Genomic DNA, 72,089 nt, shown 5'->3' with positions numbered 1-72,089 from the left:
TCTTCAAAATTATTCTGCCTCTGTAGATACTTTGCATTCCCCCTCTACATTTTAGAATCAGCCTGTCAGAGTCTACAGAAAACACTACAGGACCTCTAACAGGGATTCCATTGACTCTACAGGTCAATTACCCTTATTTCTTCTTTTCTTCTGGAACTACTATGATAAGTATATTTGCAGACTTGATGTCTCACAGTTTTCTTGTAATTTAATGACTTTTTTCAGTCTTTTTTTTTTTGTTTATCAAATTGGATAATTTCTATTGACTAGTTATTTCTTCTGCATCTCAAATCTGCCATTGAGCTCCTCAAATGAATATTTTATTTCAGTTATTGCAATTTCAACTTTAGAATTTCCACTTGGTTATTTTTAAAAATAATTTTTGTCTTTATTCAGGTTATTTATTTCTTAAGTTCTTGTTGTCATAATTTCCTTTAATCTTGTTAATTCTTTGAATTTCTTTTTAATTTTTTTGAATATATTTATAACAGGTGATGTAATACCTTTGTCTACTAAATCCAACATCCAGGGACACTCAGTTTATACTTTCTTTTCTTGAGAAATATTTCCTTGTTTCTTTGTATTCCTATTAATTTTTTTATTTTTGTTGAATTCTAGACATTTAGATAACATATTGCTGAAACTCTAGATTTTGATTCTTCTCCCTGAGGATTGTTTGCCTGTTGTTGATTAACTATTCCTGACTAAATCTAAGATTCTGTTTCCCCACAATGTATAACTGCTGGTGTCTCTGCTCAATATTTTTTTAATTCTTATTTTTAAGCCTTGCTTTCTAGGGTTTGTCCCATTGTCTATCGTAGAATTCAGTCAGAGATTAGTCAGAGGTTGGGCTCAAATAAATAAGGTGGTAAGGCTTCCATACTCTCTGATTTAAGTGGGTTAGGGAGAATGTTCAGACTCAGTCCATTTCAAGTCCATACAGTGTTTATTTCATGCAACTTTTTCTTGCATTTCCTCTGCAGGTGCATGAGCTTCATCAGCTAGGGATGAAGATTGACTTGTAGCTCCTCTGGTCTCTGCTGCTCATGCCCTAAGCCTTGGGACTACTTGGGCTATGTGGAGGACTTTATGAAGCTCCTTATGGTTCACACCTCCTAAACTTCCCTATAAATTCCTGAATACTCTTCTGGTTTATTGCTTGCCTTCACCATAACTGTATCTATCCTCAGGTTAACAGAGTCACTGGGTCTCTCTGTTTACAAGGTTATATAATTTGCAGATGCTAGTGCAAAATGAAATTAATAAAAATTATTATTTCTTTCATGTTGGCTGATTTAGAAGTTATAGATTATATTACTGTATTTTACTTTAAAAATATATCCTAGCTCATACTTTTTCTAATGTGAACTAAATTCATTTAGTATTTTTCCCCTGTTCCTGAACACAACAAACTTAGCACACTGTTCCATTAACACTGTTTAGTAACTCCTTTATGATCGTCATCTAGAGTTTTGTTTTGGTGAGTGTCTTTAATACAAAGTGTTAATTTGTTTTTTTTTTAATTTTAATTAAATTAACAAATATGCTCTTCTTATTTGCTGTGCTTAACAGAATTTCTTTATTTTATTTTATTTTATTATTATTTGAACAAGTGGGATACATGTTGTTTCTCTATTTGTACATGGAGTCAAGGCATACCATTTGTGTAATCATAAATTTACATAGGGCAATCTTGTTTGATTCATTCTGGTTTTTTCCCTTCCCCCCCACCCCTCTCACCCCTCTTTTCCCTCTATACAGTCCTTCCTTCCTCCATTCTTACCACCCTCCTTATCCCTAACCCTAAACCTAACCCTAATCCTAATGCTAACCCCTCCCACCCCCCATTATACGTCATCATCCGCTTATCAGTGAGATCATTCGTCCTTTGGTTTTTTGAGATTGGCTTATATCACTTAGCATGATATTCTTCAATTTCATCCATTTGCCTGCAAATGCCATAATTTTATCATTCTTCATGGCAGAGTAATATTCCATTGTATATATATGCCACAGTTTCTTTATCCATTCATCAACTGAAGGGCATCTAGGTTGGTTCCACAATCTGGCTATGGTGAATTGAGCAGCTATGAACATTGATGTGGCTGTATCTCTGTAGTATGCTGATGTTAAGTCGTTTGGGTATAGGCCAAGGAGTGGGATAGCTGGGTCAAATGGTGGTTCCATTCCAAGCTTTCTCAGGAATCTCCATACTGCTTTCCAGAGTGGCTGCACTAATTTGCAACCCCACCAGCAATGGATGAGTGTACCTTTTTCTCCACATCCTCGCCAACACCTATTGTTGCTTGTGTTCTTGATAATTGCCATTCTAATTGGGGTGAGATGAAATCTTAGGGTAGTTTTGATTTGCATTTCTCTTATTACTAGAGATGTTGAACTTTTTTTATATATCTGTTGATTGTTTCTATATCTTCTTCTGTGAAGTGTCTGTTCATTTCCTTAGCCCATTTGTTGATTGGGTTATTTGTATTCTTGGGGTAGAGTTTTTTGAGTTCTTTATAGATTCTGGAAATGAGTGCTCTGTCTGAAGTATGAGTAGCAAAGATATTCTCCCACTCTGTAGGCTCTCTCTTCACATTACTGATAGTTTCCTTTGCTGAGAGAAAGCTTTTTAGTTTGAATCTATCCCAGTTGTTGATTCTTACTTTTATTTCTTGTGCTATGGGAGTCCTGTTAAGGAAGTCTGCTCCTAAGCCAACAAGTTGAAGGTTTGGACCTACTTTTTCTTCTATAAGATGCAGGGTCTCTGGTCTGATTCCGAGGTCCTTGATCCATTGTGAGTTGATTTTTGTGCAGGGTGAGAGATAGGGGTTTAGTTTCATTCCGTTGCATATGGATTTCCAGTTTTCCCAGCACCATTTGTTGCAGAGGCTCTCTTTTCTCTATTGCATATTTTTGGTACCTTTGTCTAGTATGAGAAAATTGTATTTATTTGGGTTTGTGTCCATGTCCTCTATTCTGTACCATTGATCTACCTGTCTATTTTGGTACCAATGCCATGCCGTTTTTGTTACTATTGCTTTGAGTTGAAGATCTTGGTGAAAAACTGAAGAAAGCATTCCCCCTAAAAACTGGAACAAGGCAGGGATGCCCTCTTTCACCACTTCTATTCAACATCGTCCTTGAGACTCTAGCCAGAGCAATTAGACAAACCAAAGAAATTAAAGGGATACAAATTGGAAAAGAAGAACTCAAACTATCCCTGTTCACTGATGACATGATTATATATTTAGAGGAACCTGGAAATTCCCCCAGAAAACTCTTAGAACTCATAAGCGAATTCAGTAAAGTAGCAGGTTACAAGATCAATGCTCATAAATCCAATGCATTTTTATACATAAGTGATGAATCTTCAGAAAGAGAAATTAGGAAAACTACCCTATTCACAATAGCATCGAAAAAAATAAAATACTTGGGAATCAATCTCACATGGGAGATCTTTCCATCTTCTAAGGTTTTCTTTAATTTCTTTCTTTAGTGTTCTGTAGTTCTCATTGTAGATGGAAAGATCTCCCATGTTCTTGGATAGGCAGAATTAATATCGTCAAAATGGCCATACTACCAAAAGTGCTATACAGATTCAATGCAATTCCAATTAAAATCCCAATGATGTACCTTACAGAAATAGAGCAAGCAATTATGAAATTCATCTGGAATAATAAAAAACCCAGAATAGCTAAAGCAATCCTCAGTAGAAAGAGCGAAGCAGGGGGTATAGCAATACCAGATCTTTAACAGAATTTCTTATACTACTTAAATGTTTATTACATTAGTATTTAACTTTTTTAAATGTTTGAAAATACCTCTATTTTGCCCTTTCTTTTGAGGGATTGTTTGTTAGTATCAATATCTATTTATATCTCTTATGGCTAGAAATTTATATAATTCTAGATTGAGAGGTTCTTTATCTGATTTCACTTACATCACTGTCTTTTGAAATCTATTGTTGATGTCTAATTATTTTTCCTTGACAAGTGGTTTGCCTTTTCTTTCTAGGATTCTTTTAGATTTGTTAGTGGTAATGTTTACCAAAATGTGTCCGTTTGTAGGCTTTGCTTACTTTATCCTGTTGAGTTCTTGGAATGCATTTTTGATTTGAAAATCAAATCTGATTTCTGATTTCTGAAAAGTTTCAGCTCTATCTCTTCCTGTATTGTTGTCTCCCATTCCTTCCATTGCCTTTTCTGTCTTTTTTCTTATTTCATTTTAGATATGTATATTTTAGAACCATGATTCTTAGCAGGCAGCAATTTTTGCCTGACAGGAAATATTTGACAAAGTCTAGAAACATTTTTATTTCTGATGACTGGTGGATACTGCTGACTTCTGGAGTAGAGACCAGAGATGCTGACAAACATCCTACATAGCCTAAGAAAGCTCCTAGCCAAAGGATTATTTTGCCCCAAATGTCAACAGAGCCTGATAAAGTCACCTAAAAACACTTGCATGTCTTACGCTGATTTTTTTTTTGTGTGTTTAAAACTCTCTCTGTCCTGAGTTTTAGGTGTCTTCCTCAGCACTGTGCTCTTGTTTAGTGTCTTGATTGTTTTTGTTTTCACATTTATCCAGGTAAATTTTCTTGCTGAAGTTTACTTGATTACCTTGATTTCCAAGATTTTTAAAGGATTCCTTGTAATTTATAATCAGTGCCTCAGGACCCCATCTCCAAATACCTTGATTTTAATATATGAATTTCAGGGAAACACAAATATTCAGTTTGTACCATCTCCATTTAAAAAGTTTTATCACTATCTTATTTATTTATTGGCTTATTAGTACTGGGATTGAAGCCAGGGGCACTTTCCCCAGTCCTTTTTCTTTTTTTAAAATTTTTATTTATTTTTATTTTAAATTTTTATTTATTGTAAACAAATGGGGTACAACTTGTTTCTCTGGTTGTACATGAAGTAGAGGCATACCATTTGTGTAATCATATATTTACATAGGGTGATGATGTTTGATTCATTCTGTTATTTTTTCTTCCCCCCACCCCTCCCACCCCTCCCACCCTCTTTTTCTTGTATATAGTCCATCCTTCCTCCATTCTTGCCTCCCTCCCACCCCCCATTATGTATCAGCATCCACTTTTCAGCTAGATCATTTGTCCTTTGATTTTTTGGGACTGGTTTATCTCACTTAGCATGATATTCTCCAGGGTCTTGCTAAGTTGGTGAGGTTCTAAGTTGCCCAGTTTGTCCTTAAACTTGGGATCCTTCTTCCTCAGCTTCCTGAGTTGCTGGGATTACTTGTGCGTACCACCGTTCCCAGCTGTTATCTTGTTTGCATTAGATTTTTCTATACTTTTCCAAATTAATACTTTCAGGCTAATTTTAAATGCTAAGCTTCAGGTTTGTTGTTACTCCTTTCCTTGCCTATTTTTAAAAAAAATTAAAAAGTTTTTTTTTTTTTTTTTTTTTTAGTTTTCTTCCCTGGGACCTCTGGGCTGCAGTCCAACTATAATGTTGTTTTGGGAGTTCCCTCCCAAATCACACTAATAATGTTGGGTATGTTGTCCCTTGGTCAGCAGGTGGCTTGTTTAATTTTTGGTCATTAGTCTGTGTCTGAACTTTCCTCCTTTTCTGAGCTGCAGCGTATTAAAATCAGTTTCTTTAGGGGATGTGTTCAGTACTGATTTTTTTTTCCAGTAGAGAGCACTACCCCATCTCTGGCTTCAAGCCTAGTCCTGGTCAGCCATGTGATATACAGAATGTCTGGTTTCCTCTAACCCACAGGAACCAACCTCTGGCTACCATCTCCAGCAGGCTTGTGGTTTTACTCGGACTTGCTGTTTCCTTTCCTTCTGTGGATATCTTTCTCTTGATTTTGAAACTGATTGCATCTCTTTCTTTTTACTTTCTGACATGGTTTGAATGTGGTTTGCCCTCCAAAGGTTCATGTGCTGGGAGCTTGGTCCTCAGTATGGAGATGTTGAGAGATGGTGGAGTCTTTAGGAGGCAGAGCCTAGTGAAAGGTAGTTAGATCACTGGGGTCACTGCTCTTGGAAGGCATTAATGCAGTTCTTGGAGGACTCTGGTTAGTTTCTGTGAAAACAAGGTGTTACAGAAAGACCAAGCTTGACCCCTAAATCTCTATGGCTTCCTGAATCACCAAATAATCTCTTTGGCATGTACTCTCACCATTGTGCCACCATCTACCATGAGGTCCTCACTGATGGGGCCACCTGACCTTAGACTTTCACCCTCTCAAACTGTGAGTCTCCTTTTTTTATGAAGTACCCAGTTTCAGATCATTTTTTATAGCAATAGAAAATGGTCTAATGCAATTTATTTGTGTTTGAAAGAGAGAAGTGTGAATTCACCACACTGTTTTGGCCAGTGAACTTAAAAGAACTTCAAACCACTTCTAATTCCTGTTATTTCTTCCATTAATCAGAAATCAATATTTCCAGAAGCACCAAGAGGTTTCTCATTATATCTCATTAGTCAGAACTGGTCACAGTGGATCTGGGGAAATAGGTATTTTTAAGTTATGAGTTTTATTACTAAGGATGGAGGGGAAATGGATAATGGGTAGACAAATTGCAGTGTGTGCCCAACTTCTAACACTTGTTTTGTAGACAAAGACCCCTATGAAGGGACTTAAAAGGGTGTTTCCAGGTGAAAAGTATGAGAGGGACAGACTGTAGATAGATGACACTGGACAAATAGACCAGTTAATTTTCTGATGGAGGAATCCAGGGAGAAATGGTTCTGCACTATGCCTCTGGCAATTAAGGCCAGGAGGTAAAGGTGAGAGTCAAATGATTAGCAGTTGGAATGAATAAGATTTGGTGACAATTACAAACTAGGACTAATTTCAGTTTCATTTTACAGTAATATTTTGATTAGCTTTGAAAAATAACCCGTTATCTTTCATCCTTGGAGAAGAATCTGCAGTTAAATATTTTAAGCAATAGCAGAAAGAATAGGTAAGAGCCAGCCTCAAGTTTCAGGGGTTAATAAGACAAAGAGTTGTCTGGAGTTTTTCAATAGGATGTGCTATATAAAGACTTCAGATATTGTGCAAATAGAGCTGGAAATATTCCATTTTGTAGGAATTTGCACTCTAAGTAATACCTATCAACTCATGATTTTAAAAGAACTTTAGTGCTGTTCTAAAACTCACAATTTCATGTAATAAAACTGTTCTTATTTGGAACAGTTTATTCATCTTCAGATGCCATATTACAAATAATGACAGGTGTGTTCCCCAGATGCAGTAGTTAAAAACAACTATTACCCCTGCCCAAGAGATATGGATTTATGACATCCTTTTGACTAGATAAAGTTTGACTTTCTAGTTTGGGAGAAACTTCTTGAGGGTTATTGCCTCTGAGCTATCATTTGCGATGGCAACATTTCTCTCAGCTATAGGTCAAAGAAAAGTCTCACATCTTTCTATTGACCACAGAACAAATGAGTCAAATATTAACATGCTTGGGAATAATTATAAGAAAAACTAAATGCTACCATATTAAAAAATACCAATATTTTAAGAAGATAAAAAATCATAGTGCTAGGATATGGATTATACTTCCCAAGGCCTTTTAAATTTAAGACTATTAATGGTAGGCTCTAGAAAACAGAAATACACAGTCAAATTCTAAATTAATGTATTACATAAGATTATAACTGGTATAACAACTGGAACTCCGTAGAGTTGAACACAAAGGGGTTCATAGGCCAGAGAGAGCACATTTGAATTTAAGCTTTGGTTACGTGGTCCTGAACTTCCCAATGTTTCCCCTAGAGTCATTAGTGATTTTAGAAGAAACAGATCATCTGGATGCCTGGATGATATTTTTATATCTTACTTGGCTATTGCTCTATGTTCTTACTGGATTTATTAAACATAAACCATGATTTTTAAGCAATGATGAAAGTTGTTTTAAAATGGTATAATAAAAATTTTGAGGCAAAATGTGAGCTTTATCATTTATTTTGCAAACACTTTTTAGTTATGGTAAGCATTTTTCCATTTGCATTACCATATAGAAAAAGGCCAGTTGACTGACTTAATTTCTTGTAAGCAGAGTTTTAATGATGTATGTCAAAATTAGCAAAGATGTGACTTTCCTGGATATCCTTGACTCTTCCTTGCATTTGACCTTATTTCTATACCAAATGCCCTTTATCTCATGTATGAATATGTCTGCTTTGTTAGAATTTGTGAAGCCACTGATTGAAAATGCAGTTTTAAGTGAAAAAGTTTTGGAGTATAGTGTGGTTCATGTAATTATTTTTCTTCCCAGAAAATAACAATCCAAAAAGGATGGTTTCACTTGATGAAGGGGTCTACAAAGCAAAACTGTCACGCTGTCAAATTCAAGTAGTTTTTCAGGGAACAGGTTTCCAAAATTTCAAAGTCAAATTGTGAATACAGCTGCTGTGTATGATCCTTGATAGATAAAACCTGTACAATAAGCACCTGCAGTGTTTCTCCTACAAAGTTATTGTGGTAACTTGTGGTTCGGATTACTGAAAGTGTTAAAGCATTTGCATAATTCTGTGATCTAGCAGATGGGGAAAAATGTAGTTTTGATTGCCAGTACACTGTAATTTCTTAAGTTCATATTCTTCTTATGGAGAAAGCTGTATGAATTATGCATTTTTTTTTCTTAAAGAGAAGGAGGTTCTTGATGTCTATTTAGGCCAGTTTACTCACTTGAAACTGAGGCTCAGAGATAACATTTGATTTATCCATAGTCATCAACCTGCTAGAACATCCTTTTAACTTGTCTGACTTACTAGATTCTGTGAAGGATAAAGTATTGTATGCAAAATATATTGTAGTTGGAAATGTCTTCTAAGTGTGTTTTGATGTGTATTGACAGGATTTTTATTAGACTTTGTTAATTTGTTGTTTCTTTCTGTTCACCATCCCCTTTCCCTTCCTTAAACCTCGGTCATGTGGGTTCAGGTTGGGGTGACCTCTCTACCTGTGACCCAAACACAGTGGCTTGGCCAATTGGAATTTTATACTCATCTGGACAGATGATTGGTTCAGGAATAGGTAGTAACCTAGGCTGACCATTCAGAGCCCTCACCAGACCTGTTGCTAGAATTACATAAAAATATTACTTTCTGTACTCTATCTTTGCTACATTTAATTCAAAAACTTCATGACTGTCTTAACAGAGTGATGTCAATACAGAAAAAAAACAAAGCAAATTGAAAGACCGTATCTCGATGACACTGAGTGTCCAAACTGATTCACTATTCTCCAAGACCAGTGTACCCCCAGACTCTCTCCCAACTATATGAGCCAATAAATTCCCTTCATGCTGAAGCTAGTTGGAGTTAGTCTCTACCACTTATAGCGTGACACATTCTAAGTTATATAGCATCCCGGAAACACGAGAATCTCAAACACATTTTGTACTTGTACAATATTCAAATGAATATGACTTACTGATTCTCAAAGAAAGAATAAAGAAGGAGGCCTAAGGAAACTTAGGCAACCTTACATCACTTCAGAGGATGCTGTTTGGATGGAAGACAAGCACCCCTGGATTTGTAAAGTGTCACAACTGGGAATTATTAGGGTAGAAAGGTGTACTGGTTTTAAAAAGTTCTACTTTCTTTCATTCTGGAATTTTTTTCTGTGGGGGTGTACACAGGATTGTACTCAGGGGTAGTTGGCCATTGAACCACATCCCCAGACCTATTTTGTATTGTTTTTTAGAGACAGGGTCTCACTGAGTTTCTTAGTGCCTCACTTTTGCTGAGGCTGGCTTTGAATTTGTAATCCTCCTACCTCAGCCTCCTAAGTTGCTGGGACTACAGGTATGTACCACTGTGCAGGACTCAATCAGGAAATTTTGACAAGTTCCATCGATCCTGGGGTGAATTAGTGTGCCAGAAGGCATATCAGGAACAGGAAGGGAGCCCTTTGGGTTTGAATGCAGGTGGAGCAAAGGTGGCATGCTACAGATGTGAGCATCAGGGCTGACCCCCTAGCCACATACACACACTCCAGCTGTGTGAATGTGAATAAAGCCTTCATGGCTGGTGCCTGGTCACATCTTTTGTGAAATAGAGGTGATTATGGAAATAGATAGTTCTATCTATTGTTAGAGCCACTGAGAATGAAATAAGATGACACCCGTGAGGACTCGGAACAAGGGCAAGCATGTGGTGAGTGTGCAGTAAATCAGCTGTTTTATGATTTTTAAAAATTATTTATTTATTTTTTACAGACTGCATTTTGATTCATTGTACACAAATGGGGTACATCATTTCTTTTCTATGGTTGTACATTTTTTAACAGAAAGATTGAAAGCTATTTCTGTTTCTTATTAATCAAGTGTCCCAAGAATGTTGGCTAGAACAAAGAATTAGGCAGGGGACATTTAGAAGGCTCCAACTTCACAGTTCTTACTTTCAGAAGCAAGATTTTTGTTTTTTAAAATAATTTTTATATATCCCACTTGTACCCCGGTACTCTTACAAGTTGCACAGAATCCCATTTGTGATGAGTTATCGAGAGTGTAGAGCCTGACCACTGGAAGAGAGAGGCTAATTTCTTAGAACCAAATCTGAGGGAACAACTGCTACAAACAGACCTACTTATATAATATGTGCTTGTTGGCAGGCTTCAGGTAAGAAGCCAAGAGGTAAAATGCAGGAATAGCTGCATGACACTGCAGGATTTCCTAACTGAATAAGGAGGTCAAAGGAGAGCACAGACATGGAGCTGAGCTACAGCAGTGAGTTCTCCGACTCTGGGGTGGGGGTGGGAGTGGAGTTTAGAGAGCTGTGAGCTCAATGCTCAGGCGGGGAGGCCTGGAAGGCTGGAAGGAATCAGTTAGTCACTTTAAGTCTCTTGCAAACATTTAAGAGCCTAGGCAAGTGCAGGAACTATTTATCATTCAAATTAAAGGAGATGTTCCAGAGGGGTAACACGACTTTAGCTAGTCAATAAAAGAAGCGAAAATCTTTAAAAATATGCCCTCTGTTTTGTGAGGTCTGCAGTCTGTCTCAGACTCAGTCTGGATCTGGCATTTCCTCCTAGACTGGTTTCTTCCTTGGTGGAAATGATGGAAACTTTTCCAAGAGATCCTTTGCCCAAAAAGAAATTTCTGTGGAGAGAGCACATAAGAACAACTTGATAGCTTACTGTTCCTGAATTATTAACTGGTACCTGGGTTTCCAAGTTGTCAGTGCACTGATTATTCTCCTTGAGGGAAGTTTTGGTTTTCAATATAGCAATTGTTACCCAGGGCAGGAAGACCGGAAATGGAAAAAACTGGAATTTATTCCTTTTGAAAACAACCTTTTCTGGTATCTTGACAATTAAAAAATAAGCATCTGTTAAGAGGTGGTGATAATCTGCCTATGTTTTGCTCATTAATTAGTTTTCTTGCTGAGGGAAAAGTGATTTATTATATATGTAATTAGGGAATTGATTTCAAAGTATCCATAGCTGAAGTCTGAAGTTATTCACTTCAAATATTTGCATATCCCTACCCCCAAAACTGGTTAAAACTAGCAGATTTATATTTTTTCATTGGCTCATAATGTGAATTGAATCACAAAAGGTATAGGCTTAAGCTATTTGCAATGAGCCATTCTGGATGCTGGTTTCTAATACAGACGCCTATAGCTTTACATGTCTCTTTAGGCCCTCCATCAGACTATAGCCAACGAGATGAGTATATTTGATTTTACACATCTTAAACCTTTTTAGGTCTAAAACAGTAAAACAGAGGGGCTGTGTCAGCTCAAATGTTTTCTACTCCAAACCAGGACTTCCTCAGAACAACCAGAATTGATAGAAGCATGAAGATGGTTCCACATCAGTCAAGGAATACATTTTCGGGGACAGCATCAAGTTTGACTTAAGCACTATGAACATTACTGAGGACTGTAGGAAAACAGTCCTGTTCTCCATAAAGTTATGGTTTGGAAAAAGACCTATGAGTTACAGGAGCACACCAAGGCAAGTTGTGGTAAACTTCATCATTTCTCTATTTGCAACTACTATGTGCAATCCCCATAGCAAGCACAAATGAGGTAAGCCCATCCTCAAACTGTTTATGATTTGGGTATAGTTATATTAAAATGTGGGTATAGGCAGAATATTAAAATATAAATGAGAACATGGGGTGCCATATGCTTCATCCCTACTGAGCAGGACAGACTCAAAGTTACAAGAATTTCAGGTAGGGGACATTACTTTAAGCTAGTTCTATTAATCAAAATTTCACTGGAAAGGAGGCAATTGGTTACTGATTCTTTGAATAATGCTATAATGATGAAGAGAATATAGACTCTGGAGAATCATGGGAGGGAAATCTCTAGGGTGAATGAGAACTCAGAAGCACTAGCTTCAACCCCTTTTCCTGCCTCCTCTAGTTTGTGGTTTTCCCCTTTCATGACGAGGGCTTGCGTGATGTGATACAGACTAACAAGCTGATGGAAAGTTGATAGATTCCAGATAAAACCAGAGGGTAGGTGTTACATGATTTAACAGGCCTCTGTTAGCCCATGACTGATTCAGTCATGTTTGGTCTATTGCATAAAATGAGGATTAAGCTATTTAAAAATATCTTAGCAAAGGAAGAGTTAGGCAGGCAAATGTCTGACACCGTTTGTGGAAAATTTTAATACTTGAAGTCATGTAAAAGGGATGTGTGGAGTAGCAACTGTGTTTTTCAAGTAATACACAAGGGCCAATTCATTGGTCTGTTTGGAAAGAGTTACCCAATGAGAATACGAACCTTAACTTGGACTGCACTGTCTGCCAACAGCAAAAGGAAACCTGTCTGAGAGGAAGAAGGAATGGATTCCAGTGAAATAGCATCGCTTTAGCAGGAAATCCATTGATTTTAAGTCAGGTGATGCTGCCATAGCACTGGCGCCTGTCACCTGGTGAGTGGGCAAATCCAGATTTTGAGTCCTTAGTGATGGGAAATGTGTCCCTCAGCAATTGGGCAAGAAATCTGCATAACTCCTAAGACCCCAATGAGAGCAATTCAGGCTTCTTGTCCAGCCTTTCAAAAGATTGATTTTCCCCAGGGCCTCAAGTCCATTATTAAAATAAGGAAAAGAAAACTAATGTCCAGGGATCAGGACATAGCCAATGGTAGAGGGTTTAGCAAGCACGAGATCCTGAATTCCACGCCCGGCACCAAAACAAACAAGCAAACACAACAAAAAAACCAATAGACCAAACAAACAAACAACCTCCCCCTCAAATCCATCTACATGCTTTCTTTTAGATTTAAATCTATTTTTCACCAGAAGTGGTAGCGCTATTTGGAATGATTTTCTAGACAGTCCATGCTCAAATAGGATCCATTTTCCGATGTGTGACATAATAGCAGGAAAATGAAACTTCAAAATGAATAATTGTTATCATCAAAAAGGATATTTACTGTATTGACGTTTGACTTCTTTTGTTAATTAAAAGGTTAAATTTGTTGACAAGTTTTCTTTGCATGTAAAAAGTCTAAAAAGTCAAATGGAGAAAACAAAAACACGGGTGTCAGTTTGAATCGAACGTATCCTCTGTCCGTCCCTGGTAATTCTTTCCCTGGAAGTTGGGGGTGGGGACACAGAGGCAGAGAATTTGAACCTCACTTTTAAAAACATTGAAATATAAATGTTATTATAACTTGAGGCAATAAGGAGATTTCTCTAACAAAATGAAGAACAAAAACCAAAGAGCAACAATACCATTTCTCATTTCTCTCTCCCAGATCTCTCTCTCTCTCTCTCTCTCTCTCTCATACACACACACACACACACACACACACACACACACACACACACACACATGCATGAAGTATTGTCTCATGTTCTGCCTTTTCTATACTTCCATTTATTTTGACTCTGTTTCCTTTTGTTACCCTGCTCCTATCCCTCTGGTCTCTTGAATGAACTTTGCAGGGGGGCTCCTTTTCAACATTCCTTAACCCACTTCTTCTTAATGTCTGTAGCATTTCACCAGTGCCTCCTTCCTGAAGCGGTCTTCCCCTTCCTGTGGGGCCACTGCACAGTCTTTCTATCCCTCCGAATGGTTCCATATCCTTTGCTTTGCCTTTGCTAGTCTTCTCCCTTTTGGAGTCCTCTAATTTGTGAAAATCAAATGAGATGATGTTTGTGACAATGCTAAGATTAAGGAGTTATCAAAATGAAAACTGTTACTAATGATTATAGAGTTATTCAAACGAAAATTAACTTGATAATATTCAAATATATGTTTTATGTCTTTTCAACAAAAAAAAAGTTCTGTTTTTCAATCAACCACTCTCTTTGGGTATCTTGCTTTTCCTCAGAGGAACTGACCACATTCTTCTCATCTTAGTCTCTCATTTTGTCACATTCTTTGTGCTTACTCAATTGAGTCAGTGGTCTCAAGATGACAGTGAAGTTGAGCCTGAAGGCCACAACTGGTCTGAGCCAGTGAGAGGATTGACAATTTTCAAAAGACCCTCATTGTCAACTAATATGGAGTTCTGTGAGAGGGTCAGTGAACCAATAGCCTTGGTCTCTGACATACCCATAGTCTTCCGAAAATCATCATTTTCTGGGTTAATTTACTTGTTATTTTCTGTTTTCTCAACCCTTGCAGTAATTTTATAATCAGATCACTATATTAAATCCTCTTTGTTTAAAATATCTAGTGTTCCTATTTTCTGGACAGCTGACTGGATTCCCTGCCTCTCCAGTCTCCTCAGGATGCTCTGAAACCTCTCCCTACAGCATGGTCATTTGTCTTCATCAGATTTCATAATTTCATCCACCAAATAGAACCATAGTTAGAAATGTTTTCCTGAAGTACAGATGGAAATTTAATTTGGAGAAAGGTGACATTTCAAATTAATGGTGTAGAAATGGTACTAGTAACTTTCTTTAGATAGCTGTCTCTCTATGTGGGGAAGATATTTAGATCCCCTAACTCTCACTATCCACAAAGATAAGTTCCAAGGAATCAAATAGTGGCATATATCTGTGAAATTTCAATGACACTCAATAACTGTGCATATTTATGAGCTACAGTGTAATAATTCAGTATGTTTGTGCACTGTGTAATGATCAAATTAGAGTAACTAGCATCAACCTCAAATGTTTATTTCTTTGTGTTGGAAATCTTTGAATCCTTCCTTGTTATTTTGATACACATAAGAAATGACGTAAACTGTACTCACTCTACTGTGCTACAGAATACTCAAATTTACTAATCCCAAGGGGACTTTTGTACCCATTATCCAACCTCTCTCTAGCCTCCCTCCCCCTCCTCTTTCTACCCTTTAGTGACTATTATTCTTCTTTCTAATTTGTTGAGATCAACTTTCTTTTAGCTTCCACATATAAGTGATCACAAGTAGCATTTGAATTTACGTGACTGGCTTGTCCCCCTTAACATGATGTCCTCCAGTTCCATCCATATTACTGCAAATGACAGAATAGGATTATTTTTTTATGGCTGAAAAATATTCCATTGTGTATCTATGCCTCATTTTCTTTTGTCTTTCCTTTAACATTTTTATTGGTGCATACATACTAGAGGAATTTATTATGCCAAATTAGTACATGCATATGACATGATTTGATCAATTTCATTATCCACCACATTTTTTACTGATTTATCCATTGATGGACACCTAGATTAACTATGTCTTATCTATTGTGAATAGTGCTACAATAAACATGAAAGTACAGATATTTCTTTCACATAAATTACTTTGAATATGTACCCAGTACTGGAATTATTGAATCGTATGGTAGTTATATTTTTAGCTTTTTTTTTTTTTATGAAAATTCCATACTTTTCCAAAATGGTGATACTACTTTGCATTCCAACTAATGGCGTACCCTTGTGTTCTTTTCTTCACATCCTTTCCAGCACTCGTTATACTTGCTATTGTTATTTGTTGTTGTCTTTTTGATTATAGGCTTTCTGGAATGAGATGATATCTCAATTGTGGTTTTGCTTTACATTTTCTTGTTGGTTGGTGATGTTGAGCATTTTTTCACATACCAATTGGTCATTTGAACATCTTCTAAAAAATGTCTGTTCAGATCATTTGCTCACATTGAAATTGGATTGCTTTGGGGCTGGATGTGGCTCAGTGGTAGCGTGCTCCCCCAGCACGTGTGAGACACTGGGTTCCATCCTCAGCACCACATGAAAATAAAAAAAATAAAATAAAGTTAAAAAAAAAAGAAATTGTATTGTTTTTTGTTTTATTTTGTTTTTGATGTTGAGTTGTTTGAATTCCGTATGATTTGGCTATTAATCCCTTGTCAGATGAATAATTTGCCACTCTAGACCCACGTTCTACTGGCTGTCTTCACCCTACTGATACTTACCTTTGTTGTATAGGAGTTTCTTAGTTGACATAATCCCATTTGTCTATTTTTGCTCTTATTGCTTGTGCACTAGGGGTCTTTTCCAAAAAAATCTCTGGTCATACTGATGTTCTGAAGGGTTTCCCTTATGTTTCCCTCAAGCAATTTCATAGTTTCAGTTCTTACATTTGGGTCTTTGGTCCATTGAGTTGATTGTTTTGTGATGCAGTAGGGCATAGTCTCACCTTTCTGTGTGTAGTTTGACAGTGGTTTACTACAGGGCTTGTGTGTATGTGTGTGTGAAGAGTGGTGCTTATGTGTAATGGTTTTTATTTTAGTACTTCATTAGTATTTTTGAAAAATAAAGGGCTGTAAGTGATTTTTTTTATACTGTAAGTCTAATTTGATTTTGGGTTAAGTCAGGAGAGAGGCACACATGGAGATTTTAGTATAAAATTTTAATGAAACAATATCAAGAAAAATCATGCCTAGTACAGTTGCTCCATATTCTATACTCTAGCATTTCCTGACTCCCTGGGGCCCCAGTTATCAGGTTAGGAGGGGCGTGCAGGCACAGCCAACTGGGCCAGGCAGGACGGTTGGAGCTTCACCCTCTCAATTGGTGCAGGGCTGCATTTATCTCTACCATGAGATTTGCAGACAAAATGCTTCCATATTTTTCAGACATATTGTAATCATAGCTAGAATAAAAACTAATTTAAATTACTTCATTCAAAATGACTTGGAGATGAAGGGGCTTCTCAGCTGTTCACAATATTGTAGGGGTGGGCACATGTCGTGTGGTTCCACTTTAGAAACCGAGGAAACCAAACTCTCTGATTGATAGGCACTAGCACGTATTCCCAGGAAACATTCCCAGCTGATTCCTCTAATTGTTCAGCAGCTCCTGAGGGACACATGTCTGATTGTTCTTTGGCAGAGTCTGAATATGTGCTTCAGTGCTTAAGATGCATGGAATCTAATTTTAATTGAGGATGATTCTATTCTTCCACCTTGATTTCAGCTCTTCCCACCTCTTTATGAACAAATGAGTATATTGAAATAAATGTTTATGCAATCAAGTTTGCCCCAATTATTGTATGATTATAAAAGTGACTTCTAGCTTTCTTGGCCCAGGTCTAATAGGGCAAGAACATGTCATGGCCTGCTTCTCTTGACATTTTAGTCATTGATAAATGAACATTAAACTCTTAGGTAATATTAGGCTGAGATGTTTTAAAGATGTGCACTTCATCTTTGGGCAACAATTTTATGACAATGAAAATGACCAAAGCATGTAACTAAAGGGAAACTCTATGAAATAACACTACTTTAAGAAAGAAACTGTTTCAAACCTAGGATGTGTTGAATGAGATCACCAAAGTCAGGTCCTCAGCATAATGCCAGTCATATAACACTTGCTCAATGTTAAGGACTGATTCAGCAATCTTACCAGTGAGGAGAAATGGACCTGGAAAAATAGGTAATCAATATTAATCACTCATCCCTGGAGATCAAATACTAAAAGGCATTTCTAATGAAATAAGTTTTACGTTGTTTCCACATTCCTTCTGAGTATGCCCAAACCATTTCACTCAACATCTTAGACAAGACTTGGCAGAATTCTAGGTAGCATAGCACACAGCTAACTCATGAGCTTTGGTTATTTTTTGTACTGATAATGCAGTGGTTATATCTTTGTGACTATTATGGTTATGCCAATGAACCCAATAAATGTAGGCAGGTCATATGGTTATGTTTGTATCTGATGAGCTGCTGGATTTGGACCTGAATATACAGGAAAGATGGCTGAGGAAACGTTGAGGGCCAGATTCATGCCTGTTCAGTCATGGCTGGTCATAACTGAGACAAACAACTAAGTATTGGGGGGAAAGAAAGTATTTTGCAGATCTATTGCTTTTAGCTCCTATTGCTTATAGACCTATTTTTCTTTTAGTTGCAAGATAGCAGTATAAGATGATGCCAATAAAGTTTGGGACCTTAATTAAAACTAGAATTGCCTTTTTTTTCCCTGGAGAATTTTATCATAAGGCAGAATATTTGCCTAATTTTCAATAATTATTCCTAAATTTCAATACACTTAGCAAATAGAAATAAACATTAGATAAAAAATTTTTTTTAGACTTAGAGAATAAAAGTTAGAATGAAAGCAGATGTAAACTTACCTAATTAAAAATAATTTTTTTGCTAGTTTGAAAAGCTTTCTTGTCTAATATGTATATAGAGTATTAAGAATAATCTGAAACTTTTGCAAGTGTATCTTCCCTCCTGAGAGTGATGGTAGAAATTTAAGAACAGTTCTTGACCTAATTCGAGGTTGGAGTGTATAAGATGCCCTCTGTAGCTGAGTATCACTTAACAGAGTTACACATATCCCTCTTTAATTGCTAGGACCCAAAGCCAAATGACTTAGCCCAGAATTCAGCTTGTAAAAAGCAGAAATGAGAAGTCATCTACCTAAGTCCTCATATTTAATAGGTATTGTAGAAATACCATAATCAGATACTATAAAAGTCATAACTGACAGTCATGTCATTCGTATGAGATTATAAGTCCACAACTATGAAAAAATATTTTCATGATAGCTGACATAGGAATTTTGTATAATTTTATACATAGTCATAGCTCACCAAATGGAAATACTAGGTAAAACTTACGATTCCTATAAAAGTCCAAAAACTCTTGTAATTCCTATTTTCACTGGTGGGCTGGAAAAGGAAAATACATAATAAAAAGTGCAAGACACAGATGTCTTAGTACTGGGGAAATAAGAATTAATAGGTACCCTATTTTCTGTTTTTGATAGTGACATTTTCATTATATGGCCAAAACTTTGATTGATGAACTTGTTAGGTAGGAAAAGAATTCTAAGGAATATTAATGTTTCATTCTGAAAGTCTGTTATTCACCCCTCCCTGACCCCTACACTTTTGTGGCTAAGAAGCAAAGATAAATGCATGTAGCAGCAAACATCACACATTACTCTGGGAAGGTAATATTTGATAAAATACTTTGGATTAAAAATATTGAATAAAACTGTAAAGATTTGCTGTTAAGTTTAGGTCTTTTACTATGAGCATTGTTTCCTTGTAGTTTTTTTCTCTTCTAATGATTTAGTGGTTTTAAATGCTGTTTCTCTTCCTTTTGTTGTGGTTAAGTTTTAAAAACTATGTTTGAATACAGTGTCTCTAATCATCAACACCACAAATGAAATAGTAACTACCTATCACCTTCCTTATAAAAGGATGAACTGTGCTATGGTTTAGATGTGAAGTGTCCCCCAAAAGCTCATGTGTGAGATAATGCAAGAGGGTTTAGAGGTGAAATGGTTAGGTTATGAGAACCTTAACCTAATCAGCGTATTAATCCTCTTGAATGGATGATCTCGTGGTACGTGTTAGCAGGTAGGGTGTGGCTAGAGGAGGTGAGTCATGGGGGGGGGGGCGTGCCTTTGGGGCATATATTTTGTTCTTGTTGAGTGGAGCTCTCTCTGCTTCATGTGCCATATCCTGATCCACTGTCCTCTGCCACACACTTCTGCTATGATGTTCTGCCTTACCTCAGGCTCCAAGGAATGGATTTGGCAGTCTATGGACTGAGACCTTGGAAACTATGAGCCCCATAATAAACTGTTCCTCCTTAAAATTGTCCTTGTCAGTTCTTTTGGTCATAGCAGCAAAAACAAAAACAACAACTAAAACAAGCAAACAGAACAACCTGACTAAAACAAACTTCTCTTGTTTTGTTTTTGGATTGGTGCAATATAATTAGACAAAATAGTGGAATTTATTGTGATATATTTTAACATGCACATACAATTTGGTCAGTTTCATTCCCTAGCACCTCCCTTCCTACCTTCCCCAGCTCCACTTCCTGTACTCTACTAGTTGACATTGTCTTCTATTTTCATGAGATTCCTTCCTTTTTATAAAAAGGATAAACTCTGAATGAAATAATTCTTCTGTCACTCCTCACTTCATTTTCTAGTTCTTTCTGATAAAAGTAGAATTCTAGATCCAGGTGATTTTTATTTAATTAATTTACTTCACATACTTATATGTCAGTAATTATTTTTGATGCTTGCATTAGATAACCATATAAGAAATGACTTCGAACTGTTTTTGTGTCTTGTTATCTATGATGTTTACCATAGTTTTTCTATTCTTGAGGTACTTGTCTTTACACAAGATTTTTATTACACATTTCTCAATCTTGTTACTTAATTTTATTCATCTTCTTAGATTATAGGTTCTAGCAATTTTTTCTTTCACAGAGGGTAGGTATTACCTGTCCAGATTCTGTGTGTGTGTGTGTGTGTGTGTGTGTGTGTGTGTGTGTGTGTGTTTGGATTTCTATTGTCCTTGTATATGAATAATCCTTGAATGAACTTGAGTGAGTATAAATTTCTTGGGTCCCTTATCTTACAGTATTTAAGTAGCAGAAAAGTCTGAGGCAAGCTCTATGTGCATTTCTTATAAGTCACCTGCCCTTTTGGCGTGAATACATGGAAGTTTTGTTTGGCTTCTTCAAATAACTCGATATCTTCTTTGAATCAACACTGACTAGAATTGCAAGGATTCCTCTGTGCGGCGGATTTTAGGTAGGTGGAATTTTACTTTTCAGCACTGCAGCCTCTTTCTGTAGTGGCAACAAATCTTCCTTCTTTCAGTCTTTCAGAGGCTCTGACTACAACCTTCATGGCTTCAGGAGGATAAAGATGTAGTGAAGCCTGACTTCTCATTATTGCTGATTTTTCTTAATTACTCATGATACCATCATATACCTTTGAAAAAAAATTTGAGGGTAACTGCAGGATATTATGAAATAGGAAGGCATTCTTAAACAATCTGCCTAGTATATAGTCTATAGAGGCAAAGGGAAAAAGCATAGAAAAAGCCCCAAAGGTCAGTATTTTACTAGGATCCTTTCATGGCCTTGATGTTTCTGGTCTGCTTTTCTGCCCCACTTTCTGGAGAGTCCTTCCTTCAATCTGCACAGTGCACTTGCCACATTATTAAAGAACAACTCATACCTAGCTCCAGAAGCTAGTTTGAAATTAAGGTACAACTTGCATATAGCAAACAAATTCAAGGGTATAGATGGATGAATTTTTTATATATGTGGCCCGTTTTCCCCAGGCACTTTGGGGGACCCAGGACTTCATTGTTAAACATTTCCCAAAGCATGGCTTATGAAGTCTGCCAAACATATGAGACTTGAGTACCACGAATCTGGCACATTTTGGTTCTGGGTTAAGTAAACTAGTCCAGGTGACTTTGCACTTCATGAATGAGTTCCTCCCAAGGTCTCTATTAGCTTAGGGGTGGGGATGATTTCTCCATCTTAAGACATTAAACCTTTTGGTCTGTGATTAATTTTCAGTAGCACATATTTCCCCTTTCCAAAGACAGATTGTAATTTACAGAGAGATGATCTTTGAAAATGTCTTAAAATTAGCACAGAGAATTGTTTTCCTAAAGGCAACATGTACAGGGCTTTCCTGTTTGTGGTAATGATAGTGTTTCACTTGTCATCTAAAGTTGTCCAGGTCCCTTCTCATCCTCCTGTGTATGGATCATGTCCTAGAGAGAAAGGAGCTTTCCCAATATCACCACTGTCTGCCCTGGGCATGACTACTATATACCCAAAGAATGGCTAGGGTCACTTATGTTTTTCATCAATTCAGTTCAAATTGGTGGGCTTGTTTCCCTCTTTCTCTATTCATTTTTCTAAGTATGACAGGAACAATCACTGTTTTTTTTTTTTTTTTTTTTTTTTTTTTTTTCTGTCCTTGTGCAGAACAAGATCCAGAGGCACCAAGAACATTTTGCCAGGATATATCTGGGTGTCAAACTCTTTTCATTAATGCTTCCAGCTGTTTGTGAACTACAGCTGTGCAGAAGGAGCTCTTTCTTCAGCCTAGGAATATTTTCTTCTTAGCTCTGAGTATTTCTTCTTTCTGTGCTGGTTTCCCCTTCTGGAATATTGCTTATTACAATGAACTTTTCGTCTTTGTGTCTGTGTTTCTGAACTGTCCGTCATTGACCCTAGCCTGATTTCTTTTTGGGGAATTGCACTTCCTTCATTGGGTGCAATCTGGTGTGACTGTTTATCTGGGCGTTCTGCCCTCTCCTAGCTGAAGAATGTGAGCCCTTCCTCTGGAATTTAAATTCTGAGCAGAGTGATAAAGAGTCTGACTGAGGCTGGAATTCATTTTCTTCTGAGATTGTGTCAGGATGAGACTCTCAAACAATTCCCACTCCCCTGATCCGGGCAAGCATTCTGCTTCTGTCTCAGCCTACATTTCTAGCCTTGCTTGGACAACAGTGTGCTCTCTGGATCCTGCCAACAGCTTCCCTTTGGGCTTAAGTTAACCAGAGCTGGTTCCAGGAAATGTAAGTACCAAAGAAACTCAGCAGATGCACTTAAGCATAGGAGTTGACTCTTGGATCTGTCCTTCCTGTTTATTATTTTCATCATTTCTTTCTTTCATTGTGTTTGTCTTGAACTTCAGTTTTTCTGATTTTTTTAGTAGCTTCTGAAATTTGTGAATGTTGCTATCATGTGCTCATTACAATTGGTCCTGACATATCTTATTAGCTCCCCCTTCAGACTTCCCTGCTCTGCCTCACTCCACACAGCAGCCACAGCAATTGGACTTCTTTCTGACCTGTCATTCTCACCCTAACCTTCCTTCCAAGTTAAATGGCTATTTTCTCATCTTAAGCTATTCTTTCCTTCCTTTGCACTCTGGTACACTTTTGCTTCAATAGAATTTTGCCCAAACACCATCTCTCTTCAGAAGTCTGTTCAGGTTCTTTAGAGAACGAAAACACCGTTTTTAATCCTCCCTTTATCGAATCTTTTAGCCCTTGCTCTTTTTTGACTTGTAACTTGAATTGGAATTTTTTTCAGAATGTCTCTTTTTCAATGGACTGGGAGTTTCTTGAAGACTCAGCCTGTGCTTTGCTTATTTTGCATAACACCAATGAATGTTTACTGGGTGAATGGATGAATGAATGGATGGATGGATGGATGAATGGATGGTGTTTACTAACAGAACACCCTTCTCTGGAGTAGAGGTAGACTCACTAAGCCTGCTGCTGGGTTCTGGCACAAACTGAGTACACTTAATTTATTTGTGTGACTCTTCTTTGCAGGAATTAGACAATGAGAATGATATGTTACCTTTTGGATGATTGTTGGCCCTAGATATCCTATTTCTGGCACCAAAATATTTGTTTTTCTTCTGACCTTGCCAAATACAAAAAAAGCATCAATTCACTTCTCTATCCAAGCAATATTTATTGGAGATGAAATGTACACAGCTTAGTGCTGGTCACCGTTGTAAGACAAAAGATGAATCTGACACAGATAGTGTCCTCAAAGGAAATCCAGTTGAGTGTGTGGTAAACATCTACAAACTAGGTAAAACTGCCACAGAGATATATATCTGAGCCATTTGACTTGACTATTGGAATATAGTCTGTGTTTTAATGCAAGGAGATGAGAAGGAGGCAGTTTGAAGTAATCATTTACATGAAGTAACTTTTAATTATTTTTCAAATAGTGAAGTCTTTATTTCTGGAATTATAAGGGGCCTGTTGGAGACTCTTAAATTAATTAATAATTTATGCATAGATCTGTGATTTGTTTACTTACCTTCCATCCATTCATCTTACAAATTAGATTAATTAATATTTATTTGGTACCTGCTATAAGTAAGGAATTGCACTAAATAATTTTCAAGGAAGTAGAGAATTACATCAAAAAGAACCATCCAATCTAATTGAGATATTAGGACATAAATACACAAAAAGTTAAAGAGAAATACAAGAGGTATGAATAGCTGAAAGCGATAGTGAAAGACGTTCTCATGGTGTTATAGAAGTAGTGTTAAAGGAATCATGTCAAAGGGACGTGGGGAAGGCCATCTATGCACACTATTGGAACCAACACAGGCTTAGGGAGGTGGGAATTGAATTTACATGTGGAAGGGTTAGCAGTGTTTCCTATGCATGTATGGGAGGAGGGAAAGTCTCAAGGGTGGATTCATACTTTGAGTCAAAGCCCAAAGACCTCAGAATGACCCCAGGTAGCTTGGGGAGATGCATAAGTCAGTTGGGCTGCTACCTAGAGTTTGTAGAATGGAGAGTTTGGAGGTGAGAATGGAGGAAAATTTGGGCCATGACTGGATAAACATAACTAGATTATATCTCTTAAAGTCACATAGGTCAAACAAGTACAAGGAAAAAATTCCTTTAAATTATATAATTGTTAGTTTTTATTTCAACTCAGAAGTGTATCTTAGAATAATGAGAAAACCAATGAACCAGAAATTAGAGGACTTGGAGTTCACGGCTATCAGCTTACCTATGGTAACCCCCTACCCCAGGCCAAAAAAAAAGAGAAAAGCACATGCTTGAATGGGTGGTCTCTTAGGTTCCATCCAGTTCTGCAGACTTGTTGCCTCTTTGCTTACTGCCAAGAAATCCTGGGTGATATGGCTTCTTATTCCACAAGTGAGTAATTTTTGGAAAGCAAATGATTAATAATTTGGAGAAATCAAAGTTACTGCTCCCTGTTTATTTTTATGTACACAAAAAAATAGAAAAAGAAAGAACAGATAAAAGAGAAAGAAAGAAACATAAGAAATAGGCAAGTGAGCCAAGAGAAAACCAAAACCCATTTAATAAGCATTCTACCCGTTAGTAAATTCTAACAAAAGGGACTCCTCAGCCTCCACTTTCCAATGTCTGGCAAAGAGCAATTTAAAAAAGCATGTTGGTCAACATGCTTCCTAACTTGAAGAAGAGTTGGTTGGGTGGTAGTGAGATTCCATCCACAGCAGCACAGGTAGCTTCACAGAAGGAGGAGGAATTAGGCAAGACTCTGGTGAAATTTATGCTCCATGTTCTTTGCAGGACAGGCACAAAAGAATCCAAGAATGAACATAATGAGTAGCCTACACCTTTCTTGAGTTAGGCAAGTCATTACTTTCTCCTAAGAAACAAAACAGAATTAAAGATATTCTAAGAAGAAAGGCTAAACTATCTCAAACATGAAAGGATACCTGTTGGAAAGACAAAAGACCAGCCATTTAATGGCTTAGGGTCAGTAAATCATTGGAAGGTGTTGTCAAATGAAATGTTCCAATACAAATTTATAGTTGGAATGACTAGGTGATTAAAAACAAAATGTATCTGAATTCTGATGACCATGCAAACTTGTCCATTTTCTGTGGAAGAATGTACAGAATTGAGTGGTTTTCCCATTATTTGTGAGAATGCAGCCATTTTCTTTCTTTTTGTATGGATCGAATTAATTTCCACCATATATATTCTAGTTGGACTCTATGGGATTCTGTAACTTCTACTTCTGGATAGTTTCCAAAGGGCTTTATGGGATTAAATGTTTGAATTTTTCTACAATGAGCAGAAATCTGGCATCCTCATTTAAATAAAAAGCTATGATTATCATTAATAGTATTTTTTTTGTTTCACAAACTTTTGTCCAAACAATAATAGAAAAAGCAATTAGAAATTTAAAAAAAATGGAAACTCTCATACCATTGGAGGTCATTAAACTTGGCAAGAATTGCTATATTCAAAATTTTGGTCTCATTCCTTGGTCTTTGGATTACATTTTAGGAGAAGAGTGATTACATAAATTTTAATAAAATAAACGATGTTTGGCTACATCTTAACTTGTATTTCTTTGGGGAAAAGGCGAAACCTTGTGAACTGAAGATGGAGAAGCAAATTTCATTGTTAATTACCATTGTTTTGAATCTAAATTTTATTCACCAGAAAAGAATCCAAGTTTCAGGGGAGGGGTTGTTTCTGAAGCTTTCATAATTTTGGAGGACCCTCTTTAAAGTGAATATCAAGTATGAAATGAAAAGTTTATTTTGAATGAAAAAAATTACATCAAACCACACATTTATAAAAGCTTGACAAATTTCACAAACATTATAAATGTAGGAAACAATATCCTTTCCAATTAATCCATGACATGCTGCTAAAGTACTATCTATCTGCATTTCCTTGATTTATAATTTTACACATTAGATGATTTGAAAAAATTTTCACAGGCTAGCTTCTGCTTCAATCTGTTTCAAATGTTGTTTCTCTTTTTCTATCATTGAGCACCATGGGACTCATTCTTCCAATAGTGAAACTTCTGACCCTTTTATCATGATGCTAAATGAGTTGGCAGAGTGGATAGTAGAGTTATTTTGGAAGTCATTTCTACCCTGTGATGACTCCCAATAACTATATATAGAAATGACTATAAACTGTATAAATATGTCCCTCTAGGTCTGAATTAAATGTACCCTCATCTCATCTCTCTAACCAGATTTTAAAAAAGTCCAGGGCACTTGCAACTTTGCCCAAAAGTAGGTGTGACAGAGGGAAAATTAGAGTGGAAAGAGACAGAGTTTCAATTGATTGCAGTGAGCTACACGAAAGCATGTGCCCTTGCAAATGTATTGCTAGGCCTTCTCCAGGAGTCTTAGAAGTGGGGGATGCAGATGATGGTCAAGTCATCATCTAACAGTGTTTACTTGTTTACTAGTCCTAATTACAATTTGGGGAGGGGGAAAGTGATGTCAGACAGCTTTTGGAAGGTCATCTCTGTCTTCCTCTCTGTTGCTTCCCTCTCATCACTCATCAGCTACCTCCAGTGTTTGGCTTTATAGCTCACAGTGTTTTCTCTGCTTCCTTGCCTCCTTGAGATCCCAGCTTAATCCTGAGAACTTCTAGGGTGGTTCCTCTCTCAGCTTGACCATGCAGTGCACAACCTCATGCACTCAGCATATTTATTGCCTCAGTTCTTAGACCTGAGCAGTCTCTGGAACTGCTCTTCTGATATCTGTTCCCTGAAAAGTTCCTACCTTACCACTTTTACCTTTAGTCTGTTCTTTTACACTCTAGAACATTGCGTGATCTTGAGCCCTTCCATGGCCTCAATCATTGCCACTGCAAACACTTTTAGGGCCTTATCTCTCCCCTTTAGCCTCTAGGTTGAATTCTCCTTCACAAGGTCAGGGATCAATCATTGCTTCACATTCCACCCTGCCCCTTGCCAACTCCAGTTCCTTCATGACCCTTTGGTCTACATACAAGCTCACATGTTGTCCATGTTAATTACAAACTCTTAACTCTGTCTCTCTCTCTCTAGACTTGGAAATAAAAACTTTTCCCTTACCACTCCAAAATTTATTCTGACTGAAATGGCCTCTTAATTGACAAAATCCATGCTCACTGAATTTTGATATCTATATATCTCAAGCATTTAAAAAAAATACAGGTAATAGGATATAACTCCATGAGCTCAGTAACGAGATATAAAAACTTTGTAATTTTCTGAAGGTATTTAAATTTTTTTTGGTTGTTTATTTAGCAATAAAACATAAAGTTTATTTATTTAGTTATTATAAAGTTGGCATTTGTTTAATAGGTAGTGTTATCTTTTGCATTTAAAAAATTCACATAAATGGTATAGATTGCATATCGAATAAAAGTTCCATAATGAAGTATCCAGTAAATTAATCTATAATTTACTTTTCATATTTAAGTTAATGTTCCCACTGTGCATCTATATTCATACAACTGTATCTTGTTTTTTATATTTCTCTAAAGTGACCTGTTTTTTGAAATACTGTGATTTTATTTATCTGTCCTACTGGCAGGTTGTTTCCAGTTGTCCACACTTCAAGAAATGCTACGTTCTAGTACATGCTTCTTGTGTAGAGATGGTAAAGTTGTGCTTTGTAACAGTCTTCTCAAGTCATAGAACTTGCCTAAATGTCTTTTATTAACATCACCAAATTTTCTCCAAAGTAGTATATTGATTTATGAAGCCACCAGTAACATGACATTTCCATTTCCTCATAAGCTTGTTCAAACTTGGAATTTTAATACTTTTATTTTCCCAGTATTAAGGGTATGACATGGTACCTTATTTCAGTTTGCAATTATCATATTATTAGAGAGTTTGACTATCTTTTTTGCAAATGTGCTATTTGCACTTTCAACTACTTTGCTATACGTGGGTTCTTTGTATATTATGACTACTGATCTTTTATCCTTTAAGAGTGTTGTTATGTGTTTCCACTTTTCCTTTTGTAAAAATTTGTATCTGTGATTGCCATATGTGTATATATGGAGCAAAGGGAGTTTTTTAAATCATAGATTTACAACCTATCTTGACTAGAAGTTCTGAATTTGTTTTCTATTTTTAATGACTTTCAACATAATACTTATTTACTGTATGAAGTTTGGTAGTTTGAGAAAACTGTCAAGAAAAAATGGCCATTGCTGGGGCAATCACTGTAATGTTTTGGCATATTTTCTACATGCCTATTTTAATTTATAATGTACTTTTTTTCTATGCTGCATTTTGCATTCTGTTCTTTGGCTTAACATAATGGACATGGTTTGTCTCTTTAACAAATATCTCTTTATATAAATTTTATCAAGGAGAGAAACTTTTTGAACATTTTAAAATATTTGTTAAATTTAATTCAATTTTTGAAGGAAGATACATAGCAGTACATGGTTCATTTTTATTAGCTCATTTTTCTCTGTGTGGGATAGTTCTGTGAGTTTAAATGACCGGGCAGTCTGAGCATCTCAGTGTGTGTGTGTAACATTCTAAACTTCAAGACTGTTGTTTCAGAATGTGTTGTAGAATGTAACTGTCATTTTCCTATGTGCCCTCTTCCTGTAATTCACTTACTAAGAGAATTTGGCTAAAAGTTAATTCCTTCCTTGAAAACTCATACTAGTATCTGAGACACAAAGGTAATATTTAAAGCACTAAACTACCATTCAGTGTTTGAAATATATACTTTAAGAGTAAAAATATATAAAGATATAAATCAAGAAAAAATTTAATTTGTGGGCTGGGGTTGTAGCATAGTGGTAGAGTACTTGCCTCACATACATGAGGCACTGGGTTCAATCCTCAGCACCACATAAAAAAATAAAATAAAGGTACTGTGTTCATCTACAACTAAAAACAAAAAATTAAAAAAAGAAAAATTTTAATTTTTTTTATCTTTCCAAACATGAAAAACATCATCACCTTTCCCTTCCAAAATCAAGCATTCTCAAGTTTTTTAAGTTAAACTAGAATTTTTTTTGAGTAAATGATTCAAACCATTTAAAATACCAGACTCTCTTTCAGTAAGGAATGTCAGATATTATTCCATTTGAAAGATTTTCTCCAAAGCTCTGAACGAATGGTCAGAGAATGCACCAGTAACAAAATCTTCTTTCAGCTATTGATCTCTTCTGTCAAAGACATTTCATTAGCTTGTCCCTGTAAGAAATTAGTTCACAAGTTTTTTTTTTTTTTCTGTTGACACATTCCTCTCTTGCCCCGGGAATGTGATTTCAGCAATATGCTGAGCTGATTTTAGAGAGGTTTAAAAGTTTTCAGCAGCTCAGTGCTTTTGGGACAAGTTTTATTGTTTGTTTTTTTAATTATAACTAAAATGAAGGACTTAAGCAATTAATCAAAAACAGAAATATGATTTGAAGTCTGTATAGCAGCTATCCTGGTTAATCTTATCTGTAAATTCTTCATTAATACCCTATTCTATTATGACTTAAACTTTGGGGCTTATTGCACATGGCTCTTCATTGACGTTCCCCAATTGGTTCTGCTGATCCAAGATGGAAAATCTTGGAAAGAACATCCATACGTGGAATTGTTCTCTCCATACCTTATCTTAGCTACTGACAAACACCCTCACTGTGTCTCACTTAAATTTTAAGTGGAAATCAATAATTATGTTTCAGAAAAACTGTTAGACTCTTGGATGTATTGATGGAATTTCTAGGCTAAGTCTTATTTGGAACTCACTTTTCAGTGCAAATCTGCGATCACATAAGACCTTTTAAAACTCTTTTTAAGAGTTCCGCTCCCTGCCTTCTAAATCCCCGTTGGACTTTTTGTTAATATATGCTATTCATTTTCCCTAGGAAAATTCATCCTTGGAACCTGGTGACAGATCTGATTCTGCATAATTGATGATGAGTATAAATTTCAGTTGCTTCTGTTCTTTGTAGAGAGGGCAGGGATGTAAGGTCATATTGGTAAGTACCAGGTTCTAAGACTAAGGGTCTTTTGTGTTTTCTTAAAGTCTCAGGAAGTTTGAACAGTTTATTTAGTGTAGCATAGTTAGGACAAAATTAGATTGGTTTCTCTAAAACTAAGACATTCATGTGTTTACCTTTTACAAAGCCATTCAACCTTCCCTGGTTCTGATAATGTTTAAAGGTCCTACATAGAGGTGAATAGCTGTATCTTTAAGCTTAATACATTTTAACTAGCCATGGCCTAATTAACCTCCGACCTTTCTCAAGTTCATCAGGAAATAGACTTTAGTACTCATTGCCTAATAGTAGGTTGTGGTTATAATTACACATTACCAAAATTAAGTCTAGTAACAGGAAATGTGTGAGAACTAATCCATAGATACAAAAACAAACCTTTGACTTACCTACAATTTTATTGGAATTTTCCTCTTGACTCCATTTCCCTTTCAGTTAATAAAAAACTAGGGTTGCTCGTTAAAGTTTTCAGAAGGTTTCGTTGGAAACCACTTTGTGGGTCCTCTGTTCCATTTCTTCGGGTGTCTGTCCTGAGTCTATGTGATTGTGGGAGGCCTTTCTCAGGAATACTTAGAATAACCATAATTCAAGCAGTTTACTCTAATTAGAACTTTCTAATTTAATAACTTTTATCTAAATGGTATTCCAAAGCACCAAGTTGAGTCCATGAATGGAGCTTGCAAATCAAAATCAAGTCTTTTTTTTTTTACTTTTGTGGTACTGGAATTGAACCTAGGGGATCTCTACTAATGAGCTACATCCTCAGTTCTTTTTACTTTTTATTTTGAGACAGGATCTTGCTAAGTAGCCCAGGGTGTCCTCAAACTTGCAATTCTCTTGCCTCAGCCTCCTCTATAACTGGGATTACAAGTATTTGCCACCATGCCTGGCTGCAGGTCAAGTCTTAATACAGCTGTTTACCTCTCTGAAAGATATATTCTCAATGGTAGATAGCAGATACAGAGCAAATACTGAAACAAAAGCAAACAAATAAAAATGTGACTTACGTTATTGAGGGATAAAAAGGAAAGATATTTCTTTTTACAAGAAATCTTGCATAGGCCCTACAAGACATGCTTCTGCCCATACTCCACAATTGACAGAAGACTTGAGGCCATTAACTTTATGCCCTTGGTTTTTAACTTCTAGAATGGCAATATTAGAGCACTCTAGAATGTCTTCCAGAATGTTTTGATAGTAAGCAAAATAATAGTTTTTAAAAAAGCATTTCATAAATATAACATAGTACAAAGGCATAGTGTTTACAATTCTAGACTCTGGAATTGTGCCGATTTTGTTTAAATCCTGTTTAGTAGAATATCTCCTGTTTTCTAAATGGGTTTCTTGCTTTTTTTTGCTTAACTCAGTTTTACTCTATAGAAATTGGTGGATCACATAGGGGGTGCCCTCACCTACTGGCCCTACAGCTGCAGTGAGGATTAAATTAGAGAATAAGCACAAAACATTTAGAATGGTGTGTGAGAAGCACTGTCATTTATACATCTGGTAGCTAGTTAAGTTGATGATATGAATTATTGAACTGTCAATATGGATGAGGGCATTGATACAAACATTCTGATAAGCATGCGCCATTTGTCAGGTGACAGCAGTTACTCAGCTCCCTTCTTCAATCAGGTCTGACCCTGACTGAGTGGAGAATTGGGGAAGGGCTGGGTGCAACTCTCCCTTCAATTCCTTAACTCCACAGGCTCAGTTCTTTCTCACCAGGGAGCTTAACTCTAGCACTGAGCAAAACCTGCCTAATGGCAAGGCTGGTTGCATCTTGCCCCGGGCTGTCATCGGACTGTCCGAGCTCCCTCAAACCATCTTCTCCCTCCTTGACAATCCCTTTCCCCTCCCTCCCGGGCCCAGCACCTATCCAGGTCACATTCCTGGCTAGCTCTCACTCTCAGTTGGTTGTCAACTGAGGTGTTGGTTGATAACGAAGCTATGAACTGATAAGTCTTAATACCTTCAAGTGGTATTTTAAAAGACCAGGAAGCCTTCAAGAGCTAAAGAAATAATAAAGTAACAACAGGCGTTAACCCTCTCTCTCTCTCTCTCTGTATGTGTGTGTGTGTGTGTGTGTGTTGAGGAGATATTACTAATTTGGGAGCTGGAGACTTGACTGTCATTAGAATACCTCTGTAGAGGCTGTGTCACCAAGGTTACATTGCAATAGTTTCTTCTGTCCAAATCTAAAACCTGTCCCACTGAGGAACTAATTGAAATTATGGTTTCTCTATTTTAGATTTAATAATTTTATTCTTAGCCTACAATGCCTCAGGACAAACATAATGAAAATACAATTAACTAAAATATTAAAATATTGATATGCCACATTCCCTGTGACTGAATAAAGCCTACTCATTCTGTCCTCAGGACTATGACAGTCACAAAGAATAAGAAATAAATAGCTTTTAAGAATAAACTGTTTGCCAAGTATTTCAAGGAGAGGATGCTCAAGTTGGTAAATAAAAGAAGGCAACAAGTTCACAGGACTTCCTTAACCAGAATTTCATTTTTCTCTCTTTCCATATATAAGACAAATTGGACCAGAAGGGAAAGTCGCAGCCTGCTATAAGCTAAACTATGCTCAGGAGATTTGAAATCCAATAGTATTTCTGTACAAGTTGGTGGAAAATAAAGCCCTCCGGGGAACTCTTTTACAAAGAATTTGAAAAGATTCAACTAATTTTGAATCAGGACAGTTGTTACTGAATGCTGGGAAGGGTTTTGTTGGTTACAGTGTGGCTGCAGGTAACCATGAATACAGTCTCATAAGTATGTGCTGCATTGCCTTTCAAATATTTATAATTATAATGACCTTAAGGTTGCAACTCATAGTATTTTTAAAAGACTTTAATTTTTTAAAGAAGATTTAATTCATTGAAGAATTTAGAGGAAGGTATAGAAATTTCCCATATACCTCTGCCTCTACACAGGCATAGCCCCCCATTCCCATTATCGACATCCCTTACCAGAGAAATACATTTATTATGATTGACAAACCCAGATTGACACAGTATAATCACTCAACATCTATAGTTTATATGAGAGTTTATGTATTTATCATCACAGTCTACAGAATATTTTCACAGTCCTAAAAGTTTCCTATGCTCTGCCTGTTTATCCATTTCACTCCTCAAACCCTGGAAGCCCCTAACCTTTTGACTCTCTTTCTAGTTTTCCATTTCCAGAATGTCATGAAGGTGGCATCATACAGTGGGCAGCTTTTTCACTTGAGCTTCTTTGTTTTTTTTTGCGGTGCTGGGGATTGAACCCAGGGCCTTGTGCATATGAGGCAAGCACTCTACCAACTGAGCTATATCCCCAGCCCCATTTAGCAATAAGCGTGTAAGTTTTCTCCATGTCTTTTCATGGATTGATAACTCATTTCTTTTTAGGTCTGAATGAATGATATTCTGTGTTCTGGGTACCTGCTAGAGTTTGAAACTTAAATGTTCCCTGAAGGCACATGTGTTAAAGACTTGTTCTCCAGAGCAGCTCTATTAAGAGATGGTAGAAGCTATAAGAGGTGGAGTCTAGTGGGAGGTTTTAGGTAATTGAAGGCATGCACTTGAAGGGGAGAGTGGGATCCGAACACTTTCCTCTTTCTTTTTTGGAATGCCTGTCATGAGGTGAACAGCTTTGCTCTTGCGATATGCTCCCTGCCATGATATACTGCCTTGCCACAGGCCGAAACAACAATGGAATCAATTAAACATGGATTGAAACTGCTAAAAGTATGAGCCCAAATAAACTTTTCTTTGTAAGTCAGTTATCTCAGGTATTTTGCTATAGTAATGGAAAGATGACTAACACAGCACCACAGTTTATTCACCAACTGAAGGACATATTAATTGCTTCTAAGTTTGGCAATTATGAAAAAAGCTGCTATAAACTTTCATATGTAGGTTTTGTGAGAACATGTTTTTCTAATTTAGGTAAATACTAAGGGGTGAGATTGCTAGATGGCATGTTAAGGGTATGTTAGATTTCCTAAGAAACTGTCAACTATCTTCCAAAGTGGCTATACCATTTTGCATTTCCACCAGCAATAAATGAGACTTCCTATTACTCCATGTCCTTGCCAGCATTTATTGGTGTCAGTGTTCAGGATTTTGTCCATTCTAGCGAGTGAGTAGTGTTATCTCATTGTTGTTTAAATTTGCATTCTCCAACTAATAGTATTATGAACTATTTTTTAAATTTAATTTTTAAATTTGTTCTAATTAGCTATAAATGACTATGGAATGCACTTTGACACATCATACATAAATGGAGTTTTACATGATGTAGAATCACTCCAGGCGTATAGTTATATATGCACATAGGGTAATAATGTTCAATATCTTTCCTACCCCCATACCACCTCCCCTCCCTTCGCTCTCCTCTGCCTCATCTAAATGAAAGAAAAGTGATTCCCAAGTTCTTCGCTACAATAGAAGGACACTTGCTGTATTTGCAAGAACTTGGTGAAGGTTTTCCCAAGCCCAATAAGAGCAGCAGAAGTAGTTTTTGGAGGATGTTTCCCAATTCCAAAGGAAAAGGGAGATTAAATAACTTTATTTAACATTGATCGTCCTAAATAGTTGAATAAGCAATTGTTTTTTTGAATGATATCTACTTTTGAAAACTGAAGCATACGAAACACAGTATGTTCTGAACTGACTGAACAGTATGACTGACAGTATGTTCTGAACTGGTGAATTGTGTATATCTCTGAAAGTGAATTAAAAGTGTGTGTGTTGTGCTACAAATAATTATTTATGATGGAAATAGAAAAGTAGGGATATGCATTTGCTATACCTCCCTGGAAACTTCAGAATGATTCTGTTGGTAGAACAGTTTCTAGAAATGAATAGAATCTTTTCCAATGGCTCACACTTTACCTAGTCTGCAACCAAAAATAAAATGCTGGAGAGCTGTCCAAAGTCAGAGATGGGGACAAGAAGCAGGCCATTGTGAACAGAGAATTGAACCATGATCTTACCCAGTTTGCTAAAGAGGATGCTTCTGAAGGAGCAGGTGTTGACTAGAAAGTCAGCAGAACACAATGGACTACAGATGTTTTCCCACCAATTTCCTTTACTAAGGTCAGTATAGAAACTGGGTAGCTAGTACCTGCTCTCTCGCTGGCTCTGGCCTGATCAAGAGCCCAAGCAACCCACTTCTCAAGTCTCCTGGGCCTGCAGGAAGTTATAGGAAACAATCATTTGCGAATAAGTCAGTTTAATAAAATGAAAATGCTTTCCATGAAATTTGTTTAAACATTTCACTCTAATAACTTGGTATATTGTTAGGACATTTGGACTTAGAAAATGAGCTCTGTTCTTTGCTATTCTTTGAACTGTGTCAGATTTTGTTATAGTAAAATAATACCATGCATAATAAAATTATAAAGAGGAGAGGTTTATTTTGGCCCACAGTTTGGGAGGTGTCAGTCCTCAATTGGTTGACTCTTGCTTTTGGGCCTGTGGTGAGGCAGCACATCATGGCAGGGAATATGCAGTGAAGCAAAGCTACTCACTTCTTGGCTAGGATATGAAAAAGAGAAAGGATGAGGTTGGTGTTCCACATGCACAATGATGTAAGACTTGTTATGGTTTAGCTATGTATGTCCTCCAAAAGCTTGCGTGTGAGACAATGCAAGAATTTTCAGAGGTGAAATGATTATACTGTATGAGTTGTAACCATGGGCTGGGTAACAAGCTTGGTGGACATTCTAGATCCAAATTATAGGAGGGACCCACATCCTCATTTGTATATGCAGCCATTATATTATGGCAGGAATGCCTAATATAATCAAGGTTGTTCTTATTGTGAAATTTCCAGTTCTTTTCATCCTAAGGTCGATTATAATATGCTTAATGTAAAAATTAGATTTCATATTGCAGTATGCCAGGTGTTATCAGCATTAAATTCAGCAACTTCTAGATTCCAATAACTTTATTTCTTTCAATGATTTTTCATTTAGCAGTGTTGCTGGAAAAATGTATGGCATACCTAACGGAAATGGAAGTTATGACAAGAAATGTACTCTCAAAAAGGTAATTTTTGTACCAAAGAGATTTTCCACAGGGAGGAAATTTGTGGTATACTTTATTTAACTCTGTGAGATTGATATTTCTGAAAGTTTCCCCAATAAACATTACCCTTCTGTCCTGCTGGAGAATCAAGAGAATTGGAAAATTCAAACTAGGAGGGACAGATAGAGGCCAAAATATCAACTTAAAAACTGTAAATTTGGAAGATGTGCTTTGAGGTCTGACAACCAAGTGGGCTTTTAGGTACTGAATCCAGAGGCAGGCCAACATACCCCCTTACCCAGGGCAGCATCGGCCAGGGTAGTCCTTCCTGGAGGGTGAGTGTAATAGTTTGCCAGGACTGACATAGTAAAGTGCCACAAATTGGATGACTTAATACAACAGAAATTTATTGTTTCATTTCTGGTGGCTAAAAGAACAGATCAACCTGTGGCAAGGTCCTCTTCCTTTTGAAACCTGTAGGGGAGAATCTATGTTTGTCTCTTATGAGCTTCTGGGGGTGGCTGTCAATCCCTGGCTTGCAGCTACATAACTGCAGCCTCTGCTCTGCAGTCACATGACCTTCTCTCTTCTCACACACTTCTGTGTGTGTGACCAAATTTCTTTCCCGACACCAATCATATTGCATTGAGAGCCCACGCTTATAACTTCATTTGAATGATTGTATTCACGGGGACTTTTATTTCCAAACAAGGTCAGGGGATTTAAGATTCAACATGTCTTTCTGAGGACAGAATTCAACTTCATATTAGGGGTCTTGGTACAATTTTCAGCACTGAACACAGAGTTCTGGTTCTCTGAGCACAGAGGGTTATTTTTTTTTTTTTCTATTAAAAAAAAGAACCATTCATACCTAGTCATTTAACTCTAAAGTTAATCATCAATTAAATATGAATAAAGTGAGCAAAGACTCAGAGTGGAGTTCTGCCTGCTGTACTTTGGATTTGAGATGATGCCCATGGGTTAAAGCCTTTGTCCCCAGCCTGGGGCGCTATTGCAGGTGGAGGAACTTTTAAGAGGTGGAGCCTAGTGGGAGAAAGTTAGGTCATTGGGCATATGCCCTTGAATGGGATGTTGGGGACCACACTGTCTTTCTGTTTCTTTGCTTCCTGGCCACCATGAAGCGAATAGACCTTCTCTGCTACAAGCTCCTACCATGACATACTGTGTTGCAACAGGGCCAACGGATTGAAACCTCTGGAAGCATGAAGCAAAACAAAACGTTTCTTCTTTAAAGTCAGTTAACTTAGGTATTTTGTTACAATGAGAAAGAGCTAACATATACCTTCTGAAAGGAAAATCAGGAGGGAAAAGAATCATACCTCCTCTGTGATCTGAATATTTTATCCCACCAGCTCATATATTGAAACCTAATCTCCAATTCTATACTATTAAAAGATGGGATCTTTGGGAGGTGATTAGTTCATGAGGGTTCTACGTTTAAAAATGGGATTGATGTTCTTTATAAAAGAGGTTTGAGGGAGACTCTTGCTCTCTTGCACCTTGTGAGGACATAGCAATAAGGAGCTACCTATAAGGCAGAGAGCACTTACCAGACATGAAATATGCTAATATCTTGGATTTCCCATCTCCTACAACTATGAGCTAAAAATTTCTGTTGTTTATAAATTACTCAGAACAAGGTATTAGCCATAAGAATTGACTAAAACACATCTCCTCATACCCCCTTTAGTGTTTGCTGAACTTATCAATTTAACAAATATTAACGAAAAACCCATTTTCAAGCCATTGCCTTTGCCATGCACTTAAGAAGTATAATTTTCTTTCCTGTGGAGATGCTTTGCATTTTACCTGCCACTTGTATTCCTAGAGAAAAAAGAGTGTGATTCCCCTGATCATCCCAGCACACATCCGGCAGAGGTTTCCAGTGGACCTTGCTTGGGTGGTCACCTCCTTATCCCATGTCCATCGCTGTGGTGGGGAGTGTGGGATACTCTCATTGGGCCTGGGTCATGTGCTCCCTAGAAGATGCAGAATCCAAGGGCTTGGACTTACAGAAAAGCTGCCCATGGAAGTCTTGGGACTTCAGAGAAACTTGTCACATTGACACAATGTAGTGTTGTAGCATTTTCATTTGGATTTGTAGTAGTTTTAATTGGGGTGGGAAGCACTGTGGAAAAGTGTGGAGACATTTTTGTTTGTCTGTAATTGAGAGGCATGACAATCTTGTAGTGAGTAGGGACCAGAGAGTCTAGACATTATGCAACATATGAAATAGTCCTACACAGTTAAAAGTTCTGTGTATTTATGTGATTTCAAGTGTCCCTATTGATATTATGTAGATGAAAACCCTTCTTCACCCTTTGTGAATCTCCATTTTATACATGAATGCAAACTCTATTTTGTACCACTTAATATACATTGAGTTTTCCAGAATTGCAACAACTATGTAAATCAAGGGACGAAAGGATTTTGTTGTTTTGAAGTGAGCTGAGAGTTGTTCATCATCTATGAAAATCACTTTACTAATAGCAATGCCTGAATAATGTTTGAGTTACCATCTTGGTATCCTGATATTAATCTGCCTCAGAGGCTATGACTTTTCATGGTGATTTTATGATGGCCTGATTAAATGAGCAATGCATTTGCATATTGAAACACACTTGATAAGTGATTTTTCTTTTTTTCCCTTTACTACAGTTAAGGAATCATATTGATTACTTTAGGTGTATAGAAAGGTTATATTACCAATTAGATTTATTTCAGGATAATGGAATATGCTATAAAGTATGTGCAACAAAAAGGAGGGGATTGGGTCTGAACTGAGAACCACTGATTTGTATTTCTCAGCTTACAAATACAACTTCCTCTAGAAAATCTTCATTAACATCTCCTATCATGACCCCTCTGAGCCACCATCTCCGCTGAGGGGTGTTCTTGGTTTGTGTTTCCACTGAAAATCCTATATATCTCCTTTGAGGTTATTCCTTATTTTATGACTTATGTTCCTCAATAGATTATGTGCAGGGGTATTTTGTTCACCATTATGATACCTGGTTCTAAAACAATTTTGGATACCTAATAGGTATTTAATAATTATTTGTCGAGCCAGGTTCTATGGTGCATGCCTGTAATACCACCAACTGGGGAGGTTGAGACAGGAGGAAGTTCAAGGCCAGCCTCATCAACTTAGTGAGCAATTTAGCAACTTAGCTAGACCCTGTACCAAAATTAACAACAACAACAAAAAGGGCTCCTGAGTTCATCCCCAGAATTCTCCTCACCCCCACAAGTTGTTGAGTACATGATTGAGGAAAAACCACCGTGAATAAGCTTTTCTATTCTTTGTTCTCAGGTTTCACCTTTTCTTTCTTTTTTTTCGGTACTGGGGATTGAATTCAGGGGCACTCAACCACTGAGCCACATCCCCAGCCCTATTTTGTATTTTATTTAGAGACAGGGTTTCACTGAGTTGTTTAGCTCCTCACTCTTAGTCATAAGTCTGATTAAAAAAAAAGACAACATAAATTTTTTTTCTATCACAGTTTAGTGATTATCAGTGAAGGCAGGAGTCATGAAATCATTGCATATGACCCATAAAATGTGCCTGGCAGCTTCAATTCTTCCTCAGGGCTCACAAGGAATGTTCTCCTGGGTTACTGAGGGAAGAATCTTCTTCTGTTCTGGGAACAGAAGGAGAGAAGACATTAATGTGAGGGGGATTTGGGTTTCTAATCTTTGGCTTGAAGTCAAATTAAATGCAAATATATTACAGAAAAGGGGCAATACTATGGAAATTATTATCTATTAACACTGAGGCATGGATTTCTTTTCTTTCCAAAATTAGACTTTCAGACTACAGGGCTGGAAGAATGAGACAAAGAACTGGTGTGTGTGTATAGGTTTTTTTTTTTTTTGTACTGGGGATTGAACCTAGGTGCAATTAACCACTGAGTTGCATCCCCAGCCTTTTTTATTTTTTATTTTGAGACAGAGTTAAGTTGTTAAAAGGTAAGAGCTAAGCTGCATTGGGCCTCACTACTTTGTTGAGGCTTGCTGTGAACTTATGATCCTCCTGCCTCAGCCTCCTGAATCATGAGAAATGGTACATTTTGATGGCCCAACATGATTCTGCCAGGGTGAGGATGCCGCAGACATGTGTTGTATCCTTGTTGGTTGGTAGCGGGCATTAAGAGAGCTGTGAGAGCTGAAGACAAAATGGTAAAAGGAAGGAAAGAAAAAGGAGAGAGGAGAAAGGGATTCTTAAATCAGATGTGTCCTCTTTTAAAATATGTGCTTAAAGAAACCCTGCGTGAAAAGATTATATGGTCTTAACTGGGTATTTGTATGAATGAAGAATTCTTATCTGTTTGCAGAAAGGAGAGACAAGGATATCCAGGCTTTGTTTTAACTTACTGATCCTGATGAGTGTGAGGTGGGACTGGGTGTATTAAGGCAGACTGATCCTAATTCACAGGGATGCTTTATTTCGCAAAATAGTCAATGAAATCTTTTCAATAAAAGTTAATTTTTAAATTGCTTTAGGAGGTATTGGTATTTAAAGAAATGTGGGAGTGAGTTGGATTTTGATAGAGTACACATTCTTTGGTTGTTTTATTGTTAAGTGAATAATCACTTCACTGAATCTGCTTTATAATTCTTGATTGCCTAGAGTCTGCTTTGCTGAGTGAAGCTGCATGGAGCGAACGTGCTGTGCGCAGTTAGTCCAAGTTCTAGTTGAGCAGGTCAGAGTCATCGGAACAGCTCTTGAATTTCTCCCACAATCTAAGGGAACTGCTGCCTGACCAAACAGGCAAGTGCAGTTGGCGGAATAAATAATTCCCCTTCTAAATCTGTCTGAATAAACATTTGTACAATGGCTGATCAAGGCACTGTGTGTTAACTACCACGTCCAGTACTGACAATTTGCATAACCTCTTTAGGAAGATTCTCCTGGCGAACATTTCATTTTCTTTGCAGTTCATGCTATGACATTGCCAGGAAGTACTGTGTGTGTTTGCAAAGTTGAGCTACATGCTTGCGTCCGTTCATGTTTATTTATGTGGATGCTCTCAGCACCAGGGTAACAGCAGGTCTGGCAGAAGGAGAGGAACGTTTCTGTTGAAGATACACCGCAGATGCTGTGACTTGAAAGAACCCCTTTGATTCTTTCTTTGTCTCAACATAGCCCAGAAAGAAGGTTTTTGGGAAAACAATAACTTGAAGAACACGGATAAAGTTAATCCTTAACTTGAGACCATTAAAGCCAGGAAATGGAGGTGAATTTTTAAGTCTTGTTGGCAGTTACTCTGTATTCATACTTGTAATTACGTTCCTTCCTCTCCTTTCTTCCCACAAAGATGGTGCCAGTCAGGAAGAGTTGAGAACAAGATTTAATATTGTGAATCAGAATTTTTTTCTTTAAGGTAACTTTGCCACCAGGTTTCTTTGGGCATTGAATTCAGATCACTTTTGTTTCAAAAGTTCAGTTTTCTTTTTGAAAATTTTCTTCCCAGCTGCATTGCTCCTTTACCCTTCCAGGTGCATTTAAATCTGGAAATCTCCTTCTCAAAGGAAACTGAATGAATAGTGGGAAGGCTTCCACAAGGAGAAAATCCTCAGCTCCATCAAACCACTAATCACCATTCCCAGGCGAATGAACAGTGGTGATTCAGCGTTCATTACAAAATGACTCATAAGCAATCATGACCATTTGGAGGGAAAAAAGACAATTATCAATTTCACAGACCTGTATGTAATCGTGACTACCGTCAGGGACTTAGCAATTATCAATTACCCATTCCCTGATTAATTAAGGGCTTAATCTTCCCACCCATATAATGTGAACAATAGGACAGTGTTCCAAGCTGCCTATTATGTTTCCTCCCAAAGACTAGAGTGAGTGGTAATGGAAACCCCAGGTCTATTGCTCTAGATTTCTTGCCTTTCCAGCCAAATACAGTAGGCACAGTTCAGTATTAATAGATTCTCACATTTGCTACAAGCTTGGATAATGTGCTTCTCCACAAAGTCAACATTTAGCACGTCTTGTCTTTTTGCCTCAAAATCATCACTCTTTTTAACATTTTTATGAATAGTGAAAAAGGCAGTCTACTGAGAGAGAGGAAATGCTTCACCTGGTACCAAATCTCTTGGTACATAGGTTAATACCTTCATTTACCTGCACCTTCTCAAAAAGCAACTTTTTATCTCCCATATATTCTTAATGTTGAGCCTCTGAGTGGGGTAGGTGACAACTTGTAACTTTTTGCTTTGCCACTTCCAGACTCTTCCTTCTCTCTTTTCCTCTTTTCCAGAACTCCTATGTCTGCATGTCCTGTCCAACCAACCGTCCACAGCCTGTTCACTCTTGCAGTCATTCACCACTCCAGGGCTACTTCCCGGGCTCACAGTGGTCTGTCCGAACAAATTATTGTCCTATTTCTTGGTGATTAAAATGTCTGTTCACATGAATTGGCCTCACTTCTTTGACCTCTTCTCCAGAGATCTCATTCTAGACGACTCATCATACCCTCACCCAATAGCCATCCCCTACACTATCTAGAGATTCTGTACTGTCCATTTCAAGCATCCCAACCTCCTGCTGTAGCTTCCTTTCTTTGCAGCTCCTTCCTTTCCTACCCCTTCCTCAGAATTGCTGTGACTCAATAGCTCATGTACCCTGTTGCCTTTCCACTGTTTCAAACCCTCTTATGTCCTTTTTCTCCTCCACAACCAGATTGAATTGTACTGAATTCCAACTTCATTCTGTAACCCTTCTCCTCAATCACTCTTCTTTCCTCTTCTCGTCCAATTGACCTTAAGAAATTTGAACACTGGTTAAATAATTTCCACCTACTTTGTGACTGTGTCACATAGCTAAAAGTGACCAGAGAAACCACATGCCCAGACCTTTGGGTCTACTCAAATAAATGATCATGAGTCTCCAGTGGACCTTGAATGCATATGGCAATCACTACATTTCTCTTTAAATAATTTTGAATTTTTCTTGACAAAGTAATTATCCATATATATGGATCACAGTGTGAAATTTCGTTACATGCACACAATGTGTAATTGGACCACATTTCTCTGGTTCATTCATCCTCTTGGCCCTTGTCCGTGATTCTTTTCTCTCTCTTTCTTCTTGTACCTTCTTCATTCACAAGATGTTCTGGCTTTCTATTCAACTGAGAAAGAAAAGGTAGTCACATGCTTTCCTCACCTGGTCTGCTACCTACTTGCATCTCTCCCCGCACACTGTCTTTCCTCCTGTTGTGATTGGTTAAACCCCAGAGGAAGGAGGCAACAGGGTACCTCAGAAAAGTCAGATGGGACCAGGGGATTACACCTGATGAGTAGCACCGCATCTAGGACAATGAGATGGCTACAACATGCCTCTATCTCCTGCTAAGAGAGAATCCCTCTCATCCACCTAGATCCTACCCTGGAGAGTTAAGAGACTGTGCATTTACCCAAGGAGCTGGAGTTTCTAAAATAGAAAATCTACATCAGTGCTGATAAGCAATTGGATCTTGCATGGGTTAAAAAAAAATTTAGATGATACAAAATTGTATTATTTTTAATTAGAAAGTTTGTGTTCTTACCTGAGCAGGTGGAACTTATACGTTATGGAAAGAATGAGGGGCCTGTACTTTTTGGCACATAGGAGTAATAATGAATCATGTGGGTCCATTCCTCACCATCTTCTCTAGTACATCTTTGGGTAAACCTTCTCAGGTCCTACTTAGGTTGCTGTGATGATTGCTACCTGCCTCCCTCTGTGGCCTTACCTACTCTAGTTCACTTTGTGTGGTGTTGTCAGCCCCCATCTTTTTAGAATGCAAATGTGAGTTTGCTACTTGCCTTAGTCTCTTTATATCAGAAACCTGATAGCCTGTAATCAACAGAAACTTATTTCTTACAGTTCTGGAGTCACGGAAGTCCCAGATCCAGGTACTGATAGATTGAGAGACTAGTGAGAGTCTGCTTCCTCATAGAGGTTGCCTTCTGAGTCCTCACATGGTGGAAGAGGCTATCTGACATCTCTTATAAGGGCACCAATCCCATTTATGTAGTCTCTGCCATTAGGATCAAATCCCTTCTGATGGCCCTACTTCTTAATGCTTTCATGTGCATGATTAGGTTTCAACCTGTGAATTCTGGAGATCAAAGCATTCAGACTGTAGCACCATTCCTTTGCTGACAATCCTGCAGAGTCTTCCCTTCATGTTTAGGATTAAGGTCCAAATCTCTATAATAGCTTGAATGGTTTGCCCTGCCTTACTCACCTCTTGCTGCTCCACTGTACTGCAGGGCATTTGACAATTCAGGGGCACACACCTGTCAGTGCTTAAGCATGCACCAGCCTTTTGTGCCTGTTCCCATGTGGCTCCCTTCTTTGGAGTGAATCACCTTACCTTGTCTGCCAGGTGAGCTCCTATTCATACCCCAGGGTTACCTCCAAGGGAAAGTCCTCATTAATAAGCCTTGATAGAGTTTACATTTTCATTTTTGGATGGTTGTGATACTTTACACACATACCTCTATGATATACTGTACAATGGTTTATTTGAGCCCTTATTTATATATCTTACTTCCATGACCCCAAAAGGCAGGGATCAGTCTGGACTCCTTATGAAACATCAGTGTCTATCAGAGTGTCTTGCATATAGTAAATGCTCAATGCATCTTTGTTGAAGGAAAAACAAACAAACAAATTAATGATTTTTTGCTAGGGAGGCCTAGTCACTGATTAGAGAGATATTAAATGTAGAAAAAATGTTAAGAAGTGTTCTTTGTAAACAAACAAAAATTAAGTGACAGCAACTAAAATGACATTTTAAAATGAGTTTTAACAAATTTAACCACCCAAATTATTAGAGCTGTACGCATAGGTCATCATTTTCCCCCTCTAATTTTCGAGGTAGAACTTCCAAACCAAATTATTTTTATCCTTTTTAAAAAGTTGTTTTAAGAAACAGTAGAAGGGGCTGGGGATATAGCTCAGTTGGCAGAGTGCTTGCCTAGTATGCACAAGGCCCTGGGTTCAATCCCAGCACCACAAAAAAAAAAAAAAAAAAAAAAAAAAAGATATAGACTACTTAATCAGGAATGTTGAAAACAATGCCAAAAGTTTGAATAGCAATGTTTTGCAGCACATTAATAAATGAACAAAAACCAAGAAAGAGTCATTTAGACATTGGAATGTGCAAATCACCTTGGTTAAAAGAATAGTTTTCACCATGTTAGGCAGTTAGCTGTGACCCAAGAGGGTATTACCCATCCTGCTGTACTTAAAATTCTGCACTTTGCTTTGCTCTATGTTTCACTTACGCTTCTAGAAGCTTCCTCTAACTATGTTTTATGCTGTGTTGTGGTTGTACTGGGAAGATGAGTGTTCAGAGACTCAGGAGCTCATAGCAGACAGTGGACTTTAGTTAAATAAGAATGCTCTTCTCCTTAAACTGTAATACAGTCTCTCTCCATTATATTCATCCTGATGTTAACTTATTTGCTTCACTGACTATAGAATACTTATACATATGCTCAAGTCTTATAAAAATTGGATTTAGCAGCAGCTATAAATAATTAAACTCATCCAAGCTGGGATTTGCCAGTATAAAGATATTACAAATTCAAAGCCATAACAGGTATGGCGGAAGAAGTGATTTATCATTGCAAAGTTTAACAGTTACCAGCCTCAGGGTCTGCATTTCTACTTGTCTGGCTTGTTGTTGATTTCTGGAATAATTTGTGACCACAGAGCTCCCATGGCATGGGACAGAGAGACAGAAGAAGCCAGAGAAACAATTACAGTGGTTTCTCATAACCTGACCTATGCATGTTCAGGTCATAGTGAGACTTTTCATAATTAACTTCAGTTTATATTCCGTTAAGTTCCTACACCTTTGAGTAAGTGCATCAATTCAGCATTAGTATTAGAAAATGCCACAATTATACCAGCAGGGAAAAGTGGGCCTCTCTTAGGAGTGTGGTTCCTGCTTGTAGCAGCAGGTTCACCTCTTATCTTTCCCACTTTAAACACGTAACCATTCATCATGAGATAAATTCACTTCAAAATGGGAACACAGTGGTTACCAGATCAGTCTCAAACTATTCACTTCTTTGACAGTGCTTAATTAGGACCTCAGCTCAAGATGAAAGCTCCTGATGATGTCTTTGTATATTCTCTGATAAATTTGATTACTGATTCCACATGAGAATTCAAGTAAGGTACTATTCATAAAAGTAAAGATTAAATGGATAACAATGGCCTTGAAAATGAGATGAAATTATTACCAGAGAGAGGACAAGTGTGCTTTCTTCTTTTTCCTAGAGTGAGAAGCATACTTGGATCCATTGCACGTGAGGCATGGAGCTGGTGCAGCCATCAGCACACTGAAGCCAACTTGAACATGACTGAAAGCATCAAAGGAAATGTGCTTATGGTAAGTAAGAATTTTAAGTCACAGATAAGACTGTTGTTAAGGGAAGATGTCATGGGTGACCACAAGGCCAGTGGGCCTCTGCAAGGTAGATACTGTGGTAAATTACATAGCCTGTAAGTATGTAAACAGAGCAAAACCTGCTTGTGAAGCAGAATTTGATCAAAGAAAAGAATGAGGAAAGGGGTGAGTGAGACCAGGAGGGTATAAGAACAGGCTTGTGAGGGAAGGGAAGACTGACAATTTAAGCAATTCTGAAATACTACATCTTAATTTTGTCTAGAGTCAGCTTGTATAATGGCAACCAGGCATTGTCTGTGTTTCAGCATGAAATTCCAGCTGAAAAATTCCACTTTTGCAAGAAGCCCCAGAGTCTCCACATAAGAGGCCTGTTCCATCAGGCCTGGGATACCAGCAATGAATGATGAATGACGACTCTCAATGGGGCCTCTTATCAGAAGCCCTGTGGACACCAGGCCTGCTTGATGACTAATCCATCCAGGACAGCTGCTTTCCCCATTCTCTTCTTCAAAAATCTCCTGAGCTGGAGGGTCCAAAATATCATATCTCTTTTCACTGGTTGAACTCTCCAGAGAGTAGGTTTTTTCCTATGTCAATTGACAATTGTTCCCACTTTCTTATTCCTTTGTGAGCTAAGGAGCTATTCATCAGCACTGTCTTAAGAAAATCACTCTTATATTTGACATTATTAAAAAGTCTTGTAATTATGTCCGAGCAATTCCATTCCTTTCACATTTTTCCTTCAAATTAAGAAAATTTAAATTAAATGGAATACAGGGTGTATAGTAGGTAGATAATATTTAAATACATTTGTGCACCTATTCATCAAGTTAAAAGTCACTTATTGAGTACCCACTATGTGCAATTATAGCTGTTAAAGGAAGCACACCTTTTTGGAATCAGTTACTAGACAGCAGTATGCTTTTGCACAAATTATCCAATGGCTCTACATTCCACGTTACAAAATGGTGATGACATTTGATGGTGATTAAGATTATTGTGAGAATTCAGCGTGTTTAAACATGTAGAATGTCAACCATATATTAGATACTTAATATATTTTAAATTTTAATTCAAGGAATATGCCACATATAAAAGTTCAGAGACAAATGTGACTTGGACCCTGTCCTCCAGGAACACCTGAAGTGTGGGGCCTGGGCAACATAACAAGGATGTGAGACAGAGAGTAGATCAGGGGTTGGACTGGTTTGGGGTTGGTCAGGAAAAGGTCCCCTATGAGATACCTCTCTGGTAAAGTGAAAGCCCTAAAGGGTGAGAGTAGCCACAGCAGCAAAAGGTGGCCTTCAGAGGTCCCATCTGAGAAGGAAGCTTGATGACTGACTATTGCAATCAAGTGACCCTAAAGCCAGAAAATTCCCTCTTGGCTTGTGAGTGCAGAGCATGCAGGATGGCATGGCTTCCCTCCCAGCTCCTCTCCTCAGCTTGGTTAGCCACATCAGGAGGGCAGCAGGCAGCAGAGTCAGGGCTGGGGGCTGCCAGCCCAGGGTGTGGGGCCCCTTGGCCTCTGGAACGTGCTCCTGCAGGGCTGTGTTTGGGGACTCTGTGGAGGTCGTGGGAAGGATTATTTGGAAGTGAACTCTTGGTTGGCTGAATGGCCACTGTTCTTCATTTCTTGTAGGTTGGACAGAGGCCCATCTCGGTGGAGGGAGCTGAGCTCAGTTCTCAAGCTGTTTCCAGCCTCCTATTCTGCTATCCAAGCCCGGCCTGTGTTGGCAGTTTTTCAGGGTGGCCTGTCAGTTAGTCAGTCAGTCAGTGCATCAACTCTGATCTAAGGCAAGTTTCACACGTTGACAGAGAAGAAACCCATGAGAGACTAAAATGAGGGACAGTGGGAGCAAGCCTTAGAACAGCAGGCCCTGGCTTGTTAGAGAAAATAAGGGATCCCTCAGAGAATAACACCCTTGGCCATGTTCCCCGTCCAAAGGCCGCATGACAGGTCAATCAAGTAAACAAGGACAAGGCTGGGCAGCTCCCTGTGCTTGGCCAGCGCATCGGGGACAGGCCAGTTTGTGCGTGACATTCAGCACGAACGGTCAACTTGAATAAGTCCATGTCACTCTGGTTCCTAATCTCCTTTGGAGAAGGAAATGTAGTTGACATAATTTCTGTCCTATGCTCTTTTCTCTCTGCTCTCATGTTACCATGACACGCCTCATAGGGAACCGATATACATTTGTGGGTTGTGTAGGATAAGGACAGAATAACACTGTGGATGGTAGGAGGGGCAGAGTTTGTCAGACACACAGATCTTGGCAGTGGTTTAGTGTCTGCCAGGTGCCGGGTGATATCCTTCAAATCTGAAGGGCTTGCTCATATCACTACCAAACTTCCTCCAAGGTAATCACCACCCAAACCCATGAAGCCTTTACACTCCTCTGGTGATGTAACAATAAAGTTATAACCACTGCTCTTTATTGAGAGTGAACTTGAAGCCCTGCACATGCATTATCTTCAATGCCCATCAGACCTGAAAAGTAGGGATTATGATCATCAATTGTACACAAAGGAACTGAGGCTCAGAAAATTTAAAAGACCTGTTCGGGTTTGCAAAATTTAAAGGAAAGATTTGAGCACAGGCCTGTTTTAGTGTCCAGTGCTCTTGTTCTTGTCACCATGCTATGCTTCATGTTGTTTTAAAAGTTTGGGCTTTGTGTATATGTTATAACCTTTGTGTTCTTAGAAATGAAATTCTCAAGAGGTATTTGGGTTGCGTGCATGACTGTCTGTAGTATGGAGTTTCTTAAGAAGGGTGCCCAGCCATCCCCAAAGACCCACCTCACCCAAATCTAAAATTTCTTTCTTACTATTCAGTCATGTGTCCTGACATCTAATCCGAGATGAAACCTTTCCTACCCTATTTCCATATTCTTTAAGTGCACATTTCCCTAAGGTAGTCCCATATTCTGCTCTCTCTTTTTCTGATTGATTGTGCAGACTTTGGATGAAGCAATTCTTTCCTACATATTCACCCTCCCCAGAGTTTGCTGCTGAAGTAAAATTTAAAAATAATCCTCCAACATTATTGTGGCCTGAAGGAGCAGAGCAGTGGTGGGAACAATTTAATTCCTAATAAAGTCAGTACCTCTAAGTTATGGTATGCATGGCACTAAAATGCAGAGAAGTTGCTAGAACTCCTCCACTCCTGCAGAGCTTGTTGCTGTTCTGGGTCTGTTTGACAGTGTTTGTTCCTTCTGCTGTCACGTTGTGCTTCCCTGAGTCCCTTTGGATGGTACTTCATGATTTCTCCCTGCAGCAATGATGGAAATATGTCATAGATGTCAAAGGCAATGGCTCTGGAAGCAGAAGGTAACTGGTAATAATGTGGCTCAAGCAAAACTTGGTGATGCTCACCATCCCTTCTTTGCAACCAGATGATTTGGCGGGACAGGATTTAGGGCAAAATAATTAGTTTCTTCCTCCTCCTCCTTCTCTTTTTCTTCTTCTTCTTCTATCAGGTAACTATTTCAGAGAGAAGGTGAATACTTTATGGTTTAAACCTGCTAACCTATAATCCTTTTGGAGAAATTATTATTCTCTGTTGGTGCAATATTTAGAGAGAAAGGCCATTTCCCCCTCTTACCCAGACTAACCTCTCCAAACGCATATTGCACAAGTATATTTGTGAAATGCAAAATTCCTCCAAATTAATATGACAAATATTTTAAATAACCTTACCAAAGGTAGAAACTAATATGTAGATACTTTTGTGCACTTCTGATTTTTGCATGAAATGTCTAGATACTTCTTGAGCAGCTTATATGACTTGTAGGTGACTTAAAGTTATAGTCAGAATCTTAATGTTGTTATTGGCATTGATATTAGTTTCATATTACCACTCTTTCCCACTACTTTGGCTGTCTTATTTCTAAAATAGAAAAGAAAAAAAAAAAAAAAAAGAAACTGAATTAAAGTTATTCACACAAAATTACCCTGTGTGTATTTTGAGCATGTTTAACTTTATATGAGTAAAATGATGGAAGAGGCTCTTTTACTCCTGGTAGCCAGGAGTGCTCACCTTGCTCACCTTAAAAGTCAGCTTACATTTATAAAAGTTAAAATGCAAAAATAAACTATTTTATCACGTTTGGAGCTGAAAATCTTGGTTTTCTCCAAATCTGTGAGGATGAAAGCAATCTCAGACTTTGCAAGACCTCACTTGCAGATGAGGAAAGGAAAGCGCAAGTGAACCAGGTTGCCTGCCATCAATTAGCTAATTGGTGGATAAGCCAGAATTAGAACAGAGATATCTGCTCACAAATGCACAAACCACTAAATATATTTAGGCTCCTGATGATTTGGGGTGAATGAATACTTGCTTTTTTGTATTAAAGTCTACTCATATTGTTATGATATTTAAATTCAAGAATATCTCAAATTATTAGCCCATCAATGTTCCTCATATGTCTTTGCTCCTCAGATAGGACAACCGGTTCTCAGTGCTGGATTCCATGTGAACCAGAAGAATTATGGTTATAGTTTTGCAGATCTTTCAAGCTCTATATAGCAACAGGAGACTGGGAAAGATAGTGGCCATGTTCCAGCCTATTTGAGGGAGATATACATCTCCTTCAACCCAAAGCCAGATTGACACAGTATCCTGCTACTGCAGCAAGATGTACTAAGTACTTGACACTAAGGAGACCATGAGATCAGGAAGGTCATGGAGGAATCTGGCAGTTACAAGAAATCCAAGAAACAGTTGTTTTTTCTAGCTCTCAAGAAGTTTGTGATTTCTTTGAAATAAATTATTCACACACATATCATATATTTTGAGGTAATTAAAAGTTGAATGAGGAGAGGAAAGTTCTGAGTTTTGTCTTCTGTCCTGATTCCCCCCTGGGTTTAGAGGTCACTCATTCATTAGTCACACACCAAGACTCTGTTGGCTATTTTACTGGTAGACAATGCCACAATACTTTAAAAGACAGGGGCCTATGTTCTGCGCTTTCCTTGTGGGAAGTCTCTCGTCTCAGCATCTCCTCTCACTTCCTCAGTGTGAACTTGGGTGTCTGGGAATACTGCACGTAGCTGTGGTTAGTGACCTTCATTCAGGATTGGGATTTAGAAGAGAAAGGGAAGACCCTGCTTGGAGCCTGAGCCCAAGCTAAGTGCTCCAGCCTAGGTAAGTGGAGAGGCTCAGCCTTGGATGTGGGTTTCAAGCTCAGATGACAATAAAGGAGCACTGACTTTACATTGGCTGGAGGGCACTTCCTTGGAGATTTTATCATTGAAATTGACTGGACAGAGCCCCAGACTGTCTCACTGTTTGCCCTAACATCAATCCCCACCATCATCCCCAGTGCCAGGTACCATTAAGAAAGTGGTGATAGTGTTGACACAACCAAAAGGCTGTTAGTTTGAGAACCATTACACATTTCAAGTAGTGGATGCAATTCTAGAGAATGGTATCTTCAGCATTAACTAAAGGTATATTGGTAGACCCAAGGAAAGATAGGATGAAAACATCAAGGAATTTCTAGATTAACTTTTTTTCCTTGGGGATGCGGGGGGGGGGGGGTGTGCTCCCCTAGGCATCTCTACCAACACATTAATGACAGGCATCTGATGGTTAATCGAAGTGATGGAATTGAGGCAGAAAGTCATTGGGGGCTGAAGCAGTATACTAGCAGTTCATAGAGGACGATTCTTGAGACAGTCAACAACCTAACTTAGAATGAAACTAAGGAGTTTTCACTCTGGGAAAATAGAATGCAGAACCATAGCAATAAGGAGAAAAACAAAACATACTGGAAAGGGTTGAGGGCTTTGTGATGTCCTACTTGGCACCCCAGCTCCACTGACACTACCAAAGCTTCCTTTCAACTGTGCCGCTTGGACTGGTTGAAGTCATGGTGAGTTTTGACAACTGACATCTTTATGTTTCTACATTGGGCCTGCTCTGGGGATGTGGAATGGTAACATAGGATATGTTAAAACAGGTCCCTAACGGAAGAAGCAATTTCACAAAACATTTTCAGACAACAGAAAGAATGGTCCTTTCCATATGTCAAGGTTCAATAAGTTTTTCATGATAAAACCCTCATGCTTGACCTCATTTGGGGGTAGATTACATGGGGTAAGCAAATTCCTGATCATAAAGTGAAATGTAGAACCCCTGTAGTGTATGCAGTTGCACCTTTAACTATACCTGTATTCATGCAAAAGCTATACGATTATGTGCAAGGACAATGTGCATCCTTGATTTTGTTTTAAAGGAAAATGTACATCCTTGATTTTTTTAAAACTCTGTCATTGATTAATTTGTTCCATGGGTAAGAGAAAAAAAATGGGAAAGAGTATAAGGGCAGGGAAAAGTGAGGAGCTGGCTGAACAACTGCTTGCTATAAAGCGAGGAGTGATGGTAAATGGTCTAATTTGGTCCTTACGTGGGTTGAGATAACATGGCCAGACTAAACTTAAGAAAACTGTTTCCTATTGAAGTATATTGGTTACTTGAGTCATTGGTTTTATTAAAAAAAATCTTATCTACTCTCTAATATTGGATTAGATCTTTTCAACTAAGCCTTTTCTGAGCACTGCAACCAAAAGCATTTTTAGTTTTCTTTCCCTTGTTTATGATATTATTCACCTAAAACTAATCTTCTGGAGCTGTAGTCTACAAAATTATTTCCATGGGTATGGCTCATTTCTCTCAAAAGACGTTTTTCCTGGAGAGAAACCATACTATGAATGTTTTTCCTCATGTGCTTCCTACACGGTGTCCTGTACAATAGAAGTTTTAAAAAAATAATTATTCTTGTATTTTATCAATACAATTGATCAATCTTTTCCCCTAGTATCTTCCCTTTCTCTCAGTTCCTCCCCCCGATCTGCTTGCTCTACTTCTACTAATAATTATACTACTACTAATATATCATTATTATTTAAATTAGTGCATCATGATTATAAGTGGAATTCATTGTAGTATATTCATATGAGGACATAGCATAATTTGGTAAATTTCATTCCCTATTACTTCTTCCCGCTCAATCCCCTTCTTCTAGTCTATTGGTCTCTGTTCTAACAACTAAAAAATATTTTTAAAACACACACACACACACACATATATATATATATAAACTTTCCTTTAATATGAACTTAATTAGCATTTACTGGGAGCCTGATGTTTGGAAAGTTTGGCTCATGTTTGAGGCTATCAATCTGATATTATTGACATAAAATCAAATCTTAAGATTCCATTTATGTATCTTATGGTCCTGCGTCCCAACTTCCCTCATTTTAATATGAAATTAACTTATTGTTCAATATTTTATTTTCTGTTCTCCACTGTGAATAATAAAAAACTAACTCATGCAAATGTTTTAAAGAATAATGAATAAATAAAACACGGCACACAAATATAAGTACAAAGATCTATCTTTAAATTAAGGTAATATTCATGAAAAGAAAGTATATCAGTTAATAGTGATATGGAAGTAATGAGGTTAGAAGTTAGACTTTTAAGTTCTTTACATACATAAATGTTTTTGGAGACCAAATTTTTAGTGACTAAATGGAAAATAGTTTGGATAAAATATATGGGGATTTTGTAGGTAATTTTGATGTGGAAGAGAAATTTTTTAAAAATTTGAAGGTTTATAATATAATTCTCTAAGATTCTAACCCTCTTGACTTCTCACTTTGTTTAAATAGTATAGATATTATGTTAGTTTAAAATTTAATCAATTTTTGATTAGATAATGCAACTGCATGTTAAAACATTCAATGAAACTAAATCTCCTACTCCAGTCTGCAGTCCCTAGATCCTCTCCTCAGAGAAAACTACCATTTCTTGCATTTTCTTCAGAGATACTCTGTGTTAATTAGCTTTCCATTAACGTGAAAAAACATCTGAAATGATCAAGTTAAAAGGAGGAGGAGATTATTTTGGTTCCTGCTTTCAGATGTTTCAGTCTCCAGTCACCTGGTCCTGCTACTGTGGGCCTGTGGTGGTGCAGGTGGTGCGGGTGGTGCAGGTCATCATGGCAGGAGTGCATGGCAGGGGTGCATGGCAGGGGTGCATGGTAACTGGGAAGTAAAGAGAAGAAGGGGCCATAGTCCCACAATTCCTTTCAAGGGAATACCCTTTAAGATCTAACTTCCTCCAACTAGGTCCTGCATCCAAAAGGCCGCACCACCTCTCAACAGTGCCATAGGTTAGTGATCAAGCCTTTCTATGTGGGCCTTTGGGAGACCCTTATGCAAATGGTAGCGCTCTCTTATAGATAAAGGCATATTTCTAAAAATGCTGTCACTTTTATAACATAAATATTGGCATACTTAAAATATTGGCACACTGAAAAACAGGTTCTACAACTTGATTTTTTTCATTTATCAATATATCTGGAGATTGTTTCATATGTATGTTTATCTACCTCATTCTTTTTAACACCGCAGGGTCTGTGTTGTAGATTATTAGTCACCTAATTTCTCAACTTAGCATTTTCAAGACTGTTTAATAATAAACATTTGTTTTGATGGATTTGTCTTGTTCAGAGTAGGTCTGGGCTTTTGATGTATCATATGAATTGTTGCTGAAAACTTTTCATTGTGTTCTCTGGAGTTTCACTTTCATTCAAGATCTACACTATAACATTCACAACTACACTCCTCAGCTCCTTCATCTTCTTGCTTCAGCTGAGATTGGTTGTTATACAGGCCTTCTGTACCACCACCAAACCTGAACTCTTTCTTGAAACTTTCCTATCTCTTCAGCCTTGCTTTCCTCCTCTATTTTAGCGCTCCACATTGCTTATACATGTGCTGTTAATTTCTCCCTGTTTTCTCTCTCCTGTGCTTACTCCAGCCTAGCTTCTAGGCCCACACAGCACTGAACCAGTAATCTCTATGTTGTTAAATCAAGTGGACACTTTCTATCATCTTATGTGATCACCGAGTAGCGTTGAACGCAGTCAATCACTTTATCATCTTGTAACACTGTTCACTTGGCTCCTTGGATGCCATTTCATCCCTCTTTCCTCCCTACCATCTTCACTCCTGTTTTCCTTCTCTGGCTGCTCTTCTTAGTTTCCCTTTCCAGTCATTTTTTTCTCCATCTTACCCTTAACCATGTTGGTAAGGTTCTTTTTTTTTACACTTGAGTCTGTGTTTCTGGGTGACTTCATCTAAACCAGGATAGATTAACCTTTTCTATAAAAGGCCAGATAGTAAATATTTAAGTTGTGTGGGTTTTAAGGTCTATGTAGCCACTACTCGGCTCTGTCATTGCAGCAAGAAAGCAACTGTGGATAATAGGTATATAAATGATCTTGGCTGTGTTCCAATAAGACGTATTTGCAAAAAACAGTGATAGGCTGGATTAGGTTTGTGGGCCATGTTTTTGTGGCTTCTGACCTAAACCCATGTTTAGTTACCAATTATATATGGACAGCTCTGTTTCCAGTCCAGAATTTCCTCTTGTACTCCAGACTGGTATGTACAGCTGCTCCAGAACATCTCACAGGACTGCATCTTTAATATTCCCAAAGACACTCTCATTACCGTCTCATACCCAGGTCCTTCATACCTGGTTGCCGTACAGTGTTCCTATCTTAGTGATGAGCATTAGGAATAGAAAGTTGAGAGTCATTATTATTAGAAGGGGCTTTTTGGTGCTGAAGTTCTGTGCTCAAGACTCTGGAGCTAGGTTGCATGGATTCAAATCTCAGCTCCACCATTTAGTACATTTGGAATTTGGGCAAACAATCTTTGTGTCTCAGTGCCTTCATCTGTGAGGTGGAAGAATAATAACTGAATAATGTATGTAATGTAATGTTTTTAACTATCTCAGTCTTATTATTGTGTACTTTATTATGATTAATATTATTGCTTCTTTAACTTTCATTAATAGCCTGTCAATCCAGGAATCTTTCAATTGTATTCCTTAAAATAGCTCTTGAGTTTGTACATTTACTTCTATTTTTCTCTGCTAACCACTGGTTGAATTAAGACCACCCATCTCCCAGTTTACTGCAAGATGCTCCTAGTGGTTCTCTTTGTTTACTCTTGCTTTCCTCCAATCCACTCTCCATAAGAACTCCCAGAGAAATCTTCTAAAAATACAAATCTGTTTATATCCCCCACTTCTTAGGACTACAGTGATTTTCCATTGATTTTGGGCTAAAACTACCATCCCAAAGTCCCTGCTGATAGGCCCTTGCCTATCTCTCCAACCTCCTTTCTCCCCTGCCTCTCCCTCTTCCCCTCCACTAGGACACTACTCTTGGCTCCCTGACTTTTGCTTTCAGGCTGTCTAGTCTTTGATTACTTCAGGTGTCCATGCTCCCTCATGCATCATAGTATTTATACCTGTTGTTCTGTTTGTCCTGTCAGGCTTCACTTAGTTAATTCCTTCTCCTGTACTCATATATACATGCATGAATTATTCCCTTTGTGTCACAATATTACCTAATTTACTATGTTTATTGCTTAAAAGTATTGTTTATTCTCTCTAGAAGTAGAATGACAAAAGACTCAGTATAGAACTGTGTGTGTCTTATTCATTGTTGTGCCCACGTGGTCCAGTTCAGTAAAAATTTATTGAATAAATGAATTATTCCAATATAATATTATGAATTGGTATCATACCAATAATTTGCCTAAAAATGTCAGTGATTCAGCTATGCACAGTCCTAGATATTTTGCATTTATACAGGGTTTTATATTTTTAAAAATACTTTATATATATTTATTTATATCTACCTAGGGAAGTAGATGTGACAACTCAATTATTTTGATTTTGTAGTTGAGGAAATCCAGGTAATTAATAAGAGAGAGAACATGGCTCTTGTGATGTCCACTTCACTGGATTCTCCTTACCATTCTGGTGTTTTCTTGTATACGTGGAGAAAGTATCACCAAGAACATTGCAGGCAGCTATGAAAGAGAAACTGCGGCTGGATTGCAATCAGCTGAGATTCAGTTTTGTGGTCTGAGAAATGAAGCTAATTGGAAGAAGTGTCTCCAATTTCTAAAGGAGCTAGGGGATTAGGATGAACCAGAGCCTGAGCTCTGTACTGATGCCCTGAGACTTGAGTGGGAGAACTCAGGAAAGAGTGTCCATTAGTGACCAAGCACCATTTATGTGTTGTGTCCAGCATTTGGTGCCATGAGATCCAAAGTCCACATGACCTGGTCTCTACCCTCAAGAAACTTGAAAAATATAAGGCAAAGCACATAAGAATTTTTGAAACAATCCAACTTGTACTATGGTTCTGTGCCAAATGTTACATAATATTGCATGCTATTGATTTTTTGCAAAAAGCATACTTTCTTAAAGCTTGAATAACAGAAAAGAGTTGGACAGGTGGAAGAGACATATTTGTTTATTAAAGCATTTCTTGGACTCATACCACATTTTAAGACTTTGTCTAGGCCCTTGGGTTGCAGCTGTGAGCAAAACAGGCACTGTTCCTGCTTTTATGGAAATGTGAGGATAGAGAAAGAACAGTGAATCCTTTGCCTAGAACTGTGCTATCCAATATAGTAGCAAATAGCCAGATAAGGTTATTTAAATTTTCAATCCATAAAATAGAATAAGATAAAACAGTAAAGAAAAATAATTCAGTTCCTCAGTCTCATCACAATATTTCAGGTACTCATTAGCCAATATGATCAGTGACTATCATATTGGACAGCGTAGACACAGAACATTTCCATCATCAGTGTCCAACGCTGTTTTGTTGGACAGAGCTGTTCTAGACTGTAATATGTAGATTGAAAACTGTCTTTAAGATGGGTAACCTAGTATTGGCCGATAGTCTGGATTAGGGGGAAGAGATGATTGACTTGGGGAGGGTTCACAGTAGTGGCTGTGGGAATGAAGATGGGTCTTACTGTGGGCCGGGTGGACAGAATCACATATGAGAAAAGCATTCAGTGGTAACTCTGAGCTCTACCTGAGGGACTAGAGGATGAAGCCACCTATGTTATTCAGTTTTTCATCATTGTGACCAAAATACCTGAAAAGAACAACTTAGAAGAGAAAAAGTTTATTTCGGCTCATGATTTTAGAGTTTCAGTCCATGGTTGACTGACTCTAGTGCTCTGAACACAGTGAGGGAAAACGTCACGGCAGAAGGGCACGTTGTAGGAAAGTTGCTTTGCTCATGGTGACCAGGAAGCATAGAAAGAAAGGGGAAGGAGCTGCAGGGCAAAATGGACCCTTCCAGGGCATGCCCCCAGTGACCCACCTCCTCCAACCATGCCCCACCTGCCAACAATTACAGCCCAGTCAGTCTATTCAAACTAAGACAGACTGATTAGGTCACAGCTCTCATAATCTAATCATTTCACCTCCGAATATTTCTGCATTAACAGTAATTTTGGGGAACACCTCACATCCAAACCATAATATCATCTTAAACAGACACTGGGGTTCAGAGGAGGAGCAATTTTAGAGGCCATATGGTATGAATAGTTTAAGATATGGCTCTGTTTAAAAACAAAGAGAAAAATAGGCACTAATGTGTAGCAGACAGTAGAAGACAAGATTCTAAGGAGAAAGGGAGAGCAGTGGGGAGAGAGAGAGACGATTAAACTATTTTGTCTGGGATAATTGGCTCCTTATGTGACTTAGTCAAAATGTTAAGATTGCCCATGTCATCTTAAGCCTAACTTGCCTAATTTTCTAGCTCAATTGTTAAAAATATAGGATTTGATCTGGGTTTAAAAACAAAACAAAACAAATGAGCCTTAGTGTTCAAACATGAAAATAAGAATTAAAGTGATCTTTTTTTAAGTTAATGAAGATTAAATGTGGAAATAATTGTTAGCACTGTCCGCTGCCCTGAGTGGGCAATCCATATCCAATAGTGCTCTCCTTCTTTAGAGTGGAGGTAACACCAAATCCCTGAGGAATAGCTAATATGTCCACTGGATTCTGCGGTTCCATGTACCTGGTACAGCTGTAGCCAGCTGCATGTTGCTGTGTTCTCATTCCTGTTGGAGTAACTAACAGCAGCTCCCTGCCAACCAGAGGAACAGAGGCAGAGAACCGACTCTGGGCTGGCTGGGGTCAGTGACTTCGCTTGTATGTCCCTTGTGGTGTGGACTGACCCACTTGTTTATTCCACAGTCTCAGACTGACAAGGCTGAACTGGCTGATTTCCAAGGCTCCTTTCAATCGGGATTCTGTGATCTCAGAACTCAGGTCCAGGAAAGCTCTCATATTTACTTTTAGATGATCAGTGATCAGACAGCCTATCAGATTTGCATCTGAGATGGAGAAAGCAGCTCTGCCTAGGCAACTCCAAATGTGCCTAATAAAAAAATAAAATCACATTGTCATGCAGGCATACTATCCAGTAGACGCTGACTTGTGGAAGAAGTGGTGCTGAATAAGAATTTGCTGGCTTGGCCTCGTGAATCAGTGGCAGAGGCATATGTTCATGGGACTCCTACTTTAGATACTGGCAAGTTCTTTTGAAAATGGTAGAGTCAGGGCCTTTGAGGCAACCATTGACTTAATTAGCCCAGTTGGCAACATGATGACAGGCAGGGGTCACAGAAGTAGAATGGTGGGGGGAGTGGAGAAGAACTGATAAAGGACCAGAAAGGCAAGTGCAGCTTGGGATGCCACCTTTCCACTAAGGGTCTGGGTAGTTTTATCCTGAGACCCAAGAATCCAAATTATGATTGGGGTGATGGTGAGAAAAAAGTACATTTCAATGAAAATATTAAAGGAACAATTAATTGGGCACTTACTAGTCACAAAGCAGTCTGCTTGATGATTTTAAGGAGACAAGGATGAATCAAATAGGCTCTGTACCCTGAAGGAATTTGTAATATAAGGGTGGGTGTGGGCGTGGGTGGAATAGACAAGAAGTAAACAACAAAGAGATGAGTTGAGGTTGAGAAAACATTAGATTGAGATGAATGCAGGAAACCAGGAGGTAAGCCCTTAGTTACCTGTGACTGGCTATTCCCAAAGAAACCCCCAAAGAGGCAGATCCTTCATGACATCTCCACCTCTTCCCAGTTCCTAGCCCCCACCAATATTCTCTGCTGCTGGAAAGGAAATTGAAAAACTTTGGTACATGGTGACTTTCCTTAGTAAATCATATTTAAATGAGACAGCTGTATTTTTGTGCTTTATGCTTAGCCAAATCCTATTTAATTAACCTACTTAGACTTGTTGATTGAGGTTAATTAGACCCTGGGATTGATGTTAATTGCCATTGTAAACTGCCAATGTTATAGGCAGTGCATTTTGGATTTGGCCAAAAAATTTTTTTTGAGGTAGAGATCTGTTTTTCTTAGCTTACTTACTTTGTTTTATGCTTCTCCTCCCTCCTTAGATAAAAAGGCATTCCTCCATCCCTAATTGTATTTGACTTTGTTTTTGCTGTGGACACTGCATGGATGGGTTAGTCAGTAATTCCTTAGGTGTATAGGCAGTCTCTTTTTCTTGGTCCATCTTTTACCTTCTCCCTTCTGGTTAGGCACCCACCACCTGCACACGTGTACTCAGGCACACACATGCATACACACAATGCACATACCAACACATGTGTGCATACTTATATACATAGCACACGTGCACACACAGCATGTACATGCACAGATACACATGCACACACAGTCACACATGTGCATGCATGTGTGCTATGGGGGGGTGAGCATGCACACATACACACACACAAACACACTACAAGCTATTTTTTCTGGTTTAATTTTCCAAAGCTGCATGGATTTTCTCAGGCAGCTGTATGCTGTTTATAGGACATTCAGTGTACTAACAAAGAAAATAATTAGCCTACTTTTTGATAAAGTGTGTGTGTGTCAGGGGTGGAGGTGTGTGGGTGTGGTAGTAGTGTATGAGGAGTGCATAAAGGAAGAGAAATAGATAGAGCCAGAGAAAAAAAGAGAGATGCCACATTTTCAGAGCCAGAATGTATTAAGTGGTATGGCATTTCTCCTATTTTATTTTAGGAATAAGTGTTTAAATTCAGGAGAAATTCCTGTGTCACGAACAGTGCCAACTCTTCCTACCACATCTTCTCTTGCGCTTCCAGGTCTTTTACATGAACTCAGTTTAGTTGAAGCAATCTGTCACATTAAAGGTTCTCTCTCTTTGCACACCCATGTAGACATGTCTACGTGTATGAAAAGTTGAGCACATTTATACAAAACATAAATAGACATAATTTGTATCTCAGTTGTCTGCAATGAATTGTTCTGGGGACTTTTTAAATGCCATCTATGGACTCTGTGGTCACCTGCTTTCTGTTACCACTTCTCCTTTTTCTTGATAAGTGACAGTTGGCTCCTGAGCTCTTATGACTCCCCACCCTCAACAAATTTGAGACAGGCCAGATTCCAGTCCCATTTAATCTCTCACTGAGGAAACCACATCTGATGGACCCATTGATAATAACATAGTGACTAAGATGGCAGAAAAATCAACTCTTGTCTTTCTCTTGAACTTTCTCTTTTCTGGACTTGAACTTTTTCAGGAACATTGTAGTTATGAGATCTTAAAAAAGGACAACAGGCAAACTTTTCTAAATGGGGGAGATGGAGGGAGGGAACAAAGGGCATGCTTTCTTGTAAGTACATGTATGTGTTTGTTGTGTATCTGTTGAAATTCTTAATATCCAATCTCAAAACCTTGAGAAACTAAATAGAAAATTAGCTTCTCAGCTTCTCATTTTATTGACCATCTATTTTATTCTGTTTTCTTTTGCTATAACAGCATACCTGACATGTGGCAATTTATAAACAACAGGAATTTATTTAGCTCACAGTTCTGGGGTCTGGGAAATAAAGTCAACATTCCAGAATGTGTGGTGTCTGGGGCGGCCATTCAGATCTTCCAAGATGGCACTTGGCACACTATGTCCTCATCCTCTAGAGGGAAGAAAGGCTCCATCCTCATATGGCAGAAGACAGAAGAACCAACAATAAAAAGGGGCCAACTTTTCCTTTTTATAAAGGCACTTCATCCACAAGGCAGGAGCCTGCCTTGTCTTATACTCCTACAGGCCCCACCTCCTAATACTACCACAGTGACAGCCAAATTTCAACATGAGTTTTGGTGGGAACATATTATATTGTCAATTCTATTCTCATTTGCTTCTTGTGTGTGCTTTTTTTTTTTTTTAATATTTTTTTTGTTGTTGGTGGACCTTTATTTATTTTTATTTATTTATATGCAGTGCTGAAAATCACACCCAGTGCCTCACACATGCTAGGCAAGTACTGTATCACTGAGCTACAACCCCAGCCCCTCATGCATGCTTTCTTAATGATTGAAAATTATTCTGAATTTATGGTTAATATTAAGATCACTTGGGCAATTCTGTGTATAAGTTTAGACTACATTTGGCCAACATTTAGTATTTTAGAATTCTCTCGAGTCTATCAAGAACTTTTTCATTTATTTCATGCAGAAGGCTTAATTTTCATTATTTTTTCTCGATTAAATTTTGCTTAAAACTACATTTTGTCTCCTTAGAGACCTCTTACCTTACACCTTTTACTAATGCAGATGGGCATATTGATACTTGTCAGTTTAAAGATATTTTAAGGGTGAACTACTTAATATTTGTGCCAATTCTCCTTTGCCAAAGGAACAAAATTGATGTTGGAACACCCAATAAAAGGATATGTGAATTTAATGACTTAAGTTTTAAAACCAGATGTTTTAGTGTCTGATCTATTCTTTGCAAAGTAGCCGCTTCTTTTTAAGGGAAGTAGTACACAAATTTTTATTTTTATTCTGTATACTTTTTTATGTCTTTATTGTATGTAAGACCTTGTATTGGATGCTTAGTTCTTAGAGATAAGGAATAGTTCCTGATCTCAGGACGCTCTCAAGTCAAAGCAGAGAGTGCTCAGGGTTATGATAGATACCATTGACTAGAGGGCAGGGAGGCCAATAGAGCCTGGAATTCTGGGGAGTTGAAAAGCTTCTTAGGATGATAAGTCCTGAGATTTCTGAGTATGAGTATAAATTAATCAGTTTAGTGCTAGGTGCTGGATTTATAGTGATATTCATGATGTTTTAAATCCAATAATGTATTCTTTGTGTTGTGTTTTCAAGCCTTGCTATCTCATGTTTGGTAAAGGCTTGGAATTGGTAAAATACATTTATTTGTAATTTGCATTTTACCTATTTTCAAAAGTTACTTGACTTAGATGAGGCTGATGACAATGTGTGTATGTTGTGTGTACATTGACATCCACTGAGAAAATTTAAATGAAGACTAACCACCATAGAGAGAGAAGGAGGAAGAGAATTAAAATTGTAGGTTAACTGAGCTTTTCTATTTTGATTTCTAAACTTACTCTAAATAGCCAATGCAGAGACATGTTTTATACTTTCACTTTTCTGATAAAATAAAACAAGGAAATTCATCAGGAGAAACAGACTTTTTCTTGGTACTAAATTCTAAAAGGAATGTATCATGTGGATTGTTATTTAAGGGACTTGGAACAATTCCTCTCTGAATTATGGTTGTTTCCATGGGCTTTTAGCAACACCAAGAGCTGAGATTTCAAGTCTGGCAAGATTTCTTTGGCAAGGGCCTAAAGGACAGAGCCTGTGGGGCTGATTGAAGGGACTTCCTAATTAATAAGACACCAGATGCACAGGTAGCAAAACTGACACTTCTTCATGAAGGACAGGGCACCCTTACTGAATACCTCTTTGCTGGAAAGGCCCTACTCATCCCAGTGAGAATTTGTGCTGGGGGATGTTGTCTTTGGATTTGCCACTACAGTTAAAACCCACTGTTCCATGCCATAGATCAAGGAATCAGTGACTTGCCTGGAAAATATTGAGGCAAGGTATTGCCAGTTGGCCAGCTTGACCATGAAAGAACTTTGCCATGATTCCTGTGGAACATTTGGTCTTTAGTGCTTCTGTCTCCCTACACTGGGAGTTAGCTACGTAACGTGCCACCATATAACCAGACTCATCTCTAGGGCACAATGGTATGGCCAAAATGATGATTGTTTTGTTGAGTGGTTCTTTTTCATAGTAATTAAATGTCAGGTCCACTTTTTTTTTTTTCCTCAAGACCTTTTTATGTTTACCATAGTAAAATTATATCTCAAATTCATCTAAAAGATGATTACTTACTTAGATGTATGGGAAGAAGAGGGTAGAAAACAGACCTTTCCCACACCCCTGGGAATTAAATTTGGATCTCTGAGAAAAATCATTGTTGCCCACTCAAATTGCTAGTAATATATTATGAACAGGCTTTGAACGGGCATCAGTAGCTGACAATCCACACCAGGACCCACAAACAGACCCATGGACAATTCTTATCTATGAAATCAGAAGTTTATAGTAGAATGCTTAACTTTTTTTATGTGGTGGAGGTAGAAGGTTGGAAGACATGTTGGCTGTTAGTGGAAATATTGTTCTTAGATATTTTATGTGCAAGATAAAAGCATTTACAGATCTCACTTTTGTGAAAATCTTCTGTTTACCAGGGACTTTAACAAACATACATCAATGATTTAGTTTTTCACGGTACTTGTGTAGTACAGAGGGCAATAGGATTATCTTTGCTTTACATTGATGAAACTGAGTTGAAACTTGAGAACTTAAGTGATTTATTCATGATCACATGGAAAATAAACAGGAAATTTGAGATTTGAACTTACATTTTCTGTCTCTAAATCTAATGTTTTTCCACATTGAAAGTGCAATTCATTTCAAAGAAAGCTGATGTAGAGTTTGGATGAATTTAAAAGTAGATTAACAGAATATACTTACCTAAATGTTAAGTTATGAATCACTGTGCAGTATTCACAAATTCTAGAATTAGCCCAAGTTCAGATGGAACAAAAATGAGGACTATATAAGTGTGTCACTGAGTGAAACAAATGCAATTGTTGGTCTACCCTGTGTTGGGAAAAAGTATTTGTTAAGATGCTCTGAAGGAATTTTGAACGTTCCAACACAAAGAAATGATCAATGTCTGAAGCGATAGATATGCCAATCACCTTTATCTGATCATTACACATTGTATACATGTACTGAAATGTCATATCATATCCCATGAAGAAGTGCCACCCTCCTGTGTCAATTATAATATATTAATAAAAATCAGATTATTACAATTAAGGTTAAAAAATTTGTTTAAGTGCTTGGAGATAATTAAGAGCTTTAAAGACTAGTTCAAGACTGCTGCCCAATTATACATCCTGGCCAGTTCTTTCTGCTCCAGCATACATGAGACCCAATGGTTTGCTTTCAAGCAATGTTTGTGCAGTGACTTGGTAGTTATGAAAGGCATGGAAATATGTCTCTTTGGTAGCCTCATAGTTTAGATTCTCTGTACCCTCCATTCCAACAACTCTGGGAATGTTTAATGATGTCATTGAAGTTCAACAACCAGCAAAGCTGTGCCCCAAAGGGACAAAGTAAGCTCTGTTCCTGAAGACACGTTGGCACATGCCTGTGCAGATGTGTGACGAGCTGACAGAACAAAACCTCTGCCCTCTTACCAGAGGCCCCCCTCCCTGCTTCAGATTTGCTTGTATATCCTCTGTGTTCTCAACTGGTGTCAAAAGACCCAGGAGCCTTTATTTGTCTGTCTGGATTGTTGATTCACTCTCGGCATCACAGAAGGACTTTCTGCCTTGCTCTTCTCTGCTTGCCCTCCCTCCCCTGGCTAAGACGAGCTGTCACAATTTCAGGAACTACAAGCAACAGATCGTTTTATACTTTAATCCATAAATAAACATTTCTTCCTTTGAACTTCATTAAATTTGGATGTGTTTTCATTTTGAAACAATCTGGCATCCCTATCATTTAGACATATAAAACTATAAAACTAGCAATTAATTTTGGTCTTTAGGAGTACTGGTGGTCTAAAAGCAGTGAGTTTATGCCAACAAAAGCAAATGAAAACCTCAAACATGTAGACATAACACTTAAATAAGAAAATTACAAAGCGTTCTGCTCAGTAGCTAAAGGAGATTATCTCCAACTTGCTCCTGATGGTGTCCATCAAAATTCCCAGCTTATTTAAAGAATTTCGAAGACGGGAATTCTATTTCCTCAAACATTATTCACATGAATATAATAATTCTTTGATGGAAACCTAAAAATTAAGTCTTGAGTTGGCTGATTATGAAAATATTGAACAATATTTACCAGGAATTAATTCTATTAATTGCAAACACATTAAAGAACTGAATGCTTATTCAACACAAAGCACTGTGCTAAATGTTGAAAGGAGGGTGAGAAAGCTTCTTCTTTCAAGGAGCTTATAAACTAGTAAAAAAAAAAAAAGACTCTTAATCAAAAGCAATTATCTATTGACTGTAAAAGCAGACTCCTAGTCACTGTTTGACTCCCAAAACCGAGTCATAAAAGGCATTGCATCTTCTGCAAGAATTCTTTCATATTCTTCTTTTGGAAGGGGGAGAGCCAACCTTCTGCTAAGAGAACATTCTAGCAGCCCTCTGGGGAGGCCCATGTGGGAAGCACTAAGACCCTTGCCAACAGCCAGCACTAACTTGCCAGCGTGGTGTGTGAGCTACCTCAGAAGCAGATCCTCCAGCCCTAGTGGCGTCTTCAGATCCCTGCGGCCCCAGCCCACATCTGCTGCAACCTCAAGGGAGACGCAGAGCCAGAACCACCAGACGAGCTGCTTCTGAATCCCCGACCCACAGAAACTGTAAGTTGCAATTAGTGATTATTTTTGTTTTCAGTTGCCAAGTTTGGGGGGCTTTGTTATGCAACAATAGATAACTAATACATGGAGCATCTGGCATATGCCAGGTACTGTTCTGGTAGTCAGAATGGTAAGGTTAGCCAGGTCTGCAGCCTTCCAGAATTTATAATCTATTAGGGAGATAATCAGTTAAAAAATAAATATGATGGTCAATGTTTATAACACCTCAACTCATAATAGCTAAATTATGTAACCAACCTATGTACCTTTCAACACATGAGTGGAAAAAGGAAATTGGTAAATATACACAATGGAATATTATTCAGCCTTAAAGAAGAATAAAATTATGCATTTGCTGATAAATGGATGGAGCTGGAGAATATTATGCTAAGCGAAATAAACCGATCCCTAAAAACCAAAGGCTGAATGTTTACTCTGATATGTGGATGGATGCTAATTCACAATAAGGGTTTGGGGTGCAAGGGAAGAATACAAGTACTTTGAATTAGAGGGGAGTGAAGGGAAGTAGGGTACAGGGGTAGGAAGGATAATAGAACGAATCCGACATTATTACCCTATGTGCATATATTATTACATGACTGGTGTGATTCTACATCATGTACAACCACCAGAATGAGAAGTTACACTCTGTTTACGTATGATGTGTCAAAATGTATTCTACTGTTATTTATAACTAATTAGAGCAAATAAAAAAATATGATAAGACCATATGTCCTATATTGACTAATAATTGAGACTGAATGTAAGAGCTTTCAAGTGAGTTCTGGCTGTCAGCTTTATGAGTCAAGAGGAGATGAAGATACTGCTTGACAGGAGGAGAAGGAGAACAACTCCTGGCCGGGGCTGGGTGGATTTGGAATGGGGTGTATGATTCAGATAGGCAAAGTACAGGGAAGAGCATCTGACGCAGAGGAAGAAAAAAAGCAATGACAGAGAGGTAGGAATTGCTGTCCCTGGTGGAGGGGGTGTGGTAAGTGGATCAGCCAGAACAAGATCAGGGTGGGGTGAGAAGAGCCTTGGGTCACCCAAGAGTCAACTCCCTGGCTCAGGTAAGACCTGATCTGCAGATAACAGAAATCATTAGAGAATTTTAAATTGGTATGTGGCATCATAAGAATTAAAAATTGGCTTATCACTTCCATTAGCATTTATTAATCGCCTACTGTGTGCCTACCACTCTTCTAGATATTGTGAGGGACCAAATGAATAACAAAATACTACTGCCCTCAGGGAATGTAATCTCACTGGACTATACAGTCCAGGACATTGGAGATCAGAACCTCTACATGGAATAGAGTACAAGACAACAATTAAGCATTTGGAAGATCCAGGCAGTCAATAACAATGGCAAAAGCTTATCTTGTGCTTGCCATGTGTTGAGGACTGTTCTAAGACAATTAATACAGCATCTACATGAGATAGTTAATAGTAGTATGACTGTTTCGTAGATGAGGAACCGGAGACATGGAGGGTTTAAGTAATGGCCCAACATTCCTAACCAGAGAGTAGAGAAAGGATTAAACCCAGACCATCTGACTGCAGAGGCTGTGACCAGTCACCGTGCAATACCACCTGCCAAATGATAGTTTATCACGTTAGATACAAGTGTAACTATCAGATTTTCAACAAAGGTAAAGAAGTATTATTTTTATTTTTCTTGGTTGTATCTCACAAAATTCTCTGAAGAAGATCAAAATGTCCAGGCTGCACTGAGAAAGTTCTGGAATACCACAGTAGGGCTTGTCTAGTGTTTTCTTTCCACCACCTTGTTTTGAAAGCAGAAGTACTGGAAATATTGCATAAAACCCCAGGCTGGCCAGATTACAAGGCTTATTTCTAGACCAGAGTGGTTTGGATCAGGTTGAATAAGATTCTGAACATTTGGATGTGGAGACAAAACTGAACCTCAGCAAACTGAGAAATGACAAACAAACCAAAGATTTTCAAATTATGGGATGGTTTAGGGGCTATGGGCAAATGTCCATTAGTAACTAGGATGCAATTATCAAGCTTGTTTTTAGCCTAGGTCCAAAGGGTCAGTTTTTGTTTTCAGTTGCTCTCCTCTGAAGTGCAATTCCTGCTTGCCTAGGACCTGGCAGCAACAGCAATTAGGAGAACAACTTATTTTCGTCAGTTTCCTGTTAAAATTTTGCCTAAAAATGATTACATTGGCACTAACTTGTGCTCCTTTCATCATTTTTATATCTTCCAAAATGTATAATGATGGAGGGGTTAATCATGAATAATTATAACAAAACAATGATTATATGAATTAATGAGTAATTAGAATAATTAAAATTATCTGTGATTATAATTGCCTCATAAAAGTTCTCTTGAATACCTTTCACAGGCCAGACACAGGTTGAGCACTGAGGGCAAAGGTGGTAAAGCACGGGCCCTGGCCTCAGGACCTTCCCTTGCAGCAGAGGAGACAAATTGGCAGTCTGTGGTGGTCTCAGATATGTGGTCTCAGATGGGACTGAGTACTGTCCCCACAGTGGGGATACCACAGGTCATGTATTTAGCATCAGTGAAGTGGCAGATGCTGTTCAATACACCTTCTCTCTGCCATTCTAATCCTTACCCTATAACTTTGTATTACAGTTGAGGAAACTGAGGCTCAGAGAAGTAAATGGCGAAACTGGGATGTGAATTCAAGGGTCTGTCTCCAGCTTTTCCCACTGACCATATTTCAAAGGTGTGTCTGTGAACCCAAGCCTTCCTTTTAATCTGGAACCACAAAAAAGAGAGTCTACTCACTTGCAAGACCCACTTGGGTCTTAGGAAGAGGTGTTGATTCTTTCTGCACAAAATGATGAACTGGGGAAAGCAGGAGGGTGGAGACAGGTGGGGAAGGTTTGCATTTCTCCTGGCAGGACAAACTCTGATTTCTGAAGCTGCTGGTATGTGTCAGCAGGCCAGTTTGTGCATCAGTGGTCACCTCTGTCCTGCGCAGGGAGCTCATGGGAGAGTAACATGTTACACAGTGCCATAAATTTTTAATGACTTGGACTTGAAAAGTCCTTTCAGGAGGTGAGCAAGATATGGAGTTAATTGAGCACCGCTGCTCAGCCTCCTTCTCCCAATGTAGTCTTCAAGTGAAATATGGCTGAAATATCAGCTGTCAGATGATGAATTTTTAAAGAAAATTCTATTATGCACCCAAGGTTCATTCAGCTCAGTAATGAGAGTAATGAACCTTTAGGGAAAGGAAGTGAGATCACTCTTGCCACTTACTGGGGGCTGGTGTGACAGGCATCTGCTCTGAACATGGGGCTATGTCTGGGGAAATCACAGCTGCTTGTCTTAACCTCACCCGGTAGGAAAAAGTCTACCTTACAGTGGTTTGGAGCTCTATCTGTGGCAGAGAGCTGGCTGCATACTATTTTTATTCCCTTGGCTGATTGTTGAGGTAGAATCCATCACCTGATGAATATTCAGTGGGTGCAGTTAAAAAAAAAAAAAAAAAAAAGAACACGATTCCATCTCTCCTCTCCTGCAAAGCCCTCTGCGGCCCAAACAGAAAGAAACCACAAAGGCAAGAGGAAAGGCCAGACACATCCCCTTCCTCCTCAATATGAATGCTCCGCACAGATGCTTGGAAAGGTCTGACCCTGCGAAAGGCAAAAGGAAAGGGAATCTGTTTTCAAATTATTTCAGAGGAGTAGCCAGAGAGAAAAGAAGGTCACCTTGAAATCGGGAGGATGTAAAAAATGAGCAAGGTGAATTCCCATTTTCGCTGCTACCTCTGGTCGAATATGGGCTGTTGGGCTTTTTCCTTGAGTCTGGAATGGAGTTTGGGGCACCAAAGAAGAAAAAGGAGAACATCATGGTGCTCTAGGGGAAGGCAGCCCTGACAGCATCTGTCAGAGATCAGCAACCTTGGTGGCACCGTCTGGAGTAGGAAAATAGCACATGGTGCATTTTTACAAAGGATAAAAATAGAGAATAGTGATTTCTCTATGTGTCATGTTATAAAGTCAGTTTTGCTAGTTGTGCGACTATCTCTTGTCAGGCTAAAATGGAAATATTTGTTATTTTTCTTCATGCTGTTCCAGTAGGATCTGATGAGCAGCATGACTGTAACCAATCCCAGACAAAAGGCAGCATTCCTTGCTCTCATCATCCTGCCTGTGTTCTGATGTCCTTAGGCCAGTTGTCTTGTCCCATGCCATGCTTGTGGTACAGAAACTCCTGGTTGTTCTGGCAGGACCTCACATTTCTGGGTTCTGATGATTGGTTTGCTATGAGAACTGAGAAGTCAAGCACCCTTTGTGGATGAGTATGGAATATTTTTGATAATAAAAACCATCACAGATATTATGCTCTGTAGGTACCTGATATCCATCAGGCATATTACAGACTATTTAATTCTCAGTGGAAACAAATAGCATGTTATCATTTTCTTCATTTTATCCAATAAAGTAAATAAGGCTCAGAGAGGGTAAGTAGTTTGATCGAG

General features: G+C 38.1%; 1 long non-coding RNA gene across 3 annotated transcripts; it reads left to right on the top strand.

Annotated features, from left to right (window-relative positions):
• The first annotated feature begins 22,537 nt into the window (after nt 1–22,537).
• LOC306642162 lies at nt 22,538–67,608 on the top strand. Of its 3 annotated transcripts, none has more exons than XR_013758408.1 (4): nt 22,538–22,735; nt 46,817–46,928; nt 47,252–47,521; nt 67,352–67,608. It is a non-coding gene; the product is annotated as an uncharacterized lncRNA (long non-coding RNA). The 3 variants fall into 3 exon arrangements; XR_013758409.1 differs by lacking the exon at nt 67,352–67,608 and adding an exon at nt 48,586–53,551; XR_013758410.1 differs by lacking the exon at nt 67,352–67,608 and having other exon boundaries at nt 47,252–48,132.
• The last annotated feature ends 4,481 nt before the right edge of the window (nt 67,609–72,089 follow it).

The sequence above is a fragment of the Sciurus vulgaris genome, assembly GCF_902686455.1.
Source record: "Sciurus vulgaris genome assembly, chromosome: 12".
Taxonomy (NCBI): Eukaryota; Metazoa; Chordata; class Mammalia; order Rodentia; family Sciuridae; genus Sciurus; species Sciurus vulgaris.
Note: the sequence above shows the minus strand (reverse complement) of the source record. Positions and strands in the feature narration are given on the sequence as shown.